This window comes from Ranitomeya imitator, chromosome 1, assembly GCF_032444005.1.
Source record: "Ranitomeya imitator isolate aRanImi1 chromosome 1, aRanImi1.pri, whole genome shotgun sequence".
Lineage (NCBI taxonomy): Eukaryota > Metazoa > Chordata > Amphibia > Anura > Dendrobatidae > Ranitomeya > Ranitomeya imitator.
Genome location: NC_091282.1, coordinates 412,073,315 through 412,145,403, shown reverse-complemented (window position 1 = coordinate 412,145,403; position 72,089 = coordinate 412,073,315).

The window sequence follows — 72,089 nt, the reverse complement described above, 5'->3', positions numbered from 1 at the left end:
AGGTGTTCTCCAGGTTGCCTTTCCTGAACTTCTATCTTCAGGCTCTCATTAAATTGTGGTTAAACGGAACAACTGCATTTGGCGTACTAATTGGTTTGGGGTCTACTATCGGTGTCTGCCGCTCCTTGCTGTTCTCCTGGTTTCCTGTCCTGAAATTCCGTTTTCAGGCGCTCGTTAAGTAGTTGTTAATGTTAGACTGCATTTGGCCTACTAGTTGGGTTGGGGCCTACTATCGGTGTCTGCCACTCCTTGCTGTTCTCCTCCACTGAACAAAGCTGTGCCGCCTGTTTACTACTGTTGCCAATTTTGAACTGCATTTCGACTACTTACTGATTTGGGCCTACTCTCTGTGTCAGCCTCTCATTCCAGTTGTCCTCCACTGCAATGCCCCCTGATTAGTCCTGTGTTACCAATTTTGAACTGCATTTAGCCCACTTTATTCTTTGGGCCTATATCTGTGTTTCCTCCTCATCCTGCCCATTGCCCAGCCAGTGATAGATGAGTCTGCTGGTACATTGACCCATAACGCAACATTTCCCGTGCACGCAACACTGCAAGATTGTGACCCTGCTGAAAGTCAGGTCCCCCTTCCCGCATACCATACCACCTTACACGGGGACAAACAGGAAGGTGCAGATGAAAGTGCAGGTTCCTTCATCAGGTGGGGGGAGGAATACTAGTTGGCGACGTCACTGGCACAGGGCCTCTCATGGTACGCAAAAGTGTTGCTGCCGGTGGGAGGCGCCCCCGCCGTGCAAACACACCGCTGTACTTTGAGGGGCCCTGTGCCAGTGCCAATGCAAACGAGTGGGCCCCCCCTGCTTGCTCAGGTTCACAGCACTTGCAAAGTTGAAATACTTACCTCTCCCTGCTCCGCTGCCGTGACGTGGTCCAGATTTCCTGGGCCCACTAATTACTTGAACCAGCCCTACCCACCACAACTTTAGCCAAATGACCCCCAATTTCAAATGCCTTCCAATTATTGTAAGGCAAATTACGCTTGACAAGCTCCATTAAGAAGAATGGATGGTTTTGACATTAAAATGGGCACTCTAGGTGTTTTCCTGGCCCCCACTCACTGCCGACTATGCTGCCCCATTGACTTGCATTGGGTTTCGTGTTTCGCTCGATCCCGACTTTACGTCATAATCGGCCGATTTCACTCGACCCGACTTTTGAGATAGTCGGGTTTCGCGAAACCCGGCTCGACTCTAAAAAGGTCAAGGTCGCTCAACTCTATTGAAGCCTATGGCTAATATACAAAAAATTCCTTTATTAAACATAGACGTACACGACAAATAGATAGAATAGGAGGAATATAATTGCAAAAATGCTCCATTCATGGGGTGCATACAAATCCTATTCAAAGTGAATATCCAAAGTAGAGGATTATTCAAAGCCTGTTTTTAGTAGAATATAATCCCAAAGCAAGTGTCAAATTAAGCTGCATAAGATACATGTTTAAAGTAAACAATAGGTTATACCAAATAAAGACATAAAGCCCATACACTGTAGAAACAGATGTGAGGTTTAGGTGTCTAGGCTGAATAGGCCTTATTAGTAGGCAAACATTAGCATGTATGTAAATAGTCAAACTGCTAATGCATCAAATTAAACAATGTATGGGAATACCTCTTGATATGGGTACTGAGAAGATGAAAAATGTCTAAATATTACATATACACTGTGTTCAAAATTATTATGCAACTTGGATTTAAGTGTCATAAAGATTTCATTGTTTTGTTTTTCAAATAAACTCATGGATGGTATTGTGTCTCAGGGCTCAAAGGATCACTGAAATCAATCTTAAACACATGTGATAATTAGTGTTGAGCGATACCGTCCGATACTTGAAAGTATCGGTATCGGATAGTATCGGCCGATACCCGAAAAATATCGGATATCGCCGATACCGATATCCGATACCAATACAAGTCAATGGGACATCAAGTATCGGAATGTATCCTCATGGATCCCAGGGTCTGAAGGAGAGGAAACTCTCCTTCAGGCCCTGGGATCCATATTAAAGTGTAAAATAAAGAATTAAAATAAAAAATATTGTTATATTCACCTCTCCGGCGGCCCCTGGACATCAGCGGGAGGATCCGGCGTCCGGCACGGCTTCTTTCTTCAAAATGCGCGCCTTTAGGACCTGTGGAATGACGTCCCGGCTTCTGATTGGTCGCGTGCCGCCCATGTGACCGCCACGCGACCAATCAGAAGCCGCGACGTCATTCCTCAGGTCCTAGAAGGCGCTCATTCTAGGACTTTAGCTGAGGAATGACGTCGCGGCTTCTGATTGGTCGCGTGGCGGTCACATGGGCGGCACGCGACCAATTAGAAGCCGGGACGTCATACCACAGGTCCTAAAGGCGCGCATTTTGAAGAAAGAAGCCGTGCCGGACGCCGGATCCTCCCGCTGATGTCCAGGGGCCGCCGGAGAGGTGAATATAACAATATTTTTTATTTTAATTCTTTATTTTACACTTCCGATACCGATACCCGATATCACAAAAATATCGGATCTCGGTATCGGAATTCCAATACCGCAAGTATCGGCCGATACCCGATACTTGCGGTATCGGAATGCTCAACACTGGTGATAATTAGTTTTCCAGGTGATTCTAATTAAAGGAAAACTACTTAAAAATTATGCTCCACATTTTTAAGCAGGCCACAGGTTTCAAGTAATATGGGAACTAAAAAGGATCTCTCTGCTGCTCAAAAGCATTAAATAGTGCAATGCCTTGGACAATGTATGAAAACATTAGATATTCCACGAAAACTTAAGAGTGGTCATCATACTGTGAAGAGATTTGTGACTCAAAAAGAGCAAATACAGAATTCATGCAGATAAAGGCATAATGAGGAAGGTTTCCACCAGACAAATTCATTGGATTAAGATAGCAGCTGCCAAAATACCATTACAAAGCAGCAAATAGTTATTTGAAGCTGCTGGGGCCTCTGGAGTCCCTTGAACCACAAGGTGTAGGATCTTTCAAAGGCTTGCTGAGGTGCATAAACCTTATATTCAGCCACCATTAAACAGTGTTCACATGCAGAAATGGTTAAAGTGGGCACAAACATACATAAACTCTAATTTCCAAATAGTCTTGTTTACTGATGAGTGTCAAGCATCCCTGGATGGTCCAGATGGATGGAGTAGTGGATGGTTGGTGGATTGAGACCATGTCCCAACAAGGCTGCGACGTCAGCAAGGAGGTGGAAGAGTCACATTTTGGGCCAGAATCACGGGGAAACAGCCGGTAGGATGCTTTAAGATTCCTGAAGGTGTGAAAATGACCTCAGCAAAGTATTTAGAGTTTCTGACTGACAACTGTCTTCCATGGTCTAAAAAGCAGAAACGTGCCTTCAGGAGCAAAATCATCTTCATGCATGACAATGCACCATCTCTGTTGTGAATTCTGTTGTCGGCTCCCTCCTGTGGTCATGAATGGTACTTCGGCTGGTTCTGTCCATGGACTTCCTCTGGTGGGTGTTTCTGAGTTTCACAGGTGACGAGGTTAATTCGTTAGCTGCTGCTCTATTTAACTCCACTTAGATCTTTGCTCCATGCCACATGTCAATGTTCCAGTATTGGTCTGTTCACTCCTGGATCGTTCTTGTGACCTGTCTTCCCATCAGAAGCTAAGTTCCAGCTTGTATTTCTTTGGTTTGCTATTTTTCTGTCCAGCTTGCTATTTAATTTGTTGTCTTGCTTGCTGGAAGCTCTGGGACGCAGAGGGAGCGCCTCCGCACCGTGAGTCGGTACGGAGGGTCTTTTTGCGCCCTCTGCGTGGTCTTTTTGTAGGTTTTTGTGCTGACCGCAAAGTAACCTTCCCTATCCTCGGTCTGTTCAGTAAGTCGGGCCTCACTTTGCTAAATCTATTTAATCTCTGTGTTTGTATTTTCATCTTTACTCACAGTCATTATATGTGGGGGGCTGCCTTTTCCTTTGGGGAATTTCTCTGAGGCAAGGTAGGCTTTATTTTTCTATCTTCAGGGCTAGCTAGTTTCTTAGGCTGTGCCGAGTTGCATAGGGAGCGTTAGGCGCAATCCACGGCTATTTCTAGTGTGTTTGATAGGTTTAGGGATTGCGGTCAGCAGAGTTCCCACGTCCCAGAGCTCGTCCTTATTATCAGTAACTATCAGGTCATTCCGTGTGCTCTTAACCACCAGGTCCATTATTGTCCTGACCACCAGGTCATAACACATCTCATGCTGCAAAGAATACCTCTGAGTCATTGGCTGCTATGGGCATAAAAGGAGATAAACTCATGGTGTGGCCACCATCTTCACCTGACCTCAACCGTACAGAGAACTTTTGGACTATCATCAAGCAAAAGATCTATGAGGGTGGGAGGCAGTTCACATTAAAACAGCGGCTCTGGGAGGCTATTCTGACTTCATGCAAAGAAATACCATCAGAAACTCTCCAAAAACTCTCAAGTTCAATGGATGCAAGAATTGTGAAGGTGATATCAAAGAAGGGGTCCTATGCTAACATGTAACTTGGCCTGTTAGGAGGTTTTGGAATTAAATAGCTGTTTTGCTCAGTGAATGTGACCTCCGAATGCTGCAAATTCCACAAATGAGCATTTTCAGTTCTTAAACACATATCAAATGTATAGAAATTCTACTGTGCCTAATAATTTGGAACAGTGCATTTTGAGTTTTTATTTATTTAGGAGATTATACTGTTATCATTGGGAGGTTTCTTCAATAAAATTCGATGTATAATCTAACGGGTGATGACTTTTATTAGATTGACTGTCATTTGCACCGACCATTTAGGAAAATCCGAGAAAAATATAATTTGCATAATAATTTGGAACACAGTGTAGATAAATATTATCTCAAGTAGCACATGAAAAGAAGTGCCCATTACCACCAGTTATGTTTGTATTTCTAAGAGGCCAAGCCTTAAATTCAGTAAGGTTTTAACAGATGATCTGAAAAAGGTTTAAAATGCTAGAATAGTGCAATATGAAATTCAATCAGTACGTCTTATTAGATTAGGTGCCTTACATATAGAGCATAGTGCAGATCAGTAAAAAGACGTATTGGTGGTCACTAAGGGGTTAAGATGGCACTCAAGGAATGGTGACATTCACTGAAGGGCCAACTCTCTGGTGATAATTTACAAAGGCCATAAAAATCTGACCTTCCTGCAGTCCACCCATTGGTTGATTCCTTGACAGGCAAGGTGGGCGCTCTTCACTTTTTTAAAATTTGAATTACACTTCCATCCTGCTGAGAAAAATGTCAAATACCCTGTCTCGATCCTTTGACCTGTCCAATTTTGTGGAGGAGGCTCTGTACATCATTGACACAGTTAGGATTATTGAAGCTGCCCCTGTCCTCTGGGAAAACCTTTGTCCCTACTGATAGAAAGAGGAGAATCCAAGTTGGCTGACCATATTGGTATACACAAGTCCACTGCTCTGGTTGCTCACTATCTCTGGTGGTCCTTACTTGTCAAAGATATTCAGGACTTCATACCCGCCTGTTCACAGTGAATCGGAAAGAAGTTCTCCAAGGACAAGCCTGCTGGTTTCCTCCAACCTCTTTCCACTCCCTGGCAACATATTGTTATGGACTTCATCACAGACCTGCCTCTTTCCGAGGGTTACAACACCATCTGGGTTGTGGTAGATCGATTCTCTATGATAGCTCACTTCATTCTCCTGTCTGGTCTTTGCTCTGCACCTTAGTTTGCCATGTAGTTCTTCCAGCATGTTTTTAATCTCTATGATGTTCCCCTCCACATAGTCTCTGATCATGGAGTCCAGTTCACTTCAAAATTTTGGAGTGCCCTGTGCAAGCTGCTGAATGTCTAGTCGGACTTCTCCTCCATGTGCCATTCATAGATCAATGGGTAAATGAGGAGGGATAATCAGATTTTCAAGAGCTGCTTTTGCCATTTTATCTTTGCCTGTCATGATGACTGGGTACAGCTACTCCCATGGTGGAGTTTTCCTACAACAACCACATTGAGAAGTCTTCCGGAGCAACTCCATTCTTTGTGGTATATTCCCAGCATTCTCACGTGCCCACTCCTATGTCTGCTTTCTTCAGGGTACCAGCAACTCGTACGGCTACTTCCTCCTAATCTGGCAGCAGATACAATACAGACCAATACCACCACTTAAAGTATATCAAATAAAAGTAGGAGTAATATCATACATAAAGAAAACTTAACACCTTTATTACAAAAAAATCACACAGTGAAACAAAAAAAAGTACAAACAAGCCCCTAAAAACCCATAAAAACAATTTGGGCAGTGTGGTTGAAAAATTATAACGAATGGCTTGTACAGTTACTATGGATAATTAAAACCAATACATAATGCAAATAGATACAAACCTATATTGAATAAATTACAAGGCAAATGGAAGAGCAAAAAATTGTGTTAAATATCAATGGTTTACATCGAATAGTATCAAAGACCATTATAAAGCAACTAGATGGTGGCCCGATTCTAACGCATCGGGTATTCTAGAATATGCATGTCCACGTAGTATATTGCCCAGCCACGTAGCATATTGCCCAGCCACGTAGTATATTGCCCAGTCATATAGTATATTGCCCAGCCATGTAGTATATTGCACAACCAACGTAGTATATTGCCCAGCCACGTAGTATATTGCCCAGTCACGTAGTATATTGCCCAGTCACGTAGTATATTGCCCAGCCACGTAGTATATTGCCCAGCCACGTAGTATATTGCCCAGCCACGTAGTATATTGCCCAGTCATGTAGAATATTGCCCAGGCACGTAGTATATTGCCCAGTGACGTAGTATATTGCCCAGTCACGTAGTATATTGCCCAGTGAAGTAGTGTACAGCACAGAGCCATGTAATATATTGCACAGCGACGTAGTATACAGCACAGAGCCAAGTAGTATATTGGCCATTCACGTAGTATATTGCCCAGCCACGTATGTCACAGGTTAAAAAATAAAAAATAAACATATACTCACCTTCTGAGGGCCCCTTGTAGTCCGGTCACATGACCGTGACATCATGGCAGGTCCTTCTTGCGCAGGACTTGTGATGACGTCGTGGTCACATGACCGCGACGTCATCACAGGCCCTACACGCCTGCGCGAGAGGGACCTATCATGATGTCACGGTCATGTGATCGGGACGTAATCACAGGCCCTGCTCGCCTGCGCGAGAAGGACCTGTGATGAAGACGCGGTCACATGACCGTGACGTCATGGCAGGGCCTTCTCGCACAGGCGCGCAGGGCCTGTGATGACGTCGCAGTCACATGACTGTGATGTCATGGCAGGTCCTTTTCCCATACATGGCACCAGAACCTGCCGCTTCCATGGAGCGGTCACCGGAGCGTCGCGAAAGGTGAGTATATAATGATTTTTTTTTTATTATTATATTTAACATTAGATGTATTTACTATTGACGCTGCATAGGCAGCATCAATAGTAAAAACTTGGTCACACATTGTTAATAGCGGCGGTAACGGAGTGAGTTACCCATGGCATAACACGGTCCGTTACCGCTGGCATTAACCCTGTGTGAGTGGTGACTGCGGGGAGTATGGAGCGGGCACCGGGCGCTGACTGCAGGGGAGGGACTAATCGGACTGTTGCCATCTCCGATTGGTCACGGCAGCCATGACAAGCAGCTGGCGAGACCAATCAGCGACTTGGATTCCATGACAGACAGAGGCCGCGACCAATGAATATCCGTGACAGACAGAAGGACAGACAGACAGAAAGACGGAAGTGACCCTTAGACAATTATATAGTAGATAGAGATGTACACTGCTCAAAAAATAAAGGGAACACTTAAACAACAATACTCCAAGTAAATCAAACTTCTGTGAAATCAAACTCTCCACTTAGGAAGCAACACTGTTTGACAATCAATTTCACATGCTGTTGTGCAAATGGAATAGACAACAGATGGAAATTATTGGCAATTATCAAGACACACTCAATAAAGGAGTGGTTCTGCAGGTGGGGACCACATACTACATCTCATTACTAGTGTTGAGCATTCCGATACTGCAAATATCGGGTATCGGCCGATATTCGCTGTATCGGATTTCCGATACTAAGTTCTGATATCGGATACCGGAATCGGAAGTTCCTATAGTGCAATGATGCACTATAATGGAGTGTGGGCGGAGACTGTGTCTGTGTATGCAGGCTGGGTCTGTGTGTGACCATGGGGGGGTCTGTGCGGGCTGCCGGGGGTCTGTGTGGGCCTGCCGGGGGTCTGTATGGGCCTCTCGGGGGTCTGTGCGGCCAGCCGGGGGTCTGTGCGGGCCTCCCGGGGGACTGTGCGGCCTGCCCTGGGTCTGTGAGGCCTGCCGGGGGTCTGTACTGGCCTCTCGGGGGTCTGTGCGGCCTGCCAGGGGTCTGTTCGGCATGTCAGGGGTCTGTGCGGGCCTGCCGGGGGTCTGTACAGGCCTCTTGGGGGTCTGTGCGGCCTGCCGGGGGTCTGTGCGGCCTGCCAGGGGTCTGTGTGGGGCTCTCGGGGGTCTGTGCTGGCCTGCTGGGGGTCTGTGCAGGTGTGCAGGCATCGTCCGATGGGACTACAAGTCCAATCGGCTATGCCTGCTACAATGGCAGTGATTGACACATTAGTCAATGATGGGACAGTAGTAGTCCCATCATCCGGCTAATGTGTTGAATGTAAAAAAAAAAAAAGAAAAAAAATACTACATACTACATACATCATACATACAACATATTACATACTACATACATACAACATACATACATACATACATACAACATGCATACTATATACATACATACTACATACAGTACATACTACATACATACTGCATACATACTACTTACATACTACTTACATACAACTTACTTACTGCATACATACAACATACTACACACATACTACATGCATACTACATACATACTACATACATACAACATGCTACATACATACAACATGCTACATACATACTACATGAAGACACAAAAGAGCACAGTGAGGTCAAAAATACTCTGTTGTAAAAAAAATCACAGTAATAAGCAAGTGCTAGTCAAAAGATGGAAAAAAACAGGGTATTTAGTTGATACATTTTTTGCAAAAAAATGTATATTAAGCTGCTTCACTAATCGTCAAGGTATAACCATATAGAGCAGTCCTACCTAATGTATATAACATAGTAACATAGTAACATAGTTAGTAAGGCCGAAAAAAGACATTTGTCCATCCAGTTCAGCCTATATTCCATCATAATAAATCCCCAGATCTACGTCCTTCTACAGAACCTAATTGTATGATACAATATTGTTCTGCTCCAGGAAGACATCCAGGCCTCTCTTGAACCCCTCGACTGAGTTCGCCATCACCACCTCCTCAGGCAAGCAATTCCAGATTCTCTCTGCCCTAACAGTAAAGAATCCTCTTCTATGTTGGTGGAAAAACCTTCTCTCCTCCAGACGCAAAGAATGCCCCCTTGTGCCCGTCACCTTCCTTGGTATAAACAGATCCTCAGCGAGATATTTGTATTGTCCCCTTATATACTTATACATGGTTATTAGATCGCCCCTCAGTCGTCATTTTTCTAGACTAAATAATCCTAATTTCGCTAATCTATCTGGGTATTGTAGTTCTCCCATCCCCTTTATTAATTTTGTTGCCCTCCTTTGTACTCTCTCTAGTTCCATTATATCCTTCCTGAGCACCGGTGCCCAAAACTGGACATTGACATTGATTCCTTCTTCCCATGTGTATAACCTTACATTTATCATTGTTAAACCTCATCTGCCACCTTTCAGCCCAAGTTTCCAACTTATCCAGATCCATCTGTAGCAGAATACTATCTTCTCTTGTATTAACTGGTTTACATAGTTTTGTATCATCTGCAAATATCGATATTTTACTGTGTAAACCTTCTACCAGATCATTAATGAATATGTTGAAGAGAACAGGTCCCAATACTGACCCCTGTGGTACCCCACTGGTCACAGCGACCCAGTTAGAGACTATACCATTTATAACCACCCTCTGCTTTCTATCACTAAGCCAGTTACTAACCCATTTACACACATTTTCCCCCAGACCAAGCATTCTCATTTTGTGTACCAACCTCTTGTGCGGCACGGTATCAAACGCTTTGGAAAAATCGAGATATACCACGTCCAATGACTCACCGTGGTCCAGCCTATAGCTTACCTCTTCATAAAAACTGATTAGATTGGTTTGACAGGAGCGATTTCTCATAAACCCATGCTGATATGGAGTTAAACAGTTATTCTCATTGAGATAATCCAGAATAACATCCCTCAGAAACCCTTCAAATATTTTACCAACAATAGAGGTTAGACTTACTGGCCTATAATTTCCAGGTTCACTTTTAGAGCCCTTTTTGAATATTGGCACCACATTTGCTATGCGCCAATCCTGCGGAACAGACCCTGTCGCTATAGAGTCCCTAAAAATAAGAAATAATGGTTTATCTATTACATTACTTAGTTCTCTTAGTACTCGTGGGTGTATGCCATCCGGACCCGGAGATTTATCTATTTTAATCTTATTTAGCCGGTTTCGCACCTCTTCTTGGGTTAGATTGGTGACCCTTAATATAGGGTTTTCATTGTTTCTTGGGATTTCACCTAGCATTTCATTTTCCACCGTGAATACCGTGGAGAAGAAGGTGTTTAATATGTTAGCTTTTTCCTCGTCATCTACAACCATTCTTTCCTCATTATTTTTTAAGGGGCCTACATTTTCAGTTTTTATTCTTTTACTATTGATATAGTTGAAGAACAGTTTGGGATTAGTTTTACTCTCCTTAGCAATGTGCTTCTCTGTTTCCTTTTTGGCAGCTTTAATTAGTTTTTTAGAAGTATTTTTCTCCCTATAGTTTTTTAGAGCTTCAATGGTGCCATCCTGCTTTAGTAGTGCAAATGCTTTCTTTTTACTGTTAATTGCCTGTCTTACTTCTTTGTTTAGCCACATTGGGTTTTTCCTATTTCTAGTCCTTTTATTCCCACAAGGTATAAACCGCTTACACTGCCTATTTAGGATGTTCTTAAACATTTCCCATTTATTATCTGTATTCTTATTTCTGAGGATATTGTCCCAGTCTACCAGATTAAGGGCATCTCTAAGCTGGTCAAACTTTGCCTTCCTAAAGTTCAGTGTTTTTGTGACTCCCTGACAAGTCCCCCTAGTGAAAGACAGGTGAAACTGTACAATATTGTGGTCGCTATTTCCTAGATGCCCGACCACCTGCAGATTTGTTATTCTGTCAGGTCTATTAGATAGTATTAGGTCTAAAAGTGCTGCTCCTCTGGTTGGATTCTGCACCAATTGTGAAAGATAATTTTTCTTGGTTATTAGCAGAAACCTGTTGCCTTTATGGGTTTCACAGGTTTCTGTTTCCCAGTTAATATCCGGGTAGTTAAAGTCCCCCATAACCAGGACCTCATTATGGGTTGCAGCTTCATCTATCTGCTTTAGAAGTAGACTTTCCATGGTTTCTGTTATATTTGGGGGTTTGTAACAGACCCCAATGAGAATTTTGTTACCATTTTTCCCTCCATGAATTTCGACCCATATGGACTCAATATCCTCATTTCCTTCGCTAATATCCTCCCTTAAAGTGGACTTTAGACAAGACTTTACATAGAGACAAACCCCTCCTCCTCTCCGATTTTTACGATCCTTTCTAAACCGACTGTAACCCTGTAAGTTAACTGCCCAGTCATAGCTTTCATCTAACCATGTCTCGGTTATTCCCACTATGTCAAAGTTACCTGTAGATATTTCTGCTTCTAGTTCTTCCATCTTGTTTGTCAGGCTTCTGGCGTTTGCGAGCATGCAGTTTAGAGGATTTTGTTTTGTTCCAATCTCCTCGCTGTGGATTGTTTTAGAAATGTTCTTACCTCCCTTCTGAGTATGTTTTCCTGGATCTTCTTTGTTCAAGTCTAATGTTTTTCTTCCCGTCCCCTATCTGATGTATTTAGAAACCTGATCATCTGTATAGTACCTGTATAAGCAGGGTTCAGAGACGAAATATCCATGTGGACATGCTGGATGGAACAGCTTTGATGCAAATGACCCATAAGGAGTGTTGAACTCCCTAGTCTTGTAGAAACAAGAGAACAATTATATAACCTGTTATGATTAGGCAATTCAGTACCACAGTGAACATAGAGGTCAGAGCACATACAGTGATCTGACAATAATCCAAAAACATAGAACGAGCTCTGAGACGTGGGAACTCTGTTGACCGCAATCCCTAATCCTATCCAACAACACTAGAGGCAGCCGTGGATTGCGCCTAACGCTACCTATGCAACTCGGCACAGCCTGAGAAACTAGCTAGCCTGAAGATAGAAAATAAGCCTACCTTGCCTCAGAGAAATACCCCAAAGGAAAAGGCAGCCCCCCACATATAATGACTGTGAGTAAGATGAAAAGACAAACGTAGAGATGAAATAGATTTAGCAAAGTGAGGCCCGACTTACTGAACAGAGTGAGGATAGGAAAGGTAACTTTGCGGTCAACACAAAACCCTAAAAACCACGCAAAGGGGGCAAAAAGACCCTCCGTACCGAACTAACGGCACGGAGGTACACCGTCTGCGTCCCAGAGCTTCCAGCAAACAAATAGATAAGCTGGACAGAAGAAAAGCAAACAAAATAGCAAAGGAAAACTTAGCTATGCAGAGCAGCAGGCCACAGGAACGATCCAGGAGGAAAACAAGTCCAATACTGAAACATTGACAGGAAGCCAGGATCAAAGCACTAGGTGGAGTTAAGTAGAGCAGCACCTAACAACCTCACCACATCACCTGAGGGAGGAAACTCAGAAGCCGCAGTACCACTTCCCTCCACCAACGGAAGCTTACAGAGAGAATCAGCCGAAGTACCACTTGTGACCACAGGAGGGAGCTCTGCCACAGAATTCACAACAGTACCCCCCCTTGAGGAGGGGTCACCGAACCCTCACCAGAGCCCCCAGGCCGACCAGGATGAGCCACATGAAAGGCACGAACAAGATCGGGAGCATGGACATCAGAGGCAAAGACCCAGGAATTATCTTCCTGAGCATAACCCTTCCACTTAATCAGATACTGGAGTTTCCGTCTTGAAACACGAGAATCCAAAATCTTCTCCACAATATACTCCAACTCCCCCTCCACCAAAACCGGGGCAGGAGGGTCAACAGAAGGAACCATAGGTGCCACGTATCTCCGCAACAATGACCTATGGAATACGTTATGTATGGAAAAAGAATCTGGAAGGGTCAGACGAAAAGACACAGGATTAAGAACCTCAGAAATCCTATACGGACCAATGAAACGAGGTTTAAACTTAGGAGAGGAAACCTTCATAGGAATATGACGAGAAGATAACCAAACCAGATCCCCAACACGAAGTCGGGGACCCACACAGCGTCTGCGATTAGCAAAACGTTGAGCCTTCTCCTGGGACAAGGTCAAATTGTCCACTACCTGAGTCCAAATCTGCTGCAACCTGTCCACCACAGTATCCACACCAGGACAGTCCGAAGACTCAACCTGTCCTGACGAGAAACGAGGATGGAACCCAGAGTTGCAGAAAAATGGCGAAACCAAGGTAGCCGAGCTAGCCCGATTATTAAGGGCGAACTCAGCCAAAGGCAAAAAGGACACCCAGTCATCCTGATCAGCAGAAACAAAACATCTCAGATATGTTTCCAAGGTCTGATTGGTTCGTTCGGTCTGGCCATTAGTCTGAGGATGGAAAGCCGAGGAAAAAGACAAGTCAATGCGCATCCTACCACAAAAGGCTCGCCAAAACCTCGAAACAAACTGGGAACCTCTGTCAGAAACTATATTCTCTGGAATGCCATGTAAACGAACCACATGCTGGAAGAACAATGACACCAAATCAGAGGAGGAAGACAATTTAGACAAGGGTACCAAATGGACCATCTTAGAAAAGCGATCACAGACCACCCAAATGACTGAAATCTTTTGAGAAATGGGAAGATCTGAAATAAAATCCATAGAGATATGTGTCCAAGGCCTCTTCGGGACTGGCAAGGGCAAAAGCAACCCACTGGCACGAGAACAGCAGGGCTTAGCCCGAGCACAAATCCCACAGGACTGCACAAAAGTACGCACATCCCGCGACAGAGATGGCTACCAAAAGGATCTAGCCACTAACTCTCTGGTACCAAAGATTCCAGGATGACCAGCCAAGACCGAACAATGAACCTCAGAGATAACTTTATTCGTCCACCTATCAGGGACAAACAGTTTCTCCGCTGGACAACGATCAGGTTTATTAGCCTGAAATTTTTGCAGCACTCGCCGCAAATCAGGGGAGATGGCAGACACAATTACTCCCTCTTTGAGGATACCCGCCGGCTCAGATACACCCGGAGAGTCGGGCACAAAACTCCTAGACAGAGCATCCGCCTTCACATTTTTAGAGCCCGGAAGGTATGAAATCACAAAGTCAAAACGGGCAAAAAACAACGACCAATGAGCTTGTCTAGGATTCAACCGCTTGGCGGACTCGAGATAAGTCAAGTTCTTATGATCAGTCAAGACCACCACGCGATGCTTAGCTCCTTCAAGCCAATGACGCCACTCCTCGAATGCCCACTTCATGGCCAGCAACTCTCGGTTGCCCACATCATAATTTCGCTCAGCAGGCAAAAACTTCCTGGAAAAGAAGGCGCACGGTTTCATCACTGAGCAATCAGAACCTCTCTGCGACAAAACAGCCCCTGCTCCAATCTCAGAAGCATCAACCTCGACCTGGAACGGAAGCGAAACATCTGGTTGACACAACACAGGGGCAGAAGAAAAACGACGCTTCAACTCTTGAAAAGCTTCCACAGCAGCAGAAGACCAATTGACCACATCAGCACCCTTCTTGGTCAAATCGGTCAATGGTTTAGCAATACTAGAAAAATTGCAGATGAAGCGACGATAAAAATTAGCAAAGCCCAGGAGCATTTGCAGACTTTTCAGAGATGTCGGCTGAGTCCAATCATGGATGGCTTGGACCTTAACAGGATCCATCTCGATAGTAGAAGGGGAAAAGATGAACCCCAAAAATGAAACCTTCTGCACACCAAAGAGACACTTTGATCCCTTCACAAACAAAGAATTAGCACGCAGGACCTGAAAAACCATTCTGACCTGCTTCACATGAGACTCCCAATCATCCGAGAAGATCAAAATGTCATCCAAGTACACAATCAGGAATTTATCCAGGTACTCTCGGAAGATGTCATGCATAAAGGACTGAAACACTGATGGAGCATTGGCAAGTCCGAATGGCATTACTAGATACTCAAAATGACCCTCGGGCGTATTAAATGCAGTTTTCCATTCATCGCCTCGCTTAATTCGCACAAGATTATACGCACCACGAAGATCTATCTTGGTGAACCAACTAGCCCCCTTAATCCGAGCAAACAAATCAGATAACAACGGCAAGGGGTACTGAAATTTAACCGTGATCTTATTTAGAAGGTGGTAATCTATACAAGGTCACAGCGAACCATCCTTCTTGGCTACAAAAAAGAATCCTGCTCCTAATGGCGATGATGACGGGTGAATATGCCCCTTCTCCAGGGACTCCTTCACATAACTGCACATAGCGGCGTGCTCAGGCACAGATAAATTAAGCAATCGGCCTTTTGGGACCTTACTACCAGGAATCAAATTGATAGCACAATCACAATCCCTATGCGGAGGTAGGGCATCGGACTTGGGCTCATCAAATACATCCCGGTAATCAGACAAGAACTCTGGAACCTCAGAAGGGGTGGATGACGAAATTGACAGAAATGGAACATCACCATGTACCCCCTGACAACCCCATCTGGACACCGACATGGATTTCCAATCTAATACTGGATTATGGACTTGTAGCCATGGCAACCCCAACACGACCACATCATGCAGATTGTGCAACACCAGAAAGCGAATAACCTCCTGATGTGCAGGAGCCATGCACATGGTCAGCTGGGTCCAATACTGAGGCTTATTCTTGGCCAAAGGCGTAGCATCAATTCCTCTCAATGGAATAGGACACTGCAAGGGCTCCAAGAAAAACCCACAATGCTTAGCATACTCCAAGTCCATCAAATTCAGGGCAGCGCCTGAATCCACAAATGCCATGACAGAATACGATGACAAAGAGCAGATCAAGGTAACGGACAGAAGAAATTTTGACTGTACTGTACCAATGGTGGCAGACCTAGCGAACCGCTTAATGCGCTTAGGACAATCAGAGATAGCATGAGTGGAATCACCACAGTAGAAACACAGCCCATTCAGACATCTGTGTTCTTGCCGTTCAACTCTGGTCAAAGTCCTATCGCACTGCATAGGCTCAGGTTTAAGCTCAGGTAATACCGCCAAATGGTGCACAGATTTACGCTCACGCAAGCGTCGACCAATCTGAATGGCCAAAGACATAGACTCATTCAAACCAGCAGGCATAGGAAATCCCACCATGACATCCTTAAGGGCTTCAGAGAGACCCTTTCTGAACATAGCTGCCAGTGCAGATTCATTCCATTGAGTGAGCACGGACCACTTTCTAAATTTCTGACAATATAACTCTATCTCATCCTGACCCTGACAAAGAGCCAGCAAATTTTTTTCTGCCTGATCCACAGAATTAGGCTCATCGTACAGCAATCCGAGCGCCAGGAAAAACGCATCGATATTACTTAATGCAGGATCTCCTGGCGCAAGAGAAAATGCCCAGTCCTGAGGGTCGCCACGCAAAAAAGAAATAATGATCAGAACCTGTTGAACTGGATCACCAGAGGAGCGAGGTTTCAAGGCCAGAAATAGTTTACAATTATTTTTGAAACTCAGAAACTTAGTTCTATCACCAAAAAACAAATCAGGAATAGGAATTCTTGGTTCTAACATAGATTTCTGATCAATAGTGTCTTGAATCTTTTGTACTCTTGCCGAGAGCTGATCCACACATGAAGACAGACTTCTAATGTCCATTGCTACACCTGTGTCCTGAACCACCCAAATGTCTAGGGGAAAAAAAGGCAAAACACAGTGCAGAGAAAAAAAAAATGGTCTCAGAACTTCTTTTTTCCCTCTATTGAGAATCATTAGTACTTGGGCTTCCTGTACTGTTATGATTAGGCAATTCAGTACCACAGTGAACATAGAGGTCAGAGCACATACAGTGATCTGACAATAATCCAAAAACATAGAACGAGCTCTGAGACGTGGGAACTCTGTTGACCGCAATCCCTAATCCTATCCAACAACACTAGAGGCAGCTGTGGATTGCGCCTAACGCTACCTATGCAACTCGGCACAGCCTGAGAAACTAGCTAGACTGAAGATAGAAAATAAGCCTACCTTGCCTCAGAGAAATACCCCAAAGGAAAAGGCAGCCCCCCACATATAATGACTGTGAGTAAGATGAAAAGACAAACGTAGAGATGAAATAGATTTAGCAAAGTGAGGACCGACTTACTGAACAGAGCGAGGATAGGAAAGGTAACTTTGCGGTCAACACAAAACCCTAAAAACCACGCAAAGGGGGCAAAAAGACCCTCCGTACCGAACTAACGGCACGGAGGTACACCCTCTGCGTCCCAGAGCTTCCAGCAAACAAATAGATAAGCTGGACAGAAGAAAAGCAAACAAAATAGCAAAGGAAAACTTAGCTATGCAGAGCAGCAGGCCACAGGAACGATCCAGGAGGAAAACAAGTCCAATACTGGAACATTGACAGGAAGCCAGGATCAAAGCACTAGGTGGAGTTAAGTAGAGCAGCACCTAACGACCTCACCACATCACCTGAGGGAGGAAACTCAGAAGCCGCAGTACCACTTCCCTCCACCAACGGAAGTTTACAGAGAGAATCAGCCGAAGTACCACTTGTGACCACAGGAGGGAGCTCTGCCACAGAATTCACAACAATAACCAGAAACACATGGGCTACTTGCACATTGAACAAGTCTGTAGGAACCTGTTCACACACCACCAAGAAACCTGAAGACACAAAAGAGCACAGTGAGGTCAAAAATACTCTGTTGTAAAAAAAATCACAGTAATAAGGAAGTACTAGTCAAAAGATGGAAAAAAACACGGTATTTAGTTGATACTTTTTTTGCAAAAAAAGTATACTAAGCTGCTCAACCAATCGTCAAGGTATACCCATATAGAGCAGTCCTACATAATGTATATAATCCCTATCTGATGTATTTAAAAACCTGATCATCTGTATAGTACCTGTATAAGCAGGGTTCAGAGATGGAATATCCATGTGGACATGCTGGATGGAACAGCTTTGATGCAAATGACCCATAAGGAGTGGTGGACTCCCTAGTCTTGTAGAAACAGGAGAACAATTATAGAACCAGAAACACATGTGCTACTTGCACATTGAACAAGTCTGTAGGAACTTGTTCACACACCACCAAGAAACTTGAAGACACAAAAGAGCACAGTGAGGTCAAAAATACTCTGTTGTAAAAAAAAATCACAGTAATAAGCAAGTGCTAGTCAAAAGATGGAAAAAACAGGGTATTTAGTTGATACATTTTTTTGCAAAAAAAGTATACTAAGCTGCTCCACCAATCGTCAAGGTATACCCATATAGAGCAGTCCTACCAGATGCCCTGGCCTCTACAGTCACCAGACCTGAACCCAATCGAGATGGTTTGGGGTGAGCTGGACCGCAGAGTGAAGGCAAAAGGGCCAACAAGTGCTAAGCATCTCTGGGAACTCCTTCAAGATTGTTGGAAGACCATTTCCAGTGACTGCCTCTTGAAGCTCATCAAGAGAATGCCAAGAGTGTGCAAAGCAGTCATCAAAGCAAAAGATGGCTACTTTGAACAACCTAGAATATAAGACATATTTTCTGTTGTTTCACACTTTTTTGTTAAGTATATAATTCCACAAGTGTTAATTCATAGTTTTGATGCCTTCAGTGTGAATTTACAATTTTCATAGTCATGAAAATGCAGAAAAATCATTAAATGAGAAGGTGTGTCCAAACATTTGGTCTATACTGTACATACTATATACATACTACATACCTACTACATACATACAACATACAGTACAGACCAAAAGTTTGGACACACCTTTGGACACTCTTGGAATTCTCTTGATGAGCTTCAAGAGGTAGTCACCAGAAATGGTTTTCACTTCACAAGTGTGCCCTGTAAGGTTTAATAAGTGGGATTTCTTGCCTTACAAATGGGGTTGGGACCATCAGTTGTGTTGAGCAGAAGTCTGGTGGATACACAACTGATAGTACTAATGAATAGACTGTTGGAATTTGTATTATGGCAGGAAAAAAGAAGCTAAGTAAAGAAAAACGAGTGGCCATCATTACTTTGAGGCTATGTGCACACGTACAGGTTTTTTCGTGTTTTTTTCGCGTTTTTTCGCGCTAAAAATGCTATAAAAACTCATTAAAAATGCATACATTATGTATTCTATCATTTAAAATGCATTCTGCATGTTTTGTGCACATGGATGCGTTTTTTTCCGCGAAAGAAATGCATCGCGGTAAAAAAAGAGCATGTTCATTATTTTTGCGGATTTTCTGCATTTTTCCCGCAATTCTATGCATTTGGGAAAAACGCACCAAAAACGCACCAAAAACACGTCAAAATCGCGGTAAAATCGCGGTAAAAACGCATGCAGATTTCTGGCAGAAATCTCCGGTTTTTGTCAGGAAAATTTCTGCAAGAAATCCTGACGTGTGCACATACCCTAAGAAATGAAGGTCAGTCAGGGTATGTGTACACGTCAGGATTTTTTGCGTTTTCTTTGCAGATTTTCCTGATAAAAACGCTATAAAATCGCTAAAAAACGCAAACAATATGCATCCTATCATTTAGAATGCATTCTACATGTTTTGTGCACATGTTTGCGTTTTTTTTCCGCAAAAAAAACGCATTCCGCAAAAAAAGTAGCATGTTCATTATTTTTGCGGATTTTTTGCAGATTTCCCATTAAATTGTAGTGTCTGGAAAATAACGCAAAAAATCCGCAAAAAATCCGCACAAAAAACGCATAAAATCCGCGCAAAAAACGCATGCGGATTTCTGGCAGAAATGGCACATAGCCTCAGTCCGAAAAAATGGGAAAACTTTGAAAGTGTCCCCAAGTGCAGTGGCAAAAACCATCAACCGTTACAAAGAAACTGGCTCACATGAGGACCGCCCCAGGAAAGGAAGACCAAGAGTCACCTCTGCTTCTGAGGATAAATTTATCTGAGTCACCAGCCTCAGAAATCGCAGGTTAACAGCAGCTCAGATTAGAGACCAGGTCAATGCCACACAGAGATCTAGCAGCAGACACAACTCTACAACAACTGTTAAGAGGAGACTTTGTGCAGCAAGCATTCATGGTAAAATAGCTGCTGGGAAACCACTACTAAGAGCTGGCAACAAGCAGAAGAGACTTGTTTGGGCTAAAGAACACAAGGAATGGACATTAGAACAGTGGAAATCTGTGCTTTGGTCAGATGAGTCCAAATTTGAGATCTTTGATTCCAACCACCGTGTCTTTGTGCGATGCAGAAAAGGTGAACGGATGGACTCTACATGCCTGGTTCCCACCATGAAGCATGGAGGAGGAGGTGTGATGGTGTGGGGGTGCTTTGCTGGTGACACTGTTGGTGATTTATGCAAAATTGAAGGCATCCTGAAGCAACATGGCTACCACAGCATCTTGCAGCGGCATGCTATTCCATCCGGTTTGCGTTTAGTTGGGCCATCATTTATTTTTCAACAGGACAATGACCCCAAGAACACCTCCAGGTTGTGTAAGGCCTATTAGACTTGTAGTCCCATCGGATGATGCCTGCACACGCGCACAGACCCCCGGCAGGCCGCACAGACCCCCGGCAGGCTGCACAGACCCCCCAAGAGGCCATTACAGATCCAGAGCCCTGCAAAATTTTCTCCAGCAGGCCACAAATGTGCATGTGTCTGCACAAGTGGTTAGAAACCGATTCCTTGAGCATGGTCGGAGTGCCTGACGACAACAGATTGGGGTTTTGCTGACAGCCCAACACTGTGCAGGACATGTGGCATTTGCCACAGAACACCAGGATTGGCATATTCACCACTGGCGCCCTGTGCTCTTCACAGATGAAAGGAGTTCACACTGAGCACATGTGAAAGATGCAACAGAGTCTGTAGATGCCATGGAGAGTGATCTGCTGCCTGCAACATCCGTCAGCATGAGCAATTTGGCTGTGGGTCAGTAATGGTATGGGGTGGAATTTCTTTGGAGGGCAGCACAGCCCTCCATGTGCTTGCCAGAGGTGGCCTGACTGCCATTAGGTACCGAGATGAGATCCTCAGACCCCTTGTGAGACCATATGCTGGTGCGGTTGGCCCTGGTTTCCTCCTAATGCAGGACAATGCCAGACCTGATATGGGTGGAGTGTGTCAGCAGTTCCTGCAAGATGAAGGCATTGAAGCTATGGACTGGCCCACCTGTTCCCCAGACATGAATCCAATTGAACACATCTGAGACATCATGTCTCGCACCATCCACCAACGTGACATGGCATCACAGACGGTCCAGGAGTTGGCGGATGCTTTTGTCCAGGTCTGGGAGGAGATCCTTCAGGAGACCATCCACCGCCTCATGAGGAGCATGCCCATGCATTGTATTGAGGGCAAACATTAACTTGTAGGCCACACACACTACTGAGCATCATTTTCTTGTCTTGAGGCATTTCCACTGAAGTTGGATTAGCCTGTAACTTCTTTTTCCACTTCGATTTTGAGCAAGATTCCAACTCCAGACATACGTGGGAGATTATTTGTGATTTACATTGATAATTTTTAGGTTTTATTGTTCTCAATACATTCCACTATGTAATGAATAAAGATTTACAACTGGAATATTTCATTCAGTGATATCTAGGATGTGGGATTTTAGTGTTCCTTTTATTATTTTGAGCAGTGTATTTAACAACCATGGGACAAAAATACAGACAATGCACCATGATATGTGATTGAACTACAGTACCCAGCACACCAACGCACATTTTGCATGTAGATTCGAGTTTGTGGATACTAAACATGTATAGGTTCTTTTTTATTTAAGTGGTGAAAAAAATCCAAAGATTGTAAAAAAAAAAAACTTGCTGCCATTTTCCGAGACCCGTAACGCCTCCATTTTTCTAGAATTTTTTTGCATGCCAAACTGGAATTTTGATTGATACACTTTTAGGATAGATACGATGTTTTGAACGCCCGTTATTGCATTTCATTGCAATGCTGCACCGACCGAAAAAAATTAATTCTGGCATTGTTTTTCTTGTTACACCATTTACCAATTGGATTAATTCTTTTTAGATCTTGATAGATTGAGCGATTATGAACTCAGCGATTCGAAATGTGTGTTTTTTATAGTTTTATTTTGAATTGAGAAAAAGCTGGGCGATTTGAACTTTTATATATTTTTTAATACTTTTTAAAACATTTTTCTTACTTTTCACTTGCTTTAATAGTCTCCCACGGGAGCCTAGAAGCTGTGATCATCTCATCGCTGGTGTTACACAGGCCTGCTATGTGTAACAAAAGCAGGTGGGTAGCGCGGATGTGCAAGTTTAATTACCGGATTCGGTTCCGTTCTGGTAAAGAGAACTCCAATGCCAACGCACTGTCACGAGTGACTTGTGGTACTCCCAGGCATGTTGTGGACGAAGACCTTGAGGATACAGAGATTCATGAAATGAGATGATTACCTGTGTTCATGGATGTGGCACGGTTAAGTGGGGTGGCGACACGAGTCGCCACGTTGCTGGGAAAGACTCGTCAGGAGTGGGCCGATTAACAGGATGCAGACTCCGAGCTGTCACGAGTAAAGAAATGGCTGAGTCAAAAGTTCTGGCCCGACGGAAGGGCGAGAGCTCGGCTGGGTGCAGAGGGGCAGAAACTGCTATGGCAGTGGGATCAATTGGCCATAACAGAAGGGGTACTGTATCACTGGATCTACATAGCGGCAGACCTGGGGTACCGTTGGCAGGTGGTGAGCCCAGCCTCAATGGCTCCGGACATTGCCCGAGAGGCTCATACGCAGGGTGCACATTTTAGACCTGAAAAGACTTATAGATGGTTGCACCGATTTGTGTACACACCTGGCTTGGAAGAAGTCGTGAAAGAGGTGTGTGCTAAGTGCCGGCCCTGTGAATTGAATAAGTCCCCAGAACAGAGAGCTCCTGTTCAAACAATCGTGATGTCTGCCCCGCTGGAAGTATTAATGGTGGACTATCTGTCCATTGGGTACTCCAGCAGTGGTCATCATTCATGCCTGGTCATGACCGATCATTTCACAAAATTTGCTGTGGCCATTCCCACTAAATATCAGACTGCTAAGTCCGCAGCAGAGGCGATCTCTAAACATTTCATTCTGGTGTATGGGTGCCCCCAAAGAGTGCATTCAGACCAAGGTACCTGTTTTCAGGGTCAGCTCATGACTGAGTTGCTGCAGGTCTATGGTATTCAGCAATCACGGACGACGCCCTATCACCCGCAGGGAAATGGAGCTTGTGAGCGATTCAACCGAACGCTGCTCCAGATGCTGAGAATGCTGGAACAAAGGCAAAAGGGTCGATGGCCTGAGTTTCTCCCTGAACTTATGTGGGCTTATAATAATAGAGTCCATAACACTACAGGGTTCATGCCGTATGCAATGATATTCGGCCGGCTTGGACGAGAAATCTGGGAGCAGAGTCTGACGGTACCAGATGAGCTGCATACAGCCAGTGAGTCCAGGATCACCGAAGAAAACTGCGAGAGATCCATCAGATAGTGAAAGAAGGTGTACGGGATCATCCACACCGAGATCGAAAACTAGTGCACGGGGATGAGTTCCAGGTGGGTGACAGGGTGCTACTGCGTGTTACACGTCCAGAGGGGAAGTTGAGTGACAGGTGGGAGGCTTCCCCTTACACAGTAGTGGAAAGGGTGTTCCCAGGAGGAAGTGTGTACACGGTGGTCCCTGAGGGGTGTATCGGACCTCGCCGCACGATGCATCGGAATTGGCTAAAGCGGTGTATATCCGACGCACCTGTCTGTTCCCCTGAGTCATCCGATCCAACGATGGTGCAACCGAGTAATGTTGAGTGTTACTGTTGGGATGACTGTGATGGCGTTCTCCCAGAAATGCAGAGTCCGACAGTGCAAACTCCAGATATGCCCAATGATGTTACTGTTCCACCAGATACTACAAATGTTTTGTTGAACCCGACAGGTACTGGAGGAGGTCAGAGAGGAGCACAGCTGGAATTCCTCCGATACGATATAATCCTGATGAGTATGTGTTGCTTGTGAGTTGTGAGAAGCCATTTGTCGGGACGCCAAATTGAAAGTGGGGTGGAGTGTAAAGTGGTATAGTTGTGGGGTAGTCGGATTCCTGTCTGTGAAGCTGGCACTTGGGGTCTCTCAGGCTGCATAACTTGTTTTCTGTGAGTTGTGGCTGTTGTGGCCCATATTGTGTTGGGAGAGAAAATTTGGTCATTTTTTGCATAAGTTATAAAGAAAAGTTGGTTTAATATCATATTGTGCCCTGAGTCATTCATAGCAGCGCCATATTCCGTTCTCGAGCAAAGACCGGCATAACAGTCGTTACAATATCAACCCAAGGACAACAGCAAAAGACCTTGTGGAGATGATGGCAGAAGCTGGTAAGTATGTGTCAATATCCACAGTGAAATGAGTACTGTATAACATGGCATAAAAGTTCACTCTACCAGGAAGAAGCCATTACTCATAAAAAAAATAATAAAGCGAAATTTATGTTTGCAAATGAATACAGGAACAAAGACCTTAATTTTTGGAGACATGTCCTGTGGTCTGATGAAACTAAAATTTAACTTTTTGACATAATGACTATCATTACGTTTGGAGGAAAAAGCGAGAAGTTTGGAAGCCTAAGAATACCATCCCAACTGTGAAACACGTTGGTGGCAGCATCATGTTGTGGGGTTGTTTGGCTGCAGGAAGGACTCCTGCACATCACAAAATAGATGGCATCATGAGAAAAGAAGATTATGTAGCAAAACTGAAGCAATATCTCAGGACATCATCCAGGAAGTTAAAGCTTGGGCAGAAATGGGTCTTCCAAAAGGACGATAATGACCAGAAGCATACTGCCAAAATAGCTACAAAGTGGCTTAAGGATAGCAAAGTCGATGTTTTTGAGTGGCCATCACAATGCCCTAATCTCAATCCTATGGAAAATTTATGGGCAAAGCAGAAAAGGCAGTGCTACCAAGGTGACGTACAAACCTAGATCAGTTAGACTGTTTTTTTTAAGGAGGAAAGGGCCCATTTCCGCACAACCATTGTGAGAAGCTTGTGGAAGGGTATCCCAAACATTTGACCCAAGTCATTCAATTTAAAAGCAATGGTACCAAATACTAAATAAAATGAAATATACTCTTTCTTTCATTAATCTGGCATTTGGCAAAAATTAATAATTATCGTAATCCTAATTGACCTAAAATGGGAAAGGTTTAATTTGATTTCATGTCAGATATTGAGAAAAACAAGCATGTGTCTTTTTATATAGTGTATGCAAACTTCTGGTATCAACTGTTTATGTTGCTGTGAGAGATTTACAGTGGCAATTAACTAGTTAACAGCCACGGGTGGACTGCGATTCCACTCGCGGCTAAACTCTTCCTGGGGGCCTGGGAGCGATTTCTTTTTGGTGACGGGGGCGCCCAGGCCGCCTCCCATGTGCTGGGCTGGTATCGATATATTGATGATATTTTATTTTTGTGAGATGGGACGATGCATCAGCTCAATGCTTTCATGGAGAATTTAAACCGAAACCTATAAAACATTTGCCTTACACATGTTGCGGATTGTAAGAAAATTAACTTCCTGGACATCACTCTGGAGGTGGATCCCTCTGGCCACATTCAGACTAATGTCTACAGGAAGCCTACATCAGTTAATGCTTTAATCCACGCTACTTCAGCTCATCATTCAGCTACGATGAGGGCTGTCCCAGTCGGACAGTTCCTCAGGGTGAGACGGATCTGTTCATCAGAACCAAAATTTGAGGCACAGGCTGCTGATTTAAAGACACGTTTTCAAATCCATGGGTGCAGTGGTAGATGTATAAAACATGGATATGATAGGGCCAGACAGACCCCCCTGAGTGATGTGTTGCACTCACAGAGTCGCTCTAAGAGTGACAACAAAGATGGACCTATTAGGCTCATCTCCACGTATAACCATGAGTGGGAACAGATGCGCCAAATTCTTAAGAAACATTGGGGCATATTGGGTTCTGATCCTACCCTGGGCACCACGGTGGATGACTTCCCCCTAATGACCTCTAGGAGGTCTAAGAATTTAAAGGACTTATTGGTTCGGAGCCATTATATACCAACCCCGAGGAACCCAATGGGTCAATACCGTGTGGCCATTGTCTTGCCTGAAACAATGTCCTGCACTGCTCCACCTTTCAGTCCTCTGATGGTAAGAGAGACTTTAAACACCTGCCAATGGATCTCATGTGGCAGTACTAACATCATATATTACGCCACATGTGGGTGTCCAAAAATTTATATTGGCCCTACCTCAAGGGAGCTAAGGGTGAGAGTGCGGGAGCATGTGCGGGACATTGGCGCAGCCAATAAGGTTTCCAATCCCTCTGACCTTGAGACTATTCCACGCCACTACAATATCATACCTAGGGATATACCTAGTTTAATTTTTAATATCAGCACTATTGCACTTTGTTATTTGGGTTATACTCCTCTGATATTGTGGTATTAGCACTTTTTGCATTTTTTTGCACTGTTGCACAGTTGATAGTATTTTCTATCCATTTTATGAAATTTTATCACTTACCTAGGTTTATACACTGGAGATTTGAAACCTTAATAGGTTTTATAGTGCATGACATTTAGGTTTATTTCACAAGGTTTTTTTCATTTATTCTCATATACACTTTTTCATGTTTTTTATGCATTACCCAGTAAGGTATCTTGATACATTTGTTATTAATTTTTTGGCTTGCCTTGTACCTTTATTTTAGTTGCTTCTATTTATCAGCTGTATAATATTTTTAATACATAACATTATTAGGCCTGCGTCACACTAGAGAGTTTTACGGACGTATGAGAGGTGCAAAAACTACGCATTGCACACGGACCAATGACTCTCTATGGGGCAGCTCCTATCTGCCGTATATTTCTCAGCCATATTTTACGGCCGTAGAAAATCGCAGCATGCTGCGTTTGTCACCGTATTGCCTAAAAAATCCGACAATGAAAGTCTATGGGGGCGAGAAAAATACGGGCTACACATGGACCATCAGTGTGAATTGCGAGAAATACGCACTGGTGTTCTATAGAAAAGCCAAGCCAGTAATTCAGTGCGGTATACAGTAAAATCACACTGACAGGTTAGAATAGAATAGATAGAATAAATGTCTACACATAGTATAGGTATATATATATATATATATATATATATATATATATATATATATATATATATATATATATATATATATATATATATATATATATATATATACACATATATATATCTATCTATATATATATATATATATTGTGTCATTTAGGCACAGTGAGACATATATTTATATTTTATACAGCGCTAGATAGCATAAAAGCCGGTAATTCAGTTACCGGCTTTTGCTATCTCCTTATCAAACCCAACAGGATATGAGACATGGTTTACATACAGTAAACCATTTCATATCCCTTTATTTTTGCTTTTTTGCATATTTCTCACTACTAATGTTAGTGGTTGTGTGTGCAATATTTGGGGGCTCTAGCTGTTAAAATAAAGGGTTAATTCACGGAAAAAACTGGCGTGGGCTCCCGCGCAATTTTCTCCGCCAGAGTGGGAAAGCCAGTGACCGAGGGCAGATATTAATAGCCTAGAGAGGGACCATGGGTATAGGACCCCCTGGCTAAAAACATCTGCCCCCAGCCACCCCAGAAGAGGTACATCTGTACGATGCACCTATTCTGGCACTTAACCTCTCTCTTCCCACTCCCCTGTAGTGGTGGGATATGGGGTAATAAAGGGTTAATGCCACCTTGCTATTGTAAGGTGACATTAAGCCTGGTTAATAATGGAGAGGTGTCAATAAGACACCTATCCATTATTAATCCAATAGTTGTAAATGGTTAATAAAACACACACACATTAGGAAAAAAGTATTTTATTGAAATAAAGACACAGGGTGTTGTAATAGTTTATTACACTCTTAATCCAAATGACGACCCTCGATCTGTAAAAGAAAATAAATAACAAAGCAACAATATCCCATACCTTTCCGGTGCTCAGTCACGTCCCATGCTGTAAATCCATCTGAAGGGGTTAAAAAAATTTACAGCCAGGAGCCTGCTAACGCAGCTGTGCTCCTGCCTGTAAAATTAGGGAATGAATGGGAAGCAGGGGAACGTAGCATCGTAGACTTGCAGTGATGCGCCCCCTGCTGGTATAAACTCATATACATTTGCTCCATGGTATGGTACCTTCCCCTGACACACTGCACTATAGCACTTTTTTTTTCTTCCCTCGTTCCCTTTCTGGGTAGATTGCAGGGCATGTGCAATTTTGCAATAGACACTGGTTGCAGCACCTTCATGCCTCAGGTGGGATACATCTTTGGTTTTGGCACGGTCGTTGCAATTATGATGCACATTTTGACACAAATCCATATATAGATATGATTGCCTGACCTAGTGCCTTTTTAACCCGTATTGGTGCATTGACATAATAACACTGAATCCATGTGATTATTTGATATTATGTGCGAGTGCATTGTTATACAACTACAGACAGTGACCTCAATATCTCTGTTTCCCTGAATGTGTTTTTTGTATTGTAATGTTTTTTATCCATATATTTTTTGATAGGCAAATAAAATCACAAAACATTTTATTTGCAATTTTGTACTCCGTGTCCTCCTATTTTGTTATGCAATGTTGTGGAGTTGGGGCCAATTGAATTGAGGGTGGACCACCACTGTGTGATATCCCCTCCTGCATTTAAAATGCAGGTGGGTTCACCCAAACCCATGAGAGAATGTCCCGCCGCTGCGGACAGGATTCATAGTTTTTTGGTCCCCATTTTCCTTCCTAAAGTCCTACCCAGAGAGCACTTAGCTCTCCTTTCTAAAATTACTTTCCAAGAAATTAAAGACATCCTTCAAACTATTCCAAACAACAAGACTCCAGGTCCAGATGGTTTCCCTGTAAGTTACTATAAGAAGTTTTCAGATATCCATCTCCCCCACCTCGTTGACCTCTTCAACTCATTTCTGGAAGGGAAGGCTCCACCTAGCCAATCACTAGAAGCTTATATAACTGTTATTCCCAAAGAAGGCAGAGATGGCAGCCTTTGCTGTAATTATAGGCCTATTTCTTTGCTCAATACCGACCTAAAAATATGGGCAAAGATTTTAGCCGCCAGAATTAAGTGTCCTGCAGTCGCTAATTCACCCTGACCAGGTAGGCTTCGTAAGGGGAAGGGAGGGGAAAGATAACTCCATTAAAACCCTTCTGGCTATTTCTCATGCTAAGCGCTCTGGCATTCCCCTTACCATGCTATCAACAGACGCCGAGAAAGCTTTTGATAGAATAAGTTGGCACTATTTAGTTTGCACTTTACAAAAGTTTGAGTTTCCCCCTCCATTTATAGAAGCTGTTATGACCCTCTATACCAGGGATGTCAAACTGCATTCCTCGAGGGCTGCAAACAGGTCATGTTTTCAGGATTTCCTTGTACTGCACAGGAGATAATTTAATCACCTACACACATAATGAGTTGATGATTAAATTATCACCTGTGCAGTACATGGAAATCCTGAAAACATGACCTGTTTGCAGCCCTCGAGGAATGCAGTTTGACACCCCTGCTCTATACCGTTCCGACTGCTAAGGTCAGGGTGAATGGGTTATTTTTGAATTCCTTCATGATTAGAAACGGCACTAGACAGGCCTGCCCTCTCTCCCCTTCCCTTTTTGTGCTGGTGATGGAGACTTTGATCCAGAAAACTAGACAGGATCCCAATATTAGAGGCTTGGTCGTAGGCCAGCACGAATTCAAGACATCCGCTTTTGCTGATGATCTTTTACTCTTGATCTCGAACCCCAAAATAGCCTTCTCTAACCTCTTAAACTTATTCTTCGAGTTTGGTATTGTCTCAAATTTCAAAATCAATATGAGCAAATCGGAAGTCCTGAATATCTCTGTTCCAGATGTCATGATTCTCAAACAAACTACCTCTTTTAATTGGCCTCCTGAGAAATTAAAGTTCCTAGGGATTTACCTGTCTGCAGACCCCACTACACTCTACAAATTTAATTTTCTCCCTTTATTGGTCAAGATACAGGCTTTGCTTAGATCCTTTGATTTACCGTATCTCTCCTGGGTAGGCAGGATCAATGTTATTAAATCCTATATTCTTCCCAAAATTTTCTATGTAATGAATATGGTCCCCATTCCTCTCCCCAGTTCCTTCTTTACTTCCGTGAATAAATTAGTCGGAAATTACGCATGGAGATCAAAAAGAGCTATACTCTCTCCTAAAATATCTTCACTTCCCAAAAACAAAGGTGGACTTGGCCTTCCTAACTTTAAGACTTACTACCATGCAATCCATCTTGCTAGATGGTTACGTTCTGTCAAGACTAACCCAGACCCTAAAATCTCTAATCTCGAATTTCACCTGATGGGAAATAAAGCAGAGATCTTCCTCTGGTCTTCCTGCACTCCCCCCACCAATTCACTCGATGTTACAACTTACATCACCTTAGCTATTCAATATTCTCTAGTTCCTAATAGGGTACCTCACTGTTTTTTCATAGACCATATTCCACTGAAAATCATCCCTTGGCTCATTGATCCCCATTATGTTAACGCTTTCGGTTTATGGGACTCTTTATCTAACTTACAAATTTCACATCTCCTTTCCAACCAAATCCCTTGCATAGACGCTTGGCCAAGAGATGCCAAGAAGTGCCCCGCAACTCTCTACAAAAGCATCATGTTAATTTTATTATTTCCAAACTAAAATCAGGACTAAAACATAACTCTGATTGGTTTTAGCTAGAATTTCTAGTAGGCCTCAGATCCCCCTCCCCCAAACTCATTTCTAAAATGTACGCTAATCTCATCAATCCACCGTTCCAGTTCAAACAGATCTACTTATCTTCATGGGAATCGGAATTAAACTTGTCTGTGTCTCCCCAAGAATCGAGCCAAATTTTGTGTAACTCTCACGGCTTCTCAAGATATATCTTGCTACGAGAAAATTCCTTTAAAATACTTTCACATTGGTATAGAACTAATAAAAAATTATTCCATATGGGTTTAATTCCCTCTCTGCTCTGCTGGAGGTGTTCAAAATCGGTAGGCTCCATGGCCCAAATTTTCTGGTTGCGTCCTATTATCTCTAAATATTGGTTAGACGTTAGCAAATATCTCCGTCAGCTAAGACTGATTACACAGGACTTAACACCGCAAAAAGTCTTGCTTTCACTCCCTTCTAATGTGTTTAAACCCCAAAAACACGATTTACTCCCTCTTCTGATAGCAGCGGGAAAGCACCTAGTTTCAACTCATTGGAGACAATCATCCCCCCCTACTCTGATTGAGTGGGTAAATAAATTACAAGACATTTATAGAATGGAAGAACTGTCAAGCTGGGATTCCCACACACACGAAAAAGTTCTACTCACGTGGCAGCCTTGGGTTAAGAATAATCACCCCCTACCATGATTGTGACATACAACTACCTATGGGTCATTTATCTCCCGGACCTACCTCTGCTAACAGGACCTTGCCCACCACTAGAGCCGATGCGCGGAGCCCGACCTTAATCAAAATCAATTATTATAAGTTGATTATAGTCCATTGAATGATTTTCCTTGCCTGTCTTCCTTCTGCCTTTAACCAGTTTTTGTTATTCAACTGACTCACTGCTATAGGTTCCCGGAGGATACGGTCTCGGTCTTCTGCAGACTCTACTATATCCAATTGAATTGTATTACCTGAAATAGTTTTTTTCCCTTTTGTTTGTTTAGTTTTGTGGTCCAACCCTGGTCAGTCTACGCGATGCTGATCCGAATGTTTTGTCGCTATAAAGTAGCACTCGTTTCTTTTGTGGATCAACGTTTATACAATTCTGTATTGTTTATCTTCTGATAGGCCGTTGTGGGCCACAACCTTTTTTTTTTGTTATGACATGTTATGAAAAAATTCTCTTAAATAAAGAATTTTTAAAAAATGCAGCTGGGTTTTGTGTTTGCATTTGTGTTATACTGTGCCTGATGAAAAGACTGGAGTAGTCTGGAAAGGTCTCGATTTTTTACTATCTTTACATATAGCCATTAAAAGGTATCAACCACTGAGGATTCTCAAATTTTAATATTTTGCTATGTACTTGCTAACAAGGTACAAGTTATATTTCCCCTGTATCACATCATAGTACTTTTATTGACCGCTTGCTCTGAAGTGTGTGTGCAGAACAGGCTGTCAGTCAAAGTGCTGGGGTGTAATTTCTCGCACTGTGTAGCGGTTATGGGAAGGTATAAGATCATTTTCTCCCTATAGCTGCTGCTCCAATAAGGCAGCCTTGCACGTTTTTTTTTTTACACTATTTACCTGCAGACTAACCCTATATCTGCAGGTAAATCGCTTTTTTAGACATGACCGAATGTGACGAATTTATCCTGCATTTAAAAATGAAAGATGATGAATTCCTCTTTTCTATGTAAGCAAAAATATTGCAATGTACGCTCAACTGCAAATTAATATGAATGCTTTTAAATCTAAATACATTCAATGGGTCTTACCTAAGACCTTACTAATGAATTATTCAAAACAAAAGCATTAACCCAAGAGTGCAATATCGTGATATCTACTCAGCAGTTATCTAATAGGTATACATTTCTCGTCAGAAAAATAAGGAATGACTGTCTCTTTAACTAATAACATGTCATGTCTTTAATCATGCTGATTTTGAATTATTCAGTCACCGTGGAAGTTGCTAGTTGAGAATCTATAGCTCTGGATCTCGCTGGGGGAAGTTTATTATTAGTGAGTCTGACAGCAGAGAGCCCTGGCAGGTTAATTGCTGCAGCAAGACTAGCTGGGAGTTTGCTGTTGATAAATGGTGACTAAAGGGAGAGAAAGAGATTGACTATGCCTGTTACAGCACAAATATCTTCATGCGCCTCAGGTTTCTTACAAAGATATGGGAAATAAACGCTTGCTGTTCATTTTCTGTCTACACAATACAAATAGCCCAAGGCTGAACACGGCAGCAACCATAGCAGGAAGACTGAGAAAAAAAACAAAAAACAGGCATACTAACAAATTAACATTATTACGAACGTCCCTGCCTGAAAGTGCTAAAAATCAATTTCAATACATTTTGCATTTTAATAAGTTTATGCAATACATGGCAAGCTGATGTGATTTTTTTTTTATTATATTTGCTCTTCTGTGGTAAGGAAAAGAAAAAAAAAAAACTTCACTGCAATATATTTAAATCTGGAAGATGTAATTATACGTTAAAAGGGAAGCATACACAATAATTGCAATGCTTTTTCAATGTGACGCATAAATGTAGGCTTTTATGATTAACAAATAAAAAAAGAAAACAAGCAAAGAAAACAAAACATATATTTTTGATGTGAATGAATTCCAGAAATGCAGTTACATGTGCAATTTTATGTATTTATTTCATTTTATTTTATGTCAATAACATACCTCTATCACAGCTGATGTCAGAGAAGGAGTGCTGTTTTGACAACCATTGCGGTACAGCAAAGTATCATACAGAGTGTGAGACTGAGGTGCCAAGGGCCCACCAGTAACCAACACCAGGACGCCACTTTTCAGCTACATGTAAATATGACTTTATCCTCATTCACAAATTTCTATAGAGATGAACTGGTTAGATTGTTGAATAAAAAAGATGCTGATTTTGTCTGTACATGGTGAATTAAGTGTATTGATCAAACTACTGCTCATATAACAGGGTGGTGGCACAGGGGCCCACTGGAGGATTCTCCTGTTCTCCTGTGGGCCAGTCTGAACCTGATCATGCAGTAGTTCTTTTCTTTAGCATCAAAAGGGCGGTTGCTCCGGGTCCCGCACTCAGATTTGCCCATCAGGAGCTACTGCCACTCTCAACAATATCAGAGTGCTTAGCATTAGTGTTGAGCGATACCTTCCGATATTGGAAAGTATCGGTATCGGATTGGATCGGCCGATATTCAAAAAATATCGGATATCGCCGATACCGATACCCGATCCCAATGCAAGTCAATGGGACCAAAATATCGGAATTAAAATAAACCCTTTCTTTCCTTGTAGGTTCATTCTACATGAAGGAAAACAATAATGCAGGATGTATTTGGGGAGGTGGCGGAGACATTAAAGTCATAGAGGTTTAGCGCAATCAAATAGAATAGCCTTTTTTTTTTTTTAAAGACGTTTGTAGTGACTAAGATACTGACTATGTAACTTTTTTTTATTTTGTCAGATATTGATGTTTCACTATTCCACGCCCTTCCCCTTTTTTTTTAAACTTTTCCCACACTTTCATCTTCATCATCATCATCAGCATCTTTGACATCAACTTCTTCACCTTATTCATCTTCTTCATCTTCTACCAATTTTTTTTTTAATTACATTCTTCATATTCATTTTATTCAACTATTATTATTCTTCCTATTCTACTTCTTCGTCATATTCTCATTTATGACAGGCATTCCCGTAGTTGTTATCTATAAAAGTTTGAAGATTACACCTTCCGTTCTGCCAGTCACAAAAGTTACATTTGTCCGCGTTCAGTTTGGCCTGCAGCATCAGGGGCACCACGAGGAGGAACGGACTCACCCCCATACACTGCTTAGTCTTCTTCTGCATATAACTTAGATAATATCTTTTGCTCTGATATTAAGTGTTATGCTTAATGTTCTTCTGCTCTTTGTTCTGCAGCCTCTTGTTCTTCTGCTTCTCGGTCTTCCATGTCGTTGTCTCCAGGGTCGTCGTCTCCAGGGTCATCTACGCCGTCGTCGTCTGCGCCGTCGTCGTCGTCGTCATCGGGGTGGTCTTCCGGGTCGTTGACTTTAGGGTCTTCAACTTGGAAATGTAGCAGAAGGTACAAGAAGGCTGAGAAAATTCCAAGAACCAGCTGATGGAACTGGAACTCGGATGGCTACCCGAAGGTTCAAAAGCCTATGGAACTACCGAGGACCAGCTGACGTTACTGGAACCCGGTTACTAAGCAGGAGGTACCCGTGCTAAAAAGCACTACCAAGGACCGCCTGACGTTGGCGGAACTCGGATACCCAGAAGGAGGCACCTAAGCCAAAGGCTCTGCCCGGAACCAGCTGACGTTACTGGAACCAGGATGGAGAGCAGAAGGTACAAGAGCAAAAGACACTGCCGAGAACCAGCTGACGGTACTGGAACCCGGATGGGTAGCCGAAGGTCCAAGAGCCAATGGAACTACCGAGCACCAGCTGACGTTACTGGAACCCGGTTACTAAGCAGGAGGTACCCGTGCTAAAAAGCACTACCAAGGACCACCTGACGTTGGTGGAACTTGGATACCCAGAAGGAGGCACCTAAGCCAAAGGCTCTGCCCGGAACCAGCTGACGGTACTGGAACCAGGATGGGGAGCAGAAGGTACAAGAGCAAAAGACACTGCTGAGAACCAGCTGACGGTGCTGGAACCAGGTGGTGGACCCGAAGGTCCACAGGAGAGGAGAGAACAGCTAGGCCGCGAGGCAGCCGCAGTTACCGAACCCCAACAGTCCTACAGGGGGAGCTGGGCCTACTGGCACTACAGAACCAGCCTTGACTACCAATTCACGCAGCCCACATAGGAAGCTCCTAAACTGGAGGCACCCTGGAGTTGGCTAACCCGACCGCACCACGACGGGGCAAGCATAGGCGTCTCAGTGAACTTGACACAACCCGGAAGCAGCTGACGGTGCTGAAACCAGGCTTGGCATGAGGGAGTACCTGTGACAAAAACACTGCCGAGAACCAGCTGGCGGTGCTGGAACCCGGATGCGTTGCCCCAGTGTGCAAGAGCCAATGGCACCGAGGACCAGCTGACGGTGCCTGAACCCGGTTACTAAGCTGTAGGTGCCTGCGCTTAAAAGCACTACCAAGGACCGCCTGACGTTGGCGGAACTCGGATACCCAGGAGGAGGCACCTAAGCCAAAGGCTCGGCCCGGAACCAGCTGACGGTGCTGGAACCAGGTGGTGGACCCGAAGGTCCACAGGAGAGGGGAGAACAGCTAGGCCGCGAGGCAGCCGCAGTTACCGAACCCCAACAGTCCTACAGGGGGAGCTGGGCCTACTGGCACTACAGAACCAGCCTTGACTACCAATTCACGCAGCCCACATAGGAAGCTCCTAAACTGGAGGCACCCTGGAGTTGGCTAACCCGACCGCACCACGACGGGGCAAGCATAGGCGTCTCAGTGAACTTGACACAACCCGGAAACAGCTGACGGTGCTGAAACCAGGCTTGGCACGAGGGAGTACCTGTGACAAAAACACTGCCGAGAACCAGCTGGCGGTGCTGGAACCCGGATGCGTTGCCCCAGTGTGCAAGAGCCAATGGCACCGAGGACCAGCTGACGGTGCTGGAACCCGGTTACTAAGCTGTAGGTGCCCGCGCTTAAAAGCACTACCAAGGACCGCCTGGCGTTGGCGGAACTCGGATACCCAGGAGGAGGCACCAAAGCCAAAGGCTCGGCCCGGAACCACCTGGCGGTGCTGGAACCAGGTGGTGGACCCGAAGGACCACAGGAGAGGAGAGAACAGCTGGGCCGCGAGGCAGCCGCAGTTACCGAACCCCAACAGTCCTACAGGGGGAGCTGGGCCTACTGGCACTACAGAACCAGCCTTGACTACCAATTCACGCAGCCCACATAGGAAGCTCCTAAACTGGAGGCACCCTGGAGTTGGCTAACCCGACCGCACCACGACGGGGCAAGCATAGGCGTCTCAGTGAACTTGACACAACCCGGAAACAGCTGACGGTGCTGAAACCAGGCTTGGCACGAGGGAGTACCTGTGACAAAAACACTGCCGAGAACCAGCTGGCGGTGCTGGAACCCGGATGCGTTGCCCCAGTGTGCAAGAGCCAATGGCACCGAGGACCAGCTGACGGTGCTGGAACCCGGTTACTAAGCTGTAGGTGCCCGCACTTAAAAGCACTACCAAGGACCGCCTGGCGTTGGCGGAACTCGGATACCCAGGAGGAGGCACCAAAGCCAAAGGCTCGGCCCGGAACCAGCTGGCAGTGCTGGAACCAGGTGGTGGACCCGAAGGACCACAGGAGAGGAGAGAACAGCTGGGCCGCGAGGCAGCCGCAGTTACCGAACCCCAACAGTCCTACAGGGGGAGCTGGGCCTACTGGCACTACAGAACCAGCCTTGACTACCAATTCACGCAGCCCACATAGGAAGCTCCTAAACTGGAGGCACCCTGGAGTTGGCTAACCCGACCGCACCACGACGGGGCAAGCATAGGCGTCTCAGTGAACTTGACACAACCCGGAAACAGCTTACGGTGCTGAAACCAGGCTTGGCACGAGGGGGTACCTGTGACAAAAACACTGCCGAGAACCAGCTGGCGGTGCTGGAACCCGGATGCGTTGCCTATTAAAGATTGTCTTCCTAGAGCCCCAACTAGCGGTGTTGGAGCAAAGGGTAAGCAGGGGGAGCAGAGTGTAGGCCGAAGCCTGCACTGGAGGCAGCTTTGTGTCTGCGTTGCGTTTGCAGGACACCTTGCTGGCTACACAGTGAGGGAACAGCTGGCGTTGCTGAACCCCACTGACACAATGGCGGGTGTTTTTCTCTGTGCAGCTAGCACTTCTGGGCAAAAACTAGCGGTGTTTGAGCCCAGGGGCAGCAGGAGGAGGAGAGGAGCAGAGTGTAGGCCGAAGCCTAGTTGAACCAATTTCAAAGGTAACCTTTAACCCCCCCTCAGGTGTTGCAAGGTACAAGAGCCACAACTTGTGCAGCATTAATGCTGCACAAGTAAAAGGTTGCTCTATTAATTTTGCTCCTTGCACACGCTGAATAAAACACGTACACTATTTAGCCCATTATACTGTCAAACAGTAGTGGAGGCGTGACTTGTCTTTTTAAGGAGACACAGCACAGGTGTCAAAATTTACACCTAGGTGCTGGGCGCAGATTCCTGAGCGTTGTTATTTGCTGTACAGGAGTCTGCGCTATTGTAATCCCTTGACCATGCGCTGTGAGCGCTGCCTGTCTTCTCACCTCATTTCATGTTGGCCGGTGCGGTTAGCAATGGCCATGAATCCCAGGCCCGCAGTGGGTTTTCAAAAAAATCACACAGCGTGGCTGGGATTCGTGGCCTTGTGCAGTAAATATGTTGGCCGCTCACACATGTCCTTACACCTGCTTCAGACTGGGCGGCCTCAGCTGATCCCTTATCGCCTACCACGGCCATGAGGCCGCACAGTCTGAAGAAGGCGGAAGGAGATGAGTTAAGACAGGCGAACATATGCACTGCACATGCCCATCAATCACACCCTCGCAGCCAAAATATATGAGACAACGAGGGGGGTTGTGTCGGGCATGGCGGACCCACAGGCACAGGCAGCCAACCAATGATGTCAGAAGAAGGGCAGCGCTACCAAGGGGGGTGGTGAGTGTCATTAAAAAGGAAAGTCACACCTCAGGGACATTGTAATGGTCTGTAATGAGACACATATTTTACGTGTTTAATTCAACATGGGCAATGAGAAAAAATCAGCCACCTTGTACAAATGCAGCAGTACTGCTGTACTAGGTGGCTGTTATACATAGAAAGACCTGGGGGGGTGGGGCCAGGTTCCCATTAATTTCAGTTCAGGTGCCTGCATGGCGTTTGCAGGACACGTTGCCAGCTACACAGCAGGGGAACAGCTGGCGTTGCTGAACCCCACTAACACATTGGCTGGTGTTTTTCTCTGTGCAGCTAGCACTTCCGGGCAAAAACTAGCGGTGTTTGAGCCCAGGGGCAGCAGGAGGAGGAGAGGAGCAGAGTGTAGGCCGAAGCCTAGTTGAACCAATTTCAAAGGTAACCTTTAACACCCCCCCTCTCAGGTGTTGCAAGGTACAAGAGCCACACCTTGTGCAGCATTAATGCTGCACAAGTAAAAGGTTGCTCTATTAATTTTGCTCCTTGCACATGCTGAATAAAACACGTACACTATTTAGCCCATTATACTGTGAAACAGTAGTGGAGGCGTGACTTGTCTTTTTAAGGAGACGCAGCACAGGTGTCCTAAATAACACCTTGGTGCATGGGCGCAGCTTCCTGAGCGTTGTTATTTGCTGTACAGGAGACTGCGCTATTGTTATCCCTTGGCCATGCGCTGTGAGCGCTTCCTGTCTTCTGACCTCATTTCATGTCGGCCGTTGCGGTTAGCGATGGACATGAATCCCAGACCCACAGTGTGTTTTCAAAAAATCACACTGCGTGGCTGGGATTCGTGGCTTTGTGCAGTAAATATGTTTGCCGCTCACACATGTCCTTACACCTGCTTCAGACTGGGCGGCCTCATCTGATCCCTTATCGCATGCCGCGGCCATGAGGCCACCCAGTCTGAAGAAGGCGGAAGGAGATGAGTGAACACAGGCAAACATATGCACTGCACATGCCCATCAATCACACCCTCGCTGTCCAAAAAATAAGACACCGAGGGGCGTTGTTTCGAGCAGGGCAGACGCACAGACGCAGCCAGCTAACCAATGATGTCAAAAGACGGGAAGCGCTACCAAGGGTGGTGCTGTGTATCACTAGAAAGGAAAGTCACACCTCAGGGACAGTGGAATGGTCTCAATGAGACACATTTAGTACGTGTTTAATTAAACGTGGGCAAGGAGAAAAAGTCAGCCACCTTGTACAAATGCAGCAGTACTGCTGTACAAGGTGGCAGTTATACATAGAAACACCTGGGGGGGTGGGGGCTGGTTCCCTTTAATTTCAGTTCAGGTGCCTGCATGGCGTTTGCAGGACACGTTGCCAGCTACACAGCAGGGGAACAGCTGGCGGTGCTGAACCCCACTAACACATTGGCTGGTGTTTTTCTCTGTGCAGCTAGCACTTCTGGGCAAAAACTAGCGGTGTTTGAGCCCAGGGGCAGCAGGAAGAGGAGAGGAGCAGAGTGTAGGCCGAGGCCTGCACTGGTGGCAGCTTTTGGTCTGTTGTGCCAGCGTGGCTTGTGCTGGACACGATGCCGGCTACACAGCAGGGGAACAGCTGGCGGTGCTGAACCCCACTAACACATTGGCTGGTGTTTTTCTCTGTGCAGCTAGCACTTCAGGGCAAAAATTAGCTGTGTTAGAGCCCAGGGTCAGCAGGAGGAGAAGAGGAGCAGAGTGTAGGCCGAAGCCTAGTTGAACCACTTTCAAAAGTTACCTTTAACCCCCCCTCAGGTGTTGCAAGGTACATCGGGCATGGCGGACGCACAGGCACAGGCAGCCAAACAATGATGTCAGAAGACGGGCAGCGCTACCAAGGGGGGTGGTGCGTGTCATTAACCCCTTTACCCCCAAGGGTGGTTTGCACGTTAATGACCGGGCCAATTTTTACAATTCTGACCACTGTCCCTTTATGAGGTTATAACTCTGGAACGCTTCAATGGATCCTGGTGATTCTGACAATGTTTTCTCATGACATATTGAACTTCATGACAATGGTAAAAATTCCTTGATAGTACCTGCGTTTATTTGTGAAAAAAATGGAAATTTGGCGAAAATTATGAAAATTTCGCAATTTTCCAACTTTGAATTTTTATGCAATTAAATCACAGAGATATGTCACACAAAATACTTAATAAGTAACATTTCCCACATGTCTACTTTACATCAGCACAATTTTGGAACCAAAATTTTTTTGTTAGGGAGTTATAAGGGTTAAAAGTTGACCAGCAATTTCTCATTTCTACAACACCATTTTATTTTAGGGACCACATCTCATTTGAAGTCATTTTGAGGGGTCTATATGATAGAAAATACCCAAATGTGACACCATTCTAAAAACTACACTCCTCAAGGTGCTCAAAACCATATTCAAGAAGTTTATTAACCCTTCTGGTGCTTCACAGGAATTTTTTGAATGTTTAAATAAAAATGAACATTTAACTTTTTTTCACAAAAAATTTAATTCAGCTCCAATTTGTTTTATTTTACCAAGGGTAACATGAGAAAATGGACCCCAAACATTGTTGTACAATTTGTCCTGAGTATGCCAATACCCCACATGTGGGGGTAAACCACTGTTTGGGCGCATGGCAGAGCTCGGAAGCGAAGGAGTGCCATTTGACTTTTCAATGCAAAATTGACTGGAATTGAGATGGGACGCCATGTTTCGTTTGGAGAGCCCCTGATGTGGCTAAAAATTGAAACCCCCCACAAGTGACACCATTTTGGAAAGTAGACCCCCTAAGGAACTTATCTAGAGGTGTGGTGAGCACTTTGACCCACCAAGTGCTTCACAGAAGTTTATAATGTAGAACCGTAAAAATAAAAAATCATATTTTTTCACAAAAATTATCTTTTCGCCCCCAATTTTTTATTTTCCCAAGGGTAAGAGAAGAAATTGGACCCCAAAAGTTGTTGTACAATTTGTCCTGAGTACGCTGATACCCCATATGTGGGGGTAAACCACTGTTTAGGCGGATGGGAGAGCTCGGAAGGGAAGGAGCGCCGTTTGACTTTTCAAAGCAAAATTGACAGGAATTGAGATAGAACGCCATGTTGCGTTTGAAGAGCCACTGATGTGCCTAAACATTGAAACCCCCCACAAATGACACCATTTTGGAAAGTAGACCCCCTAAGGAACTTATCTAGAGGTGTGGTGAGCACTTTGACCCACCAAGTGCTTCACAGAAGTTTATAATGCAGAGCCATAAAAATAAAACAAAATTTTTTTCCCACAAAAATTATTTTTTTAGCCCCCAGTTTTGTATTTTCCTGAGGGTAACAGGAGAAATTGGACCCCAAAATTTGTTGCTCAATTTGTCCTGAGTGCGATGATACACCATATGTGGGGGGAACCACTGTTTGGGCACATGGGAGGGCTCAGAAGGGAAGGAGTGCCATTTGAATGCAGACTTAGATGGAATCGTCTGCAGGTGTCACATTGCGTTTGCAGAGCCCCTAATGTACCTAAACAGTAGAAACCCCCCACAAGTGACACCATTTTGGAAAGTAGACCCCCTTAGGAACTTATCTAGATGTGTGCTGAGCGCTTTGACCCACCAAGGGCTTCACAGAAGTTTATAATGGTGAGCCGTAAAAATAAAACAAAAATTTTTTCCCACAAAAATTATTTTTTAGCCCCCAGTTTTGTATTTTCCCGAGGGTAAAAGGAGAAATTCGACCCCACAGTTTGTTGTCCAATTTGTCCTGAGTGCGCTGATACCCCATATGTGGGGGGGAACCACTGTTTGGGCGCATGGGAGGGCTCGGAAGGGAAGGAGCGCCGTTTGACTTTTCAAAGCAAAATTGACAGGAATTGAGATAGAACGCCATGTTGCGTTTGAAGAGCCACTGATGTGCCTAAACATTGAAACCCCCCACAAATGACACCATTTTGGAAAGTAGACCCCCTAAGGAACTTATCTAGAGGTGTGGTGAGCACTTTGACCCACCAAGTGCTTCACAGAAGTTTATAATGCAGAGCCATAAAAATAAAACAAAATTTTTTTCCCACAAAAATTATTTTTTTAGCCCCCAGTTTTGTATTTTCCCGAGGGTAAAAGGAGAAATTCGACCCCACAGTTTGTTGTCCAATTTGTCCTGAGTGCGCTGATACCCCATATGTGGGGGGGAACCACTGTTTGGGCGCATGGGAGGGCTCGGAAGGGAAGGAGCTCCATTTGGAATGAGGACTTAGATGGAATGGTCTGCAGGTGTCACATTGCATTTGCAGAGCCCCTAATGTACCTAAACAGTAGAAACCTCCCATAAGTGACACCATTTTGGAAACTAGACCCCCTAAGGAACTCATCTAGATGTGTTGTGATAGCTTTGAACCCCCAAGTGTTTCACTACAGTTTGTAACGCAGAGCCGTGAAAATTAAAAAAAAAAATCTTTCCCCCCAAAATTATTTTTTAGCCCCCAGTTTTGTATTTTCCCGAGGGTAAGAGGAGAAATTCGACCCCAAAAGTTGTTGTCCAATTTGTCCTGAGTACGCTGATACCCCGTATGTTGGGGGAAACCACCGTTTGAGCGCATGGCAGAGCTCGGAAGGGAAGGAGCGCCATTTGGAATGCAGACTTAGATGGAATGGTCTGCAGACGTCACATTGCGTTTGCAGAACCCCTAATGTACCTAAACAGTAGAAACCCCCCACAAGTGACCCCATATTGGAAACTAGACCCCCCAGGGTACTAATCTAGATGTGTTGTGAGAACTTTGAACCCCCAAGTGTTTCACTACAGTTTATAACGCAGAGCCGTGAAAATAAAAAATCTTTTTTTTCCCACAAAAAATATATTTTAGCCCCGAGTTTTGTATTTTCCCAAGGGTAACAGGAGAAATTGGACCCCAAAAGTTGTTGTCCTATTTGTCCTGAGTACGCTTATACCCCATATGTTGGGGTAAACCCCTGTTTGGGCACATGGGAGAGCTTGGAAGGGAAGAAGCACTGTTTTACTTTTTCAACGCAGAATTGGCTGGAATTGAGATCGGACGCCATGTCGCGTTTGGAGAGCCCCTGATGTGCCTAAACAGTGGAAACCCCACAATTATAACTGAAACCCTAATCCAAACACATCCCTAACCCTAACCACACCTCTAACCCAGACACACCCCTAACCCTAATCCCAACCCTATTCCCAACCGTAAATGTAATCTAAACCCTAACTGTAACTTTAGCCCCAACCCAAACTGTAGCCCTAGCCCTAACCCTAGCCCTAACCCTAATCCTAACCCTAGCCCTAACCCTAGCCCTAACCCTAGCCCTAACCCTAGCCCTAACCCTAGCCCTAGCCCTAGCCCTAACCCTAGCCCTAACCCTAACCCTAGCCCTAACCCTAGCCCTAACCCTAGCCCTAACCGTAGCCCTAACCCTAACCCTAGCCCTAACCCTAGCCCTAACCCTAACCCTAGCCCTAGCCCTAGCCCTAACCCTAGCCCTAACCTTAACCCTAGCCCTAACCCTAGCCCTAGCCCTAACCCTAACCCTAACCCTAGCCCTAACCCTAGCCCTAACCCTAGCCCTAACCCTAGCCCTAACCCTAACCCTAGCCCTAACCCTAGCCCTAACCCTAGCCCTAACCCTAGCCCTAACTCTAACCCTAGCCCTAATGGGAAAATGGAAATAAATACATTTTTTTAATTTTTCCCTAACTAAGGGGGTGATGAAGGGGGGTTTGATTTACTTTTATAGCGGGTTTTTTAGCGGATTTTTATGATTGGCAGCCGTCACACACTGAAAGACGCTTTTTATTGCAAAAAATATTTTTTGCGTTACCACATTTTGAGAACTATAATTTTTATATATTTTGGTCCACAGAGTCATGTGAGGTCTTGTTTTTTGCGAGACGAGTTGACGTTTTTATTGGTAACATTTTCGGGCACGTGACATTTTTTGATCGCTTTTTATTCCGATTTTTGTGAGGCAGAATGACCAAAAACCAGCTATTCATGAATTTCTTTTGGGGGAGGCGTTTATACCGTTCCGCGTTAGGTAAAATTGATAGAGCAGTTTTATTCTTCGGGTCAGTACGATTACAGCGACACCTCATTTATATCATTTTTTTATGTTTTGGCGCTTTTATACGATAAAAACTATTTTATAGAAAAAATAATTATTTTGGCATCGCTTTATTCTCAGGACTATAACTTTTTTATTTTTTTGCTGATGATGCTGTTTGGCGGCTCGTTTTTTGCGGGACAAGATGACGTTTTCAGCGGTACCATGGTTATTTATATCTGTCTTTTTGATCGCGTGTTATTCCACTTTTTGTTCGGCGGTATGATAATAAAGCGTTGTTTTTTGCCTCGTTTTTTTTTTTTTTTCTTACGGTGTTTACTGAAGGGGTTAACTAGTGGGCCAGTTTTATAGGTCGGGCCGTTACGGATGCGGCGATCCTAAATGTGTGTACTTTTATTGTTTTGTTTTTTTATTTAGATAAAGAAATGTATTTATGGGAATAATATATATATATTTTTTTCATTATTTTGGAATATTTTTTTTTATTTTTTTTTACACATTTGAAATTTTTTTTTTTAACTTTTTTACTTTGTCCCAGGGGGGACATCACAGATCGGTGATCTGACAGTTTGCACAGCACTCTGTCAGATCACCGATCTGAGAGCAGTGCAGGCTGCTTCACAGTGCCTGCTCTGAGCAGGCTCTGTGAAGCCACCTCCCTCCCTGCAGGACCCGGATCCGCGGCCATCTTGGATCCGGGGCTCGAGCAGGGAGGGAGGGAGGTAAGACCCTCGCAGCAACGTGATCACATCGCGTTGCTGCGGGGGGCTCAGGGAAGCCCGCAGGGAGCCCCCTCCCTGCGCGGTGCTTCCCTGCACCGCCGGCACATCGCGATCATCTTTGATCGCGGTGTGCCAGGGGTTAATGTGCCGGGGGCGGTCCGTGACCGCTCCTGGCACATAGTGCCGGATGTCAGCTGCGATAGGCAGCTGACACCCGGCCGCGATCGGCGGCGCTCCCCCCGTGAGCGCCGCCGATCGCGCTGGACGTACTATCCCGTCCATGGTCATAGGGGCCCACCCCACATGGACGGGATAGTACGTCCGATGTCAGAAAGGGGTTAAAAAGGAAAGTCACACCTCAGGGACATTGTAATGGTCTGTAATGAGACACATATTTTACGTGTTTAATTCAACGTGGGCAATGAGAAAAAATCAGCCACCTTGTACAAATGCAGCAGTACTGCTGTACTAGGTGGCTGTTATACAAAGAAAGAACTGGGGGGGTGGGGCCAGGTTCCCTTTAATTTCAGTTCAGGTGCCTGCATGGCGTTTGCAGGACACGTTGCCAGCTACACAGCAGGGGAACAGCTGGCGTTGCTGAACCCCACTAACACATTGGCTGGTGTTTTTCTCTGTGCAGCTAGCACTTCCGGGCAAAAACTAGCGGAGTTTGAGCCCAGGGGCAGCAGGAGGAGGAGAGGAGCAGAGTGTAGGCCGAAGCCTGCACTGGTGGCAGCTTTTGGTCTGTTGTGCCAGCGTGGCTTGTGCTGGACACGATGCCGGCTACACAGCAGCGGAACAGCTGGCGCTGCTGAACCCAACTAACACATTGGCGGGTGTTTTTCTCTGTGCAGCTAGCACTTCCAGGCTACAACTGGCGGTGTTATAGCCCAGGGTCAGCAGGAGGAGGAGAGGAGCAGAGTGTAGGCCGAAGCCTGCACTGGTGGCAGCTTTTGGTGTGTTGTGCCAGCGTGGCTTGTGCTGGACACGATGCCGGCTACACAGCAGGGGAACAGCTGGCGGTGCTGAACCCCACTGACACAATGGTGGGTGTTTTTATCTGTGCAGCCAGCACTTCAGGGCCCCAACTGGCGTAGTTAGAGCCCAGGGTCTGCAGGAGTAGCAGAGTGTAGGCGGAAGGCTACTTGAACCAATTTCAAAGGTAACCTTTAACCCACCCTCAGGTGTTACAATGTTGAAGAGCCACACCTTGTGCAGCAGTAAAGCTCCACAAGTTAAAGGTTGCCCTTTAAGTTTTGCTCATTGCACACGCAGAATCAAAGACGTACACAATTTAGCCCATTGAACAGAAGTTCAGTTCTGTATTGGAGGCGTGACTTGTCTTTTTAAGGAGATGCAGCACAGGTGCACATAAATAACGCCTTGGTGCTGGGCGCAGCCTCCTGAGCGTTGTTATTTGCTGTACAGGAGTCTGCGCTATTGTGATCCCTTGGCCATGCGCTGTGAGCGCTGCCTGTCTTCTCACCTCATTTCATGTTGGCCGGTGCGGTTCGCAATGGCCATGAATCCCAGACCCGCAGTGTGTTTTCAAAAAATCACACTGCGTGGCTGGGATTCGTGGCCTTGTGCAGTAAATATGTTTGCCGCTCACACATGTCCTTACACCTGCTTCAGACTGGGCGGCCTCAGCTGATCCCTTATCGCCTACCACGGCCATGAGGCCGCACAGTCTGAAGAAGGCGGAAGGAGATGAGTTAAGACAGGCGAACATATGCATTGCACATGCCCATCAATCACACCCTCGCAGCCAAAATATATGAGACAACGAGGGGGGTTGTGTCGGGCATGGCAGACGCACAGGCACAGGCAGCCAACCAATGATGTCAGAAGACGGGCAGCGCTACCAAGGGGGGTGGTGCGTGTCATTAGAAAGGAAAGTCACACCTCAGGGACAGTGGAATGGTCTCAATGAGACACATTTTGTACGTGTTGAGTTCCACGTTGGCAAGGATAAAAAGTCAGCCACCTTGTACAAATGCAGCATTACTGCTGTACAAGGTAGCTGTTATACATAGAAACACCTTGGGGTGGGTGGCAGGGTCCCTTTACTTTCAGTTCATGTGCCTGCGTGGCGTTTGCAGGTCACGTTGCCGGCTACACAGCAGGGGAACAGCTGGCATTGCTGAACCCCACTAACACATTGGCTGGTGTTTTTCTCTGTGCAGCTAACACTTCCGGGCAAAAACTAGCGGTGTTTGAGCCCAGGGGCAGCAGGAGGAGGAGAGGAGCAGAGTGTAGGCCGAAGCCTGCACTGGTGGCAGCTCCTGTTCTGTTGTGCCAGCGTTGCTTGTGCTGGACACGTTGCCGACTACACAGCAGGGGAACAGCTGGCGGTGCTGAACCCCACTGACACATCAGCTAGTGTTTTTTCTGTGTAGGCAACACTTCCAGGTGGCAACTGACAGTGTTGAAACCCAGGGAATCAAAGAGGAGCAGAGTGTAGGCCGAAGCCTGCAGTGGAGCAAGTTGAAAGGGAACCTTTAACCCCCCCCCAGGCGTTTGTTGCTGAAAGAGCCATCTTGTACAGCAGTAATACTGCACATGGAAAATGGTGGCTCCGAAAATTATGCTCCTTGCAAACGCTGAAGTACACACTCATATAATGTGTCCCCTCACACCGTCAAACCGTCCCGGAAGTGAGACTTTCCTTTGTAATGTGACACAGCACAGCCGTCATTCCAACCCCCTTGGTGCCGTGCGCCACCTCCTCAACGTTGTTTGGTTCTGTCACGGAGCCCGCGCTGTAATGTTATCCCTTGGCCATGCACAGTTAGCGGTGCCCGTCTTCTGACATCATTTAGGTGTCAGGCTGGCAGTGCCTGTGCGTCCAAGCTGCCCGAGATCCAACCTCGCAGTGTCATCTAATGTAATCCCACTGCGGGCCAGGGATCCATGGGCATGCGCAGTGCATATCATCGCCTCTCACTCACCTCCTTCCTGCTTCTTCAGACTGTGCGGCATCACGGCCGTGGCATGCTACTAGGGATCAGCTGACGCCGCCTAGTCTGAAGAAGCGTGAAGAAGGGGAGTGAGAGGCTAGTATATGCACTGCGCATGGCCATGGATACCAGGCCCACTGTGGGATCACATTAGACGACACTGCGAGGTGGGATTTCGGGCAGCGTGGACGCACAGGCGCAGCCAGGACGACAACAAATGATGTCAGAGGACGGGCAGCGCAAACTGTGCATGGCCAAGGGATAACATAACAGCGCAGGTTCCATGACGGAATCAAACAACGCTAAGGAGGCAGCGCACGGTGCCAAGGGGGTAGCAATGACGGCTGTGCTGCGTCACATTACAAAGGAAAGTCCCACCTCCGGGACCGTTGGACGGTGTGAGGGGACACATTACATGAGTGTGTAGTTCAGCATTTGCAAGGAGCATAATTTCAAGAGCGACCTTTTCCTTGTGCAGTATTAGTGCTGCACAAGGAGGCTCTTTCAGTAACAAACGCCTAGGGGGTGGGGGACAGGTCCCCTTACATTTTAGTTGTGCCAGCGTGGCGGTCGCATGACACGTTGCCGGATACACAGCTGGGGATCAGCTGACGTTACTGAACCCCAATAACAGAGGAGCGACTGTTGACTGTGCAGACAGCACTTCCAGGCACCAACTGGCGGTGTTAGAGCCCAGGGACAGCAGGAGGAGCAGATTGGAGGTATTGCCGCACACACAGCTGGGGATCAGCTGACGTTACTGAACCCCAATAACAGAGGAGCGACTGTTGACTGTGCAGACAGCACTTCCAGGCACCAACTGGCGGTGTTAGAGCCCAGGGACAGCAGGAGGAGCAGATTGGAGGTATTGCCGCACACACAGCTGGGGATCAGCTGGCGTTACTGAACCCCAATAACAGAGGAGCGACTGTTGACTGTGCAGACAGCACTTCCAGGCACCAACTGGCGGTGTTAGAGCCCAGGGACAGCAGGAGGAGCAGATTGGAGGTATTGCCGCACACACAGCTGGGGATCAGCTGACGTTCCTGAACCCCAATAACAGAGGAGCGACTGTTGACTGTGCAGACAGCACTTCCAAGCACCAACTGGCGGTGTTAGAGCCCAGGGACAGCAGGAGGAGCAGATTGGAGGTATTGCCGCACACACAGCTGGGGATCAGCTGATGTTACTGAACCCCAATAACAGAGGAGCGACTGTTGACTGTGCAGACAGCACTTCCAGGCACCAACTGGCGGTGTTAGAGCCCAGGGACAGCAGGAAGAACAGAGTGTAGGCCGAAGCCTGATTGGAGCAAGTTGAAAGGGAACCTTTAACCCCCCCAAGACGTTTGTAGCTGAAAGAGCCATCTTGTGCAGCACTAAGGATGCAAAAGGAAAAGGTTGCTCTTTTAATTATGCTCCTTGCAAACACAGAAGTAAACACTAAAAATGTGTCCCCTTATACCGTAAAACCGTCCCGGAGGTGCAAATTTCCTTCGTAATGGGACACAGCACAGCTGTCATTCGTATCCCCTTGGTGCCGTGCGCTGCCTCCTCAGCGTTGTTTTAAGCTGTCACGGAGCCTGCGCTGTTCTGTTATCCCTTGGCCATGCCCAATTAGCGCTGCCTGTCTTCTGACATAATTTGGTGTCAGGCTGTCAGTGCCTGTGCGTCCACGCTGCTCCAGATCCCACCTCGCAGTGTCATCTAACGTATTCCCACTGCGGGCCTTGGATCCATGGGCATGCACAGTGCATATCCTCGACTCTCACTCCCCTCCTTCCCTCTTCTTCAGACTGTGCGGTGTCACGGCCGTGGCATGCTATTAGGGATCAGCTGACGGCGCACAGTCCAAAGAAGGCGGAGGGAGATGAGCGAGAGCCCGAGGGGAAGATATGCACTGCGCATGCCCATGGATCCCAGGCCCGCAGTGTGATTCAATCAGAAGACACTGCGAGGCGGGATCTCGGGCAGCGCGGCCGCACAGGCGCAGCCAGCCTGACACCAAATTATGTCAGAAGACAGGCAGCGCAAATAGGGCATGGCCAAGGGATAACAGAACAGCGCAGGCTCCGTGACAGCTTAAAACAACGCTGAGAAGGCAGCGCATGGCACCAAGGGGGTAGGAATGACGGCTGTGCTGCGTCACATTACGAAGGAAAGTCCCAGCTCCGGGACGGTATAACGGTATCAGTGAACACATTTTATAAGTGTTAAGTTCTGCGTGTGCAAGGAGCTAAACTAAAAGAGCTACCTTTTCCTTGTGCAGCATTACTGCTGCACAAGATGGCTCTTTCAGTAACAAACGACGGGGGGGGGGACAGGTTCCCTTCCATTTAGGTTGTTGTGCCAGCGTGGCGGTCGCAGGACACATTGCCGGCTACACAGCTGGGGATCAGCTGACGTTACTGAAACCCAATAACACTGGGTCGTATGTTTTTACTGTGCAGCCTGCACTTCTGAGCCGCAACTGGCGGTGTTGGAGCCCAGGAATAGCAGTTCAGGTGGTAGAAAGATGAACACAGCAGGAGACCTGGATGACACCCAATTACTTAATCAGGCAGAGGAGTGGCAAATTCCTGCGAGATCCAGGCCTGGTTCATTTTTAGGAAAGTAAGCCGGTCAATGTTATCAGAGGATAGTCGCATGCGACGGTCTGTTAGTACACCACCTGCGGCACTAAAGACACGTTCCGATAAGACACTAGCCGCAGGGCAAGCCAGCACCTCCAATGCATACTGGCTTAGCTCTGGCCATGTATCCAGCTTAGAGACACAAAACTTGAACGGGGAAGAGCCGTCTGGGAGTACAGTAAGAGGGCAAGCCATGTAGTCTGTCACCATCTGACGGAACCGTTGCCTCCTGCTGACTGGAGCCGCCGGTGATGGTGTAGACATTTGGGGCGGGCACACAAAAGTGTGCCAGAGTTGTGCCATACTGGGCTTGCCTTGGGCAGAGGCACTGCTTCTGCTCCCTCTTTGGGCAGAACCTCCCCCTCTGCCTCGACGCACTGAGTCGCTTTTTAAAGCACTAGCAGCACTCCTCTCAGTTGGACTGGAGAAGATGATGGAATTCACCAGTGTGTCGTGGTACTCCCGCAATTTACGCTCCCGTGTCAACGCCGGGATGAGGTTTTGGACATTGTCACGGTAGCGAGGATCGAGGAGGGCGTACACCCAATAATCAGGCACGTTGAGAATGTGGTCGATGCGGCGGTCGTTTCTCAGGCACTGCAGCATGAAATCCACCATGTGCTGCAGACTGCCAACTGGCCCAGAAACGCTGTCCCCTGCTTGAGACATGATCTCTGCCCGCTCGTCATCACCCCACCCTCGCTGTACACACTGACCACTGGACAATTGTGTCGCTCCCTCCTCTGGACGGAGCTCTTCCTCCTCCATTGACTCCTCCTCATCCTCCTTACAAAGTGGCCCCTGCGTACCCCTTTGTGAGGAACCACGTGGCGCTGACTCTCCAGAAGCTGATGGAAAAGGTGACTCCTCATCCTCCACCTCTTCCACAACATCATCCCTTAACCCTTGCAAAGTTTGCTGAAGCAGGCAGATAAGGGGGACAGTCATGCTGACTAGTGCATCATCTGCACTTGCCATCCGCGTGGAATAATCAAAAGGACGCAAAACCTGGCAGACGTCCTTCATAGTGGCCCACTCTGTGGTTGTGAAGTCTGATCGGCGCTGACTGCGACTTCTTTGCGCCTGATGCAGCTGGTACTCCATAACTGCTTGCTGCTGCTCACACAACCGCTCCAACATATGTAACGTGGAATTCCACCGGGTAGGTAGGTCACATATGATGCAGTGTTCCGGAAGGCGGAATCGGCGCTGCAGAGCAGCAATGTGGGATCTTGCCAAGCTGGAACGCCGCAAGTGAGCATACTCTAGGCGGATCTTGTGCAGCAGGGCATCAAGATCCGGATAGTCCCTCAGAAAACTCTGCACAACCAAATTGAGCACATGTGCCAGACATGGGATGTGAGTGAGGTTGCCAAGGGCCAAAGCTGCCACCAGATTTCGGCCATTGTCACACACTACCATGCCTGGCTGGAGATTCGCTGGCAGTAACCACACATCGCTCTCCTGCTTGATGGCGTTCCAGAGCTCCTGCGCTGTGTGGCTTCGATTCCCCAATGAAACTAGTTTCAAGACGGCCTGCTGACGTTTGGCCACGGCTGTGCTCATGTCGGTCATAGGTAAACGTTCACGGGTCCATGTGGAGGTGGACTGTGACGGCTCCTGCAGAGATGATTCTGAGGAACTTGTGTAAGAGGAGGAGTCAATGCATACAGATTGGATTCCTGCAATCCTTGGAGTGGGCAGGACACGTCCTGCGCCACTCGCACGATCTGTACCTGGCTCAACAACATTAACCCAATGGGCAGTGAGGGAAACGTATCGCCCCTGTCCATGCTGACTGGTCCACGCATCGGTGGTGAGGTGGACCTTGCTACTGACGGCGTTCAGTAGCGCATGTTTTATGTTTCCCTCAACATGCCTGTGCAGGGCAGGGACAGCTTGCCTGCTGAAGTAAAAGCGGCTGGGCACCTTGTACTGTGGGACTGCCAATGCCATCAAGTCACGGAAGCTGTCAGTCTCCACCAGCCTGAATGAGAGCATTTCCATGGACAACAGTTTGGCAATGCCTGCATTCAGAGCCTGTGCTCGGGGGTGGATGGCCGAGAATGCCCGCCTTTTCTCCCATGCCTGTACTACCGATGGCTGTAGAGTAGACTGGGAGTGTGAGGATGACTGGGAAGGTGGTGCTGTGGGTGGAATTACACAAGGTCTCTGGACAACAGTGCCAGAGGTTCTTCCATGGCGATCCTGGGAGGAAGCCAAACCAGCTGTGCGTGAGCTGGAGGAAGAGGCAACACGAGCTGAAGAGGTGCCAGCTGCCGCTGTTGGTTGGCCTACATCTTCAGTGTGTTTCTGTAACTCCACCGCGTGCCTGGTCCGCACATGTTTCCACATATTTGTGGTATTGAGGTTGCTGACATTTTTCCCTCTTTTGACTTTCTGATGACACAGCTTGCATTTGACAAAACAAATGTCATCGCGCAACTGTGTCAAAAAAGGACCAGGCACTGCAAGTCTTGGGAGCGCCCTTTTTGGCTTTGGAAAGAGACAGGCTCCTAACGGGTGCCAAAGTGGAGGCAACAGGCTCCGCAGTCTTCCCCCTCCCTCTCCCTCTTTGGCCCGTAAGGGGAATCTCTTCCTCAGAGCTGCTCCCACCACCTTCCTGTTCCTCACGCCACGATGGGTCAACGACCTCATCATCTCCACTACCCTCTGCCACCAACTGCTCCTCCTGGGTAGTCTCGGCAGCACAGTACGCACCAGAAAGCGGCACCTGAGTTTCATCATCAGATGCGTACTGCGCTGTGGTCACCGAAGGCACTGGCCCACCCGCCTCTTCAGAGTCAGAGAGACAAAGCTGTTGGGCATCACTGCACACTGCCTCTTCTTCCATTTCTCCAATGCTGCTTGGCTGGCCCCCTGTTTCCAAGCCAAGAGATTCAGAGAACAGAAGTAGAGACGGCTCCTGTCCTGGGCTCTCTGACTGCCTGGCCAATTTGGCAGGTGGTGAAGAGACAGATGGCTGCTCTCCAGTGCTCTGTGCCTGAGAGGATGTGGCACTAACTGAAGTTGATGCCGAGGCGTTAGCTGCCAGCCACCCGACAACGGCTTCAATTTGATCTTCACGCAGCAGCGGTGCACGGCGCTCTCCGACAAAGCTGCGCATGAAGGACTGTTCCCTGCTGAAACTGAGTGACGACGAGTCACCGGTGCCCGCAGCAGGCACAGAATCACCACGTCCTCTCCCTGCTCCTCTCCCTGCTCCGCGCCCACGCCCACGTGCCTTACTCCCTGCCCTCTTCATCTTGGTTGACAGATAAAGATAAGCAGAAAAGTACTAAGGCCTTAGTGTGCTTATTCCTGAAATGCTCCTCCTAACAGGTGTAAGAAACACTAATGTTGTAAAGTGTGGACTAAACTTTATTATTTTTCAAATGTGGCCTACACAAGTGTAAAGTGGTGTTTGGTGAACTTTACTTTTTTTTTTTCTGCAGATCGGACTACAGAGCAAGTTTAACTCACACGGGGACCGTGCAGACAGCCGTAAACGGCGCTGCAAGGCCCAAAAACCCTCCTCTAGGTTATCCTATGTAGTGTTTTTCCACTATTTAGCTGGAGACGGGTGGAAAGACACTAATAGGAATTTTTTTTAAAAATTTTTAAACAGGCTGCACTATTTGAAAAAAAGGAAAATTTTTTTCAAGGTGTGAGGCAGTAATGCACCCTGAGCTGAATCCAACCGGCTATGGCTGCACACAGACTACAGGGCGAGCTGCGCTCACACGGAGACCATGCAGACAGCCGTAAACGGCGCTGCAAGGCCCAAAAAAAAACATCTAGGTTATCCTATGTAGTGTTTTTCCACAATTTAGCTGGAGACGGGTGGAAAAACACTAATAGGAAATTTGAGAAAAAATGTGCAGCAGGCTGCACTATGAGCAAAAAAGGACAACTGTGTGAGGCAGTGTGAACCCCCCCTGAGCTGAATACAACCGGGTATATGGCTGCACACAGACTACAGAGTGAGCTGCACACACACACACACACACACAGAGACCTTGCAGAACGCTGTTAAAACAGCGCTGCAAGGCAAGAGCAAGGTGAACAGTGAAGAACACACAGCGTTTTGCTAAATTAGCCTTGGGAAAGGAAAATAAAGCAATTAACTATCTTATCTGGCCCTCAGTTAGAACACAGCATCCTGTCCCTAACTGAAATCACAGCAGAGTGAGCGCAAAATGGCGGCAGCGTTTTTTATAGTGCAGAGTGACATCATTTCAGCAGCCAATCACAGCCTTGCCAGTACTTGCATGCCCACCATGCTAAACAGGATGTGCCCACACTTCCAATCACTCCTCATTGGCTGCTGCGTTCAGTTTGAATTCTGGGAACTTCCGATTCCGGTATCCGATACGCGGGAAGTATCGGAATTCGGTATCGGAATGCTCAACACTACTTAGCATATATATATATATAAAGCTGAATGTGTGTGTGTATTGGCATCTGCACCGTCACAGCTACAGCCACAAAATTTTGCACAGCCACAAAACTGCACACAACTTGCTACACGCATGTCGCCACACAAAACTCATCTCACAAAAGTCGCTACACGCATGTCGCCACTCAACACACACAACTTGACACATGAAACTCGCCCTAAAACACACACATAAGTCTGGTATTAGCCTTCAAAAATAAAAATCTGATTAATAAGCAGACAAACTACAAGAGCAAAAAATGTACCATATAGGAAATACGGCAGCTGTCAGTCACATGACCTGTCTATTATGTGTATGTGTGAGCTAATATATACTGCCAGGGGGGAGGGCTTCCTGTTGGCTGGGGATTTATCAGGCTGCCAATTTAGCTTACAAATACTGAGGTAAAAATACTGACCAAATTACGTTTGAACGTGGTCTAATGCAGGAGGAGATGACATACAGATATATACTATATACAGGGGAGATGACACACAGATATATACGATACACAGGAGAGATGACACACAGGTATATACTATATACAGGAGGAGATGACACACAGGTATACACTATATACAGGAGGAGATGACATACAGGTATATACTATATACAGGAGGAGATGATATACAGGTATATACTATATACAGGAGGAGATGACACACTGGTATATACTATATACAGGGGAGATGACATACAGGTACATACTATATACAGGAGAGATGACACACAGGTATATATTATATACAGGAGGAGATGACACAAGTATATACTATATACAAGAGGAGATGACACAGGTATATACTATATACAGGAGGAGATGACACAATGGTATATACTATATACAGGGGAGATGACATACAGGTACATACTATATACAGGGGAGATGACACACAGGTATATACTATATACAGGAGGAGATGACACAGGTACATACTATATACAGGAGGAGATGACACACACATATATACTATATACAGGGGAGATGACACACAGGTATATACAATATACAGGATGAGATGACACACAGGTATATACTATATACAGGAGGAGATGACACACAGGTATATACTACATACAGGAGGAGATGACACACATGTATATACTATATACAGGGGAGATGACACTCGTATATACTATATACAGGAGGAGATGACACACAGATATATACTATATACCGGAGCAGATGAAACACAGGTATATACTATATACAGAAGGAGATGACACACAGGTATATACTACCAGCGGTCATGGTGCACATTGGCACAAATGACATAGTTAGAGGTAGGTGGAAGGTCCTTAAAGATGATTTCAGGGAATTAGGCCGCAAGCTGAAAGCAAGGACTTCCAATGTGGTATTTTCCGAAATTCTGCCTGTACCACGTGCCACGCCAGAGAGGCAACGGGAGATTAGGGAGGTTAATAAGTGGCTCAAGAATTTGTGTAGGAAGGAGGGGTTTGGGTTCCTGCAGAACTGGGCCGACTTTTCAGTTGGCTACAGGCTCTACGCTAGGGACGGGCTGCATCTCAATGGGGAAGGTGCAGCTGTGCTGGAGGAAAAAATGGCTAGAAGGTTGGAGGAGTGTTTAAACTAGGGATTGGGGGGAGGGTATTCATTTTATAGGGGGGGAAGATAGTGCAGATAGAGACCTGGGCACAAATAAGGTGGGGGTGTGTTAGGAGTCGAGTTTCCTCTGCTGCACAGGGGGAATCTCGATCCGTCTCCGCAGCGGTCTCCCATTCTCCTCCAGCCGCAGTGGAGTCTGCTCAGCGTGGACGTCGATCCCAGCGTCTCGCTCAGTCTGACTCTGTGCGAAGAGTTGCTGCTGCTTTTCCTGCTTCTGCCATTAAGGCCAGTGCTGGGCAGCGGCGAGTGGACGTTTCTGGATCTAAGTCCTTGTTTGCACGCACTGAGCATGCCCAGGGCAAGTTCTCCTGTTGGAGATCGAGGGTCACAGGCTCAGGTGCTGCAGCACATCCCATTGGTCCTTTTGGCAGGTCTTGGAAGGGCAAAAGTTCTGTAGCCACTTCCTGTGCTGCAACTATATAAACTGCGCATGACCGCACGGCCATGCGCTAGTATTGTCTTGTAAATATGTGTGTGTGTTGTGAGTGAAAGTCGCTCTTTAAATAACCCTCCCTATTGAATGTCTGTTCGCGGAAGGTGTATGTTTGCTAATCTAGCGCCCGACTTATCCAACAGCACGAAACACACATTGCAGCGTCCTCTTGCTGTGTCCGCCTGTACGGCGCCGTGCGCTTGCCTTGCGCTTTCCATACCCAAGCCAGTGTGGTTGGTGGCGTCCGTCAGTGCGGCATTGTTCGCACTCCTGTGCATTCATATATTTATATTTAGTTACCTTACACACCCAGTTGCGGTGTAGTGCCAGCGAGGGTCTAATCGGACTTCAATCCCAGTTGGGGTTAAGTACGCTGACTACTCGCTCGCGCTTTAGGTGCGGTACCGCGATCCTGTGACGCAACAGGATTGCTCCCTTCACGCTGGGTGAGGTTGAACCCACGTGTATATACTTTAGTGTACCGCCATATAGCATATTTACTAGCAGCAGGTTTTCACCTGCACGGTGGACCCCGGACTGCGAACGCATCTGTACCACCTTTCTTGGTGCGTTCCGCCAGTCCTTACAGGGTGGCAGTGGCATGGGGGTGGGGTTAGAACAGTTAATAATTTAAGAAATAGAGGTACAGAGAGGAACATTAAGTGCATGTATACTAATGCCAGAAGCCTCGCCAACAAAATGGACGAATTAGAACTAATGTTGTTGGAGCATAATTATGACATGGTGGGGATATCTGAAACGTGGCTGGATGAGAGCCATGACTGGGCTGTTAACTTGCAGGGCTATAGCCTGTTCAGAAATGACCGTACAGATAAGCGAGGGGGAGGGGTGTGTCTGTATGTAAAATCGTCCTTAAAACCCATCCTCCGTGATAATATAAGTGAATTTAATGAAAATGTAGAATCCCTGTGGGTGGAGATAAGGGGAGGGGGAAAAAAGAATAAATTAGGATCTTGGTGCAATTAACTGGGATGATATCCTGAGACACAAAAATACACAAAGAAAATGGGAGACATTTATTAGCATCCTGGATAGGACCTGTGCACAGTATATACCGTATGGGAATAAACATACTAGAAATAGGAGGAAACCAATATGGCTAAATAGAGCTGTAAGGGGCGCAATAAGTGACAAAAAGAAAGCATTTACAGAATTAAAGGAAGTAGGTAGTGAGGAGGCATTAAATAAATACAAAAAATTTAATAAATTCTGTAAAAAGCAAATCAAGGCAGCAAAGATTGAGACAGAGAGACTCATTGCCAGAGAGAGTAAAAATAATCCTAAAATATTCTTTAACTACATAAATAGTAAGAAACTAAAAAATTATAGTGTTGGCCCCTTAAAAATAGTCTGGGTGAAATGGTGGATGAGGATGAGGAAAAAGCCAATATGCTAATTGACTTTTTTTCATCAGTATTTACACAAGAAAATCCCATGGCAGACAAAATGACTAGTGATAAAAATTCCCAATTAAATGTCACCTGCTTAATAATAATAATAATAATAATTTTATTTATATAGCGCCAACATATTCCGCAGCGCTTTACAAATTATAGAGGGGACTTGTACAGACAATAGACATTACAGCATAACAGAAATACAGTTCAAAACAGATACCAGGAGGAGTGAGGGCCCTGCTCGCAAGCTTACAAACTATGGGGAAAAGGGGAGACACGAGAGGTGGATGGTAACAATTGCTTTAGTTATTCGGACCAGCTATAGTGTAAGGCTCAGGTGTTCATGTAAAGCTGCATGAACCAGTTACCTGCCTAAGTATGTAGCAGTACAGACACAGAGGGCTAATACTGCATAAAGTGTATGAGAACATGATGCGAGGAACCTTTTTTTTTTTTTTTTTTTTATTATAAATAGGCCACACAGGGATCGTTAGGTTAATGCATTGAGGCGGTAGGCCAGTCTGAACAAATGAGTTTTTAGGGCACGCTTAAAACTGTGGGGATTGGGGATTAATCGTATTAACCTAGGTAGTGCATTCCAAAGAATCGGCGCAGCACGTGTAAAGTCTTGGAGACGGGAGTGGGAGGTTCTGATTATTGAGGATGCTAACCTGAGGTCATTAGCGGAGCGGAGGGCACGGGTAGGGTGGTAGACTGATACCAGGGAGGAGATGTAGGGTGGTGCTGAGCCATGGAGTGCTTTGTGGATGAGGGTAGTAGTTTTGTACTGGATTCTGGAGTGGATGGGTAGCCAGTGTAATGACTGGCACAAGGTAGAGGCATCGGTGTAACGGTTGGTGAGGAATATGATCCTGGCTGCAGCATTCAGGACAGATTGGAGCGGGGAGAGTTTTGCAAGAGGGAGACCGATTAGTAGAGAGTTACAATAGTCCAGACGAGAATGAATAAGTGAAACAGTCAGAGTTTTTGCAGAGTCGAAATTGAGAAAAGGGCGAATTCTAGAAATGTTTTTGAGATGCAGGTAAGAAGAGCGAGCCAGTGATCGGATGTAGGGGGTGAATGAAAGGTCAGAATCAAGGATGACCCCAAGGCAGCGGGCATGTTGCTTTGGAGTAATGGTGGAACCGCACACGGAGATGGCAATGTCAGGCAAAGGTAGGTTAGTAGAGGGAGAGAACACGAGGAGTTCAGTTTTTGACAGGTTTAGTTTCAGATAGAGGGAGGACATGATGTTAGAGACAGCGGTAAGACAATCACTGGTGTTTTCTAAAAAGGTCGGTGTGATATCGGGAGCAGAAGTGTATAATTGGGTGTCGTCAGCATAGAGATGGTACTGGAAACCAAATCTACTGATTGTTTGTCCAATAGGGGCAGTATACAACGAGAAGAGTAGGGGGCCTAGGACTGATCCTTGAGGAACCCCAACAGTAAGGGGAAGGTGAGAGGAGGAGGAACCAGCAAAACATACAGTGAAGGATCGGTCAGAGAGATAGGAGGAGAACCAGGAGAGAACGGTGTCCTTGAGGCCGATGGAGCGGAGCATAGTGAGGAGGAGCTGATGATCCACAGTGTCGAATGCTGCAGAGAGATCCAAGAGAATTAGCATGGAGTAGTGACCATTAGATTTAGCTGTTAGTAGGTCATTAGAGACTTTAATGAGGGCAGTTTCAGTAGAGTGTAAAGAGCGGAAGCCAGATTGAAGAGGGTCGAGAAGAGAGTTATCTGAGAGATAGCGGGTAAGACGGGAGTGGACCAGGCGTTCGAGGAGTTTAGAGATGAAGGGAAGATTAGAGACAGGTCTATAATTAGCGGCACAGTTTTGATCGAGGGATGGCTTTTTAAGTAATGGATGTATGATGGCATGCTTAAATGAGGAGGGAAAAATACCGGAAGTGAGGGAAAGGTTGAATATTTTTGTTAGGTGAGAGGTGATAGCCGGGGAAAGGGACTGGAGGAGATGTGACGGAATGGGGTCACTGGTGCAAGTGGTCGGGCGAGAAGATGCAAGGAGCCTGCTTACTTCTTCTTCTGTAACTGCTTCAAAGTCAGAGAGTGAACTAGATGCAGTGGGGGAGGGAGGACAGTGCATGGTATGAAGAGATTGGGAGATGATTTCCTGTCGAATGTGGTCAATTTTTTCTTTGAAGTAATTGGCCAGATCGTCAGCACGGAGATCCGTGGTTGGGGCCTGCTCTCTTGGGTTGAGTAGGGACTGGAACGTGTCAAAGAGACGTTTAGGGTTATTGGACAGGGAGGTGATGAGGGTGTTGAAGTAGGTTTGTTTGGAGAGGTGAAGGGCAGAATTGTATGTCTTTAGCATGAACTTATAATGGATGAAATCTTCGGGTAGATTAGATTTTCTCCACAGACGTTCTGCGCACCTGGAGCACCGCTGCAGGAAACGTGTTTGCAGCGTGTGCCACGGTTGTTGCCGTCTGTGCCGAGTTGTTTTATGTATAGGAGGAGCAGCTTCATCCAGAGCACTTTGCAGGGTTTCATTGTAATGCTTCAATGCAGAATCAGGACATGAGATGGAGGAAATAGGGGCCAATGAGGACTGCAAGTTCATCATAAGTTTCTGGGTGTTAATGGCCTGTATGTTTCTATAGGTGTGGAAAGTGGGGGTGACCTGAGCGGGATGGCAGTTCTTGATAGAGAATGAAAGAAGGTTGTGGTCAGAGAGCGGGAGAGGGGAGTTTGTGAAGTCATCCACTGAGCAAAGTCGGGAGAAGACCAAGTCAAGGGAGTTTCCATCTTCATGTGTTGGAGAGTTAGTATGCTGCGAGAGGCCAAAAGAGGAGGATAGAGATAAAAGGTGAGAAGCAGATGGGGAGAGGGGAGAGGCAATGGGGATGTTGAAATCACCCATGATAAGGGTGGGGGTGTCACAGGAGAGAAAGTGTTAGCCAGGTGGCAAAGTGATCCAGGAACTGATGAGAGGGGCCGGGAGGACGATACACCACCGCCACTCGCATGGAGAAGGGGACGTAGAGTCTGACCACATGGACCTCAAAGGAAGGGAAGACAAGTGAGGGTACTTGGGGGATAACTTGGAAAGTACATTTGGGTGAAAGGAGCAGACCAACGCCTCCACCTGCTCTGTTGTCTGATCTTGGGGTATGAGAAAAGTGTAGTCCACCATATGAAAGAGCAGCAGCAGCGGTGGTGTCTGACTGCTGGATCCAGGTTTCAGTAAGAGCCAGGAGATTAAGAGAATTAGAAAGGAAGAAGTCATGAATGAAGGAGAGTTTATTACACACAGAGCGAGAATTCCAAAGGGCACAATTGAAAGAGACAGCAGGCATGCAGGCAATATTAATAAGGTTAGAGGGGTTTCTGGGTGTAGCAATTGGGAGGTTTGACTGGCTATAACATGGGGGGCCGGGGTTTGGAGATATGTCTCGAGCGACTAGGAGAAGGAGGATCGAAAGAGTGAGCAGATGGTGAAGTGATTTGTGAGAGCGTCTCTTGTGTTGGATGGTGGGACTGAATGGATCTGTGCTGTTAAGCAATGTGAATAGAGCATGAGTGCTATACATAGGAGAGGCAAGGACAGAGGGGCCGATATGGATGGAGTGTAGAGAGTTAATGCGAGGGCGGTGAATGTGAGTGAATGCAGCAGCCAGAATATAGATGATACAAATAAATATGGTGAGTATTTGTGCTGTTTCAAGTGAATATGGATTAGATTTAGTTTTTCTTACCTGTCTCCTGCCCTGTCTAACTGCCATGTTATAACTGCCGAGTACTTAGAAAAAAAAAGTACTTTGAATAAAAAATACACGAATAACAGTGCACGAATGCACCCCTGCTTAGCCCAGCAGGAAGTGCGGTGGCGTCTAAAAATCACTAAAATTGACAAATCTCCAGGCCCGGATGGGATACACCCTCGAGTACTGCAGCAATTAAGTACAGTCATTGATAGACCATTATTTTTAATCTTTAAAGACTCCATGATAACAGGGTCTGTACCACAGGACTGGCGTATAGCAAATGAGGTGCCAATATTCAAAAAGGGGACAAAAACTGAACTCGGAAATTATAGGCCAGTAAGCTTAACCTCTACTGTGGGTAAAATCCTGGAGGGCATACTAAGGGATGCTATACTGGAGTATCTGAAGAGGAATAACCTCATGACCCAGTATCAGCACTGGTTTACTAGGGACCGTTCATGTCAGACTAATTTGATCAGTTTCTATGAAGAGGTAAGTTCCGGATTGGACCAAGGGAACCCAGTGGATGTAGTGTATATGGACTTTTCAAAAGCTCTTGATACGGTGTCACACAAAAGGTTGATACATAAAATGAGAATAATGGGGATAGGGGAAAATATGTGCAAGTGGGAAGAAAGCTGGCTCAGGGATAGGAAACAAAGGGTGGTTATTAATGAAGCACACTCGAACTGGGTAGCGGTTAGCAGTGGGGTACCACAGGGGTCAGTATTGGGCCCTCTTCTTTTTAACATATTTATTGATGACCTTGTAGGTGGCATTCAGAGTAGAATTTCAATATTTGCAGATGACACTAAACTCTGCAGGGTAATCAATACAGAGGAGGACAATTTTATATTACAGGATGATTTATGTAAACTAGAAGCTTGGGCTGATAAATGGCAAATGAGCTTTAATGGGGATAAATGTAAGGTCATGCACTTGGGTAGAAGTAATAAGATGTATAACTATGTGCTTAATTCTAAAACTCTGGGCAGAACCATCAATGAAAATGACCTGGGTGTATGGGTGGATGACAAACTCATATTCAATGGCCAGTGTCAGGCAACTGCTACAAAGGCAAATAAAATAATGGGATGCATTAAAAGAGGCATAGATGCTCATGAGGAGAACATAATTTTACCTCTATACAAGTCACTAGTTTGACCACACTTATAATACTGTGCACAGTTCTGGTCTCCGGTGTATAAGAAAGACATAGCTGAACTAGAGCGGGTGCAGAGAAGAGCGACCAAGGTTATTAGAGGACTGGGGGGTCTGCAATTCCAAGATAGGTTATTACACTTGGGGCTATTTAATTTGGAAAAACGAACACTAAGGGGTGATCTTATTTTAATGTATAAATATATGAGGGGACAGTACAAAGACCTTTCTGATAATCTTTTTAATCATAGACCTGAAACAGGGACAACGGGGCATCCTATGCGTTTGGAGGAAAAAAGGTTTAAGCATAATACCAGACGCGGATTCTTTACTGTAAGAGCAGTGAGACTATGGAACTCTCTGCCGTATGACGTTGTAATGAGTGATTCATTACTTAAATTTAAGAGGGGACTGGATGCCTTTCTGGAAAAGTATAATGTTACAGGGTATATACACTAGATTCCTTGATAGGGCGTTGATCCAGGGAGCTTACTCTTTGCCACATGGGTTTTTTTTGCCTTCCTCTGGATCAACATGTTAGGGCATGTTAGGTTAGGCTATGGATTAAACTAAATGGACTTATAGTCTTCCTTCAACCTTAATAACTATGTAACTATGTAACTATGGTGGTTAACTATGTAACTATGTATAGTACAGACCAAAAGTTTGGACACACCTTCTCATTTAAAGATTTTTCCGTATTTTCATGACTATGAAAATTGTAAATTCACACTGAAGGCATCAAAACTATGAATTAACACATGTGGAATTATACACATAAGAAAATAGTGTGAAACAACTGAAAATATGTCTTATTTTCTAGGTTCTTCAAAGTAGCCACCTTTTGCTTTGATGATTGCTTTGCACACTCTTGGCATTCTCTTGATGAGATTCAAGAGATAGTCACCGGAAATGGTTTTCATTTCACAGGTGTGCCCTGTCAGATTTAATAAATGGGATTTCTTGCCTTAGAAATGAGGTTGGGACCATCAGTTGTGTTGAGCAGAAGTCTGGTGGATACACAGCTGATAGTCCTTCTGAATAGACTGTTAGAATTTGTGTTATGGCAAGAAAAAAGCTACTAAGTAAAGAAAAACGAGTGGCCATCATTACTTTAAGAAAAGAAGGTCAGTCAGTCCGAAAAATTGGAAAAACTTTGAAAGTGTCCCCAAGTGCAGTTGCAAAAACCATCAAGCGCTACAAAGAACCTGCCTCACATGAGGACCGCCCCAGGAAAGGAAGACCAAGAGTCACCTCTGCTTCTGAGGATAAGTTTATCCGAGTTACCAGTCTCAGAAATCACAGGTTAACAGCAGCTCAGATTAGAGACCAAGTCAATGCCACACAGAGTTCTAGCAGCAGACACATCTCTACAACAACTGTTAAGAGAAGACTTTGTGCAGCAGGCCTTCATGGTAAAATAGCTGCTAGGAAACCACTGCTAAGGACAGGCAACAAGCAGAAGAGACTTGTTTGGGCTAAAGAACACAAGGAATAGACAATAGACTAGTGGAAATCTGTGCTTTGGTCTGATGAGTCCAAATTTGAGATCTTTGGTTCCAACCACAGTGTCTTTGTGCGACGCAGAAAAAGTGAACGGATTGACTCTACATGCCTGGTTCCCACTGTGAAGCATGGAGGAGGAGGTGTGATGGTGTCGCGGTGCTTTGCTGGTGAGACTGTTGGGGATTTATTCAAAATTGAAGGCACACTGAACCAGCATGGCTACCACAGCATCTTGCAGCGGCATGCTATTCCATCCGGTTTGCGTTTAGTTGGACCATCTTTTATTTTTCAAAAGGACAATGACCCCAAACACACCTCCAAGCTGTGTAAGGGCTATTTGACCAAGAAGGAGAGTGATGGGGTGCTACGCCAGATGACCTGATGGGTTGGGGTAAGCTGGACCGCAGAGTGAAGGCAAAAGGGCCAACAAGTGCTAAGCATCTCTGGGAACTCCTTCAAGATTGTTGGAAGACCATTCCCGGTGACTACCTCTTGAAGCTCATCAAGAGAATGCCGAGAGTGTGCAAAGCAGTCATCAAAGCAAAAGGGGGCTACTTTGAAGAACCTAGAATATAAGACATATTTTCAGTTGTTTCACACTTTTTTGTTAAGTATATAATTCCACATGTGTTAATTGATAGTTTTGATGCTTTCAGTGTGAATTTACAATTTTCATAGTCATGAAAATACAGAAAAATCTTTAAATGAGAAGGTGTGTCCAAACTTTTGGTCTGTACTGTATATACAGGAGGAGATGACACACAGGTACATACAATATACAGGAGGAGATGACACACAGGTATATACTATATACAGGAGGAGATGACACACGTATATACTATATAAAAGAGGAGATGACACATAGGTATATAGAGGAGGAGATGACATACAGCAAGTATATACTATATACAGGGGAGATGACATACAGGTATATACTATATACAGGAGATGACATACAGGTATATACTATATATAGGAGGAGATGACATACAGGTATATAGTATATACAGAAGAGATGACATACAGGTATATACTATATACAGGAGGAGATGACAGATAGGTATATCCAATATACAGGAGGAGATGACATACAGCAGATGTACTATTTACAGGGGAGATGACATACAGGTATATACTATATACAGGAGATGACATACAGGTGTATACTATATATAAGGGAGATGACAAACATGTATATACTGAGGGGAAAATGAGAGGTGTGAGGTGAAAATGAGGGGTGTGAGTGCAAAATGAGAGGAGTGAGGGAAAATAGTGGAGTGATCAGAAAATGACAGATGTGAGGTCGAAATGACAAGTGTTAGGGGGGGATGAGAGGAGTGAGGGGGAAAATAAGAGGAGTGAGGGGGAAAATGAGAGGTGTAAGGGAGAAAATGAGAGATGTGAGGGGGAAAATGAGAGGCGTGATGGGAAAATAAGAGAAGTGAGGTGCTCAGGCAATGCCGGGCTCTTCAAATACTATATATATATATATATATATATATATATATAGTGCAGTGATGCAGGGAGACATAATCTCCCTGCAATATTGCTCCCTGTTTCATAGATTGCAAGTTACTTTATGCCTACTGTCTACTGAACAGCATGGAGTTACAGTACAATGGCTGAGGCACGGATGCAAGCATAGAACATCAGAGTTTCAGCGATCCTGGATTAGGTGAGTATATACATTGTAGGGACTAATGGGGGGGCCCTTATAAACTGTGGGAGCCATTATACAGTTTGGAGGCTAATGTGGGGGCCATTATACAGTTTGGAGGTTTATATAAGGGCAATCATACAGTGTGGGGACTACTGGGGGGCCATCATACAGTGTGGAAGGCTCTCATACTGCGTGTGGACCCATTATACATTCTAGGGACATCTATGAGAACTGGAATAAAATGGAGGGGCCATTTTATAATATGAGGGCCATTAATAAACAGTTTGGGGCCTACTGTAGGGGCAATCACACAGAGTGGGAACTAATCTGAGGTTCATTATATGGTTTGGGGGCTAATGTGGTGGCCATTATATAGTGTTGCAAGTATGGGGACTACTGTGGGGAAAATTATACAGTGTGTGGACAACTGTGGGGGACATTATATAGTGTGGGGGCTAAAGTGGGGGCCATTATACAGTTGGCAGATTACTCTCGGGGGCCATTAGAGAATTTGGGGCCTACTGTGAGGGCCATTATACAGTTTGAGGGCTACTGTGGGGGGCATCATAAAATGTGGGCACTACTGTAGAGGCCATTATATAGTGTGGGGGCCATTATAGAGGGGCCATTACATAGTGTGAGGTCTACTATGGGAGACATTATACAGTGTGAGTGCTACTGTAGGGGCATTATACTCAATTTTCGGGCAGCAGAGGGAACATCATACTACAGTAAGTATAGGCAAGTGATGGGAGTGTCATATTGTGTATAGCGGAGCTGTGGGCCAACTATATTGTGTATAGGGGAGCTGTGGGCCCATTATACTGTGTACAGAAGAGAAGTGTGACTATCATACTGTGTATAGGGAAGCTGTGGGGGCATTATAATTTGCATAGAGGAGGTGTTAATTCATTATTCTGTGTACAGGAGAGCTGTGGGCTCATCACACTCTGTACAGGGAAGCTGTTGAACCATTATACTGTACATAGGGGAGCTGTGGGGACATAATATTGTGTATAGGTGAGCTATGGGGACATTGTACTCTGAATAAGGGAGCTCTAGGCCCACCATACTGTGTATAGGGGAGCTGTGGACCAACCATACTGTGTAAATGGGAGCAGTGGGGGCAATATACTGTGTATAGAGAAGCTGTGGGCCCATCATACTGTGTATATGGGAGCTGTGCATGCGTGGACTCAGGAGACATTATTAAATGTTAAGTCGGCAGTCGGCACGTAAGCATTATTGTGACACTCAGAGTATTGTTACTGTTAAAGATGCACAGGGGCAATTATTACTTTCTTGGGACAAAATGTGGACATTAATATTTTCTAATTTTGTAGGAGGCAGTTTTACCATTTAGAGGGCACAAAGGAGGCATTAGTTCTATGTAGTGGCCACAGTGATGGGCATTACTATGTGGGGCAGTAAGAGGAGCACTTGTATTGTGCAAAACAGCAGCTGCAGTAATAGGGACACATATGGCTGCAGCGGGTTAGAATTGGGGTATCAGTAGATTGTGCAGGTTGGAGAAGATGGGGACTGTGCAAGTAATGTGAGACATTAAATGCTCTGTGTTGTAATCTCTGTAAACGAGTGCTGGCTGGAAGAAGTTGTCAGTCTGGGCAAGATGGAAAAATTGGAAAAGTGAATGACTCCATCAGAAATAACATCAGATGTTATAGTCATCATCTATAATTGTACTGTAATAATTTGTATGTTCTGCAGGGCTGATATCTCCCACTATATTGTCACCATATAAGGTAATATCAGTTTTGGACTTTTTGAAGAGATTTACTTTCAGTAACATCCCAGTCATCTGCTGACGTTCCCCTATAAAATGAAAATACAGAATTTCTCCAAGAAAATGATGCTCCTTCAAACTCTCCTGTGGCAAGTAACAGGTGTGCGACAAAATGAAATCTCACTGGAAACCAGATAAAAAAAGGGAAAAGTTGACTCACTAAGCAAGGAAAATGGAAAGATGAGAATAAAGCTCTCTGAGAACTTAAGAACCAAAATTGTTGACAAATATCAACAATCTCAATGTTTCAAGTTCATCTCCAGAGATGTTCATGTTCTTTTTTCCACGGTGCCATAATAAAGAAGTTTACAACCCATAGCACTGTAGCTAATCTTAATGGACGTGAACGACAGAGAAAAATTGATGAAAGGTTGCAAGGTAGGATAGTCCGGATGAAAGTCCAAAGAAATTCAAGCTGTCCTGCAGACTCAGGGTGCAGTGTGAGCTATCCATCAACATTTGAATTAAATGAAACACTATGTCAGGAGACCCAGGAGAACCACACTGCTAACACAGAGACATAAAAAAACTAGACTGCAGTTTACCAATATTTACGTAAGCCAAAATCCTTCTGGGAAGGCATCTTGTGGAGAGATGAGACCAAGATAGAGCTTTTTGGTAAATCACATCTTTCTGTTTTACCGAAAATGGAATGAGGCATACAAAGAAAAGAAAACAATACCTAAAGTCAAATATGTTGGAGGTTCAAAGTTGCTTTGCCGCTTGTGACACTGGAGGCCTTGATTGTGTGCAAGGCATCATGAAATCTATGGATTACCAAAGGATTTTGGGTTGCAATGTTGTGCTCAGTGTCAGAAAGTTGGGTTTGCATCCTAGGTCATGGATCTTCCAGCAGGACAATGACCCCTAACGTACTTCAAGACTGATGGCTGAAAACAAAGCACTGAAGAGTTATGAAGTTGCCAGCAATGAGTCCGGATCTAAATACCATTGAACATCTGTAGTGAGTTCTTAAAATTGCTGTTAGGAGAAGAGAGACCTGGGGCAGTTTGAAATAGAAGAGTGGACCAAAATTTGAGATAAAAGGTGTATAAAGCTTGTTGATGGTTATAGGAAGCAATTGATAGCAGTTATTTATTCCAAAGAGGGTTCAACCAAATATTAATGGGAACCTGTCACCAAGTTAGTCCAATACAAATGTTGGCCACCGCCTTTCAGGGCTAATATACAGCATTCTAAAATGCGCAGGCGCTGGGACTCTTTGACCTTTTCCGACACCAGCGCACTGCAGTACTTTGCCAACAATAGGGCAGAAAAGTACGCCTGCACAGGAGTGTGATGCCAAGCAGACTTTGTGGATGATGCAGGGATGTATCATCCACATGAAGCAAGTAGGAGGACAGCGATCATAAGATGGGAGGCGCCAGACCAAGAAAAGTGACACCCCTCAGATAGGACCGCCCCGCAGGTTAGTATAATTAAAGTTATTTTTCCGTTCTTCCAGGTTGGGATGGGAGCTTATATATAGAATTATAGAAAGGTGGAGGCCGCATCTCATATCGGCCTAACCTGGTGCCAGGTTTACTTTAACTTGAGGGTGCAAACAGTTTTGTCTGGTTTGTTTTTGTGATTTACTGTGAAATTATGTACAATTTGCTTTTTTTATGTTCTTTTGTCTTGTTTAGTGTTGAGCATTCCGATACCGCAAGTATCGGGTATCGGCCGATACTTGCGGTATCGGAATTCCGATACCGAATTCCGATACTTCCCGCGTATCGGATACCGGAATCGGAAGTTCCCAGAATTCAAACTGCACGCAGCAGCCAATGAGGAATGAATGGAAGTGTGGGCACATCCTGTTTAGCATGGTGGGCATGTAAGTACTGGCAAGGCTGTGATTGGCTGCTGAAATGATGTCACTCTGCACTATAAAAAACGCTGCCGCCATTTTGCGCTCACTCTGCTGTGATTTCAGTTAGGGACAGGACGCTGTGTTCTAACTGAGGGCCAGTTGAGATAACTAATTGCTTTATTTTGCTTTTCCAAGGCTAATTTAGCAAACGCTGTGTTCACTGTTCAGTTCACCTTGCTCTTGCCTTGCAGCGCTGTTTTAACAGCGTTCTGCAAGGTCTCTGTGTGTGTGTGTGTGTGTGTGTGCAGCTCACTCTGTAGTCTGTGTGCAGCCATATACCAGGTTGTATTCAGCTCAGGGGGTTCACACTGCCTCACACAGTTCTATCCATTGTCCTTTTTTGCTCATAGTGCAGCCTGCTGCACATTTTTTCTAAAATTTCCTATTAGTGTCTTTCCACCCGTCTCCAGCCAAATAGTGGAAAAACACCACATGGGATAACCTAGAGGAGGGTTTTTTGGGCCTTGCAGCGCCGTTTATGGCTGTCTGCACGGTCTCCGTGTGAGCGCAGCTCACCCTGTAGTCTGTGTGCAGCCACAGCCGGTTGTATTCAGCTCAGGGTTTGTCACTGCCTCATTCTGTAAAATAACTTGTCCTTTTTTCAAATAGTGCAGCCTGTTTAAAAAATTTAAAAAAATTTCCTATTAGTGTCTTTCCACCCGTCTCCAGCAAAATAGTGGAAAAACACTAGATAGGATAACCTTGAGGAGGGTTTTTGGGCCTTGCAGCGCCGTTTACGGCTGTCTGCACGGTCTCCGTGTGAGCGCAGCTCGCCCTGTAGTCTGTGTGCAGCCACAGCCCGTTGTATTCAGCTCAGGGTTTGTCACTGCCTCATACCGTTAAATAACTTGTTCTTTTTTTCAACTAGTGCAGCCTGTTTAAAAATTATTTAAAAAATTCCTATTAGTGTCTTTCCACCCGTCTCCAGCTAAATAGTGGAAAAATACTAGATAGGATAACCTAGAGGAGGGTTTTTGGGCCTTGCAGCGCCGTTTACGGCTGTCTGCACGGTCTCCGTGTGAGTGCAGCTCGCCCTGTAGTCTGTGTGCAGTCACAGCCCGTTGTATTCAGCTCAGGGTTTGTCACTGCCTCATACCGTTAAATAACTTGTCCTTTTTTTCAACTAGTGCAGCCTGTTTAAAAATTATTTAAAAAATTCCTATTAGTGTCTTTCCACCCGTCTCCAGCTAAATAGTGGAAAAACACTAGATATGATTATCTAGAGGAGGGTTTTTGGGCCTTGCAGCGCCGTTTACGGCTGTCTGCACGGTCTCCGTGTGAGCGCAGCTCGCCCTGTAGTCTGTGTGCAGCCACTGCCGGTTGTATTCAGCTCAGGGTTTCTCACTGCCTCATAC